Raw genomic sequence first — 52,872 nt, forward strand, 5'->3', positions numbered from 1 at the left:
AGCCCGATTGTGGTGGGGCAGGAAAAATAACTGAAAGAGTGTCTAACTGGATTTTTGTTAATTTAATATGTGTATTTACATTTTTTAATTTACGTTTGTATATTTAGTTTACATTTTTTAAATATTTTAAGAAATGATTTAAATATTTTTTGTAATTTTAACGAAGAAAGTGACTGCTATGGCCACTAGGGGGCGAATTTGCGATGGCCTAATATACAAATTTTTTTGAAACATATCCACCAACACATCCACCAAATTGTGTGCTTCTATCACAAAATAAACAATTCTTGTGATTTATTGAGCTAATCCGCCCCACAGGGGATGCACATTTTTGGGGGGTGCTACCCACACGTTTAGCCCCGTTGCTCATTCCATGAATGCACGATCCTTACAAGCTGTACCTCGTTGTAAAGGTGACTAATCAGGCTTTCCAACAATATGCAATTCATCACCAGTTGGTATTATTAAAAGGGCAGTTTTTATTCATCATTGATTTATTTGTATAACAAATGCCTGCCACGGCCACTAGGGGGCGCCTTTGAGGTGGCCCAATATCCAGATTTGTTTGAAACATATTCACCAACACATCTACCAAATTTCATGCTTTTATCACAAAGTGAACGATTGTTCAGCTAATCCGCCCCACTATTTGTCATGAACTGACCAACTTTTAGCTCTCAGGACATGCTCAGGCCCCGCCCACCTCCAAACAACCCGTTGTCATGGGAACGACAATGACTGACAGGCTTCTCAGCCCCTAAGTGTATGTCGCGTTCATGAACATCAGGGAAATCACACAACTATGAACGATTGTGTGTCCAACCAATCACAGAGCCAGCTTTCCTAACTGATATGTCCAGTCTCATTGCATCCTTGTGTCTGATGCTGCATCCTAACATGTTGATAACACACCCAGTCTGTCAGAATGCTCTCAAGATGTATACTGGAGGATATGCATTAGTGAATGTGATTCAGATTCAGATGGTTTTTATTCTTGAACTGAAATACATCTTGTTGAGAGCAAGCAGAGTTGAAGTCTGACACTGATGGAAAACTGTAACATCTGCATCAGTTTGTAAACGACAGCTACAGTCCTCTCTGATGTCTCCTGCTTCATATTTCTCTTTATTATGGAATCAGTTTATTCTTCAAAGCTCTCAGTGAGAAAACATTTTCACATTTTATAGAAGCTAGACCTGTTGTTCAGTAAATAAGACACTATTTGAAACATATTTCACTGGATTTATAATAAAATATGGTTAAATATTGACCTGAAAAGTAACTAAAGCTGGCAGCTTAATGTAGTGATGTAAAATTCCAATATTTGCCTTTAAAATTTATTGGAGTATAAAGATACAATGTATAAAGTTTCATGTCTGGACATACTCAAGTACACTACAAGTACCACAAAAATGTGGTTAAGTACAGTACTAGATTAAATATACTTAGTTAGCCTCCATTCCACCAATAATTTTAAGTAGGCCTACTATTACCACACAATTACTACACACAAGTAAAAGTACTGCAGTCAAAAGTGAAGCAAAAGTATCATTATTTTTTTATTGTCAATTGCATGTTACATAGTAAAGAACAAACATTTACTATAAGATGACTAAATTTACATACATACATACATACCCAATACAATATCAGAAAAAAAATGAAAAAATAAAATAAAAGATGGGTCTGATAAGGGGTTTGAATAAACTTGAAAAGACAAAGTAATCTTAATATTTTGTCAATTTACAATTATTGAGTTTTAGGTTTCCAGTTACATTTAAATACATTCTTAGATCAGTATTTTAGTATTTTAGTTTTTTTGCTGGTAAATGAATTAAGTTACTTATAGAACTTTCGTTATTTGTGAAACTCAGTGGTGGAAACAGTATTCAGATCGCTTACTTAAGTAAAAGTACTAATACCACACTGTGAAATTACTCCACTACAGGTCATGTTATATCTTGCCCTGAAAAGTAACTAAAGCTGTCAGCTAAATGTAGTGGAGTGAAAAGTAAAATATTTGCCTCAAAATCTAGTGAAGTAGAAGTATAAAGTTTCATAAAAATAGAAATATTCAAGAACAAATACCTCAAATTTGTACTTAAGGACATTACATGAGTAAATATGCTTATTCTACCACTGTATATATAGTAAAAAAAAAAAAAGAAAAAGAATTCTGCATAATCGAGAAAAACTTCTTATGGGGATCGATTTCTTTATTTCATTACAACATGTCCCCTAGAGGTTTAAACATGGTCGATGTCTGAACACAGCTTCGAACAGTGGAAACTGCACTTTATTTACTACTATGAAGTTCGTATTCTTAATTATTGAAATTAAATCCGTGTTGACTTGCGAGTTGTTGGTGATGTGGCTAAACTAACATGTGGCAAGACCGAGAACACGGGATAGCGATTTTTTCTGCTTGTTTCTGTCATTTCAACACCACTTTGTTGTTCATAATGTATCGTTCTTCATGGGAAAATGAGGCATATCCCTGGGACGCATGGACAGACAGTTTACTGCCTCCTTTGCAGATGTTAATGCATTATCTCTGCATGAGAGTCTGGAACATCTACAAGGTCTCATCTGAACCTGCAGACACTCAGAGCCTCCTCACAGAAAGAAACTCAGAGGCTAATACACATATCATACTTCATGCTTCATGCATGGGCTTAATTTTGTGTCTTTATTATGCAGCCAAACAGAACGGCTTTGATTGCAAAACTCTCAACACCGAAATTAAAATGTTTAGTTAAAAGTAAAATACATTTATGATTACGATGTATTAATGTCATTCAAATACAAATTAGTTTGCAAATCCAAAAGTTTGGTTTGCTTTGGAGTCCATGAGTTTAAACAACAAGCAAATATATCAGATTTACAAACAAAACTTTTAGATTTGCTCACACTTCGATCACAGATAGTTTAGGTCTTAAAATATTTTTCATGGTTTAAGTGCGGAACGTTTGGCAATCAAACGTATAATCATTATAATAATAATAATAACTAGTGTCCCTATGTGTACCAAATTGCGTGTCTCCTACTTCTGTGCTCGGGGTAGGTGTAAAACATGTTTCTTGCTGTTGCCAGCAGGGGGGCGCTATGACTGTTTGTCAATATTGACATGTGGGTGTGTTCAGGGCTGGACCCTCATCATGTGTGAGAAATTAGGGACAGATTGGACAATGTATGGCCAAGTTATACGGTCTCGTGTTGTATGGCGGGATGCCATATTTTGGCGGCATGCCACGCCCACATGGTGTGATGGTCAAGAAAGCTTTTGATAACTTTTGATCCCAAAGGCCTTATGATGGTACTGACCAAGTCTGAAGTAAATCAGGTTAAATCTGTAGGAGGAGTTGGTTAAAATATGAAATGTGGTCATTTTATGAAAGGGGGCGTGGATAAAGCATAAGGGGCGGGGCTTTATGAAAAGGTGTTATTTTTAAGTGTTAAGGGCTGGACTCTGTTGAAGCATGAGAATTTTGGACCAGATTGGAAAAAGTATTGAAAAGTTATAACGATCTTATGTTTTATGGCGAGATGCGACATTTTGCCACCATGCCACGCCCACATAGTGTGACCGTCGGTAAAGATTTGGATAACTTTTGATCACAAAGGCCTTGTGATGGTACTGACCAAGTTTGAAGTCCACCGGGTTAAATCTGTAGGAGGAGTTTCTTAAAGTATGCGGCGTGGAAATGGCGAAAATTCCATATTCGATCCAAGATGGCCGACTTCCTGTACATTTTACGACAAGCCTGTGTGAGAGGCTGAATTCTAGGGGGCGCTGGTAGGTGATTTTGCCATGCCCATTTCTGAAACCAATGAAATACGTACATTTTCGACACGATTGAATTTTGGTGCGAGTTGGGGGAGTTTTTGAATATGAGAAAAGCCTCAAAAAGGCGATTCATTTGCCGTTATAATAATAGACGGACCAATTACAACAGGGTCCTTGCACCATTGGTGCTCGGTCCCTAATAATAATAATAAAGACACAAAGTAACCCCATATTAGTGTTTTCTGGCAGCTGATCTTCTGAGTTTCTGTCCACAGGAGAGACTCTCAGACCTGCAGAGGACACAGAGACACTGAGGAACCAGATGTCCAGGCCCTAAACCCAGGATAAAGAGGTTCAGTGAATGTGGTGTTGAAGGTGTGGAGGTGGATCAGTGTGTCAGAGGAGACTCTGTAGAAGGACAGAGTGCCAGCAGGACAGTCCACATACACTGCTACTCTACCAGAGGAGGAGGAGGAGGAGGAGGAGGAGGAGGAGGAGAGGACTGTTCTACTGTTTTTGTGGTAGACAATGTAACCAACATTAGAGCACTTCAGACTCCAGGACTGATCATTCCATCCAAAACAACAGTCATCACTGTCTCCTTTCCTGCTGATTCCTCTGTAACTCACTGATATATGAACGTCTCCTCTCCAGTCGACCTCCCAGTAACAGCGACCAGTCAGACCAGTTCTACACAGCAGCTGACTCAAGTAGTCAAATCTGTCTGGATGATCAGGATATGGCTGATCCTCTTCCACACATGTCACCTTCCTGTTGTTGTCAGACAGTTTGAGGTATCTGTTTACTGTGTTTTTGTCCAGTTCCAGTTCACAGACATCTGATGGAGAGAACAAGACACAAACAGCTGCAGGTTATCGTCTGCTGATTTATTAACAACTTTACTGACAATTACTGAAAGAAAATCATTCAAACTCTGATATGTTGACAGAGAGTCAACATATCAGTAATGTTCTGTGTTCTTCCTTGTGTGGATCGAGATCCACATCAAAACACACGTACTGAATAAAGTCTCACCAATAAAAGTGACACATTTTCTTCAACTGCAGCACAAAGCAGCTCTGAACCATCTGCTTTATTAAACTGTTATTAGCACATTCAGCACAAAGTTCAGACCTTTGACCATCAAATGTCAAACTGTCCACTGCTACAGAAAACCTTCACCACAGTCTGGATTTTTAAATGAATATCAGAGGGCTGTGGCTCCATCAACTGACTTTAAGGTGCTTTTCATTGACCAGGGGCCAGAAACAAAAAACTCAACACACAAATATGCAAAGACATTATTTTCTTTTGCATATGTGTCATACATCTGATCCACTTCAACTCACTTCATTCAACTCCTCAACATCTTTTCACATCTATTATGCTGTTTTGTTTATGACTTGTAGGTTTTTGAACACTGATTTATTAAAGGAACACAAAAACTTTTTTCTGTCAAACTTGTTAAGTTTACGAGCAGCACCTGAAGGCAACAAAACTCTTGTATAAAATCAGTGAGTCAAAAGAAGAAGAAACAAAGTCAGCTTTCCAGGGTTCCCACGGTCATGAAATTCCTGGAAAAGTTATGGAATTTAAAAAACTTATTTTCCAGACTTGAAAAGTTATGGAATGAATGGACTGTTTTGGAAAAGTTTTGGAAATATGGCTATAATGTTTTGTCTAACGTTTAAAATTTAGTTAGACGTTAGTCTATATATACATTAAATAACATTAATGTCCAGCGTTATCGCAAAACGAACGCGGCACCAATCAACGTAAAACAAGTGACAGTTCAAATGAAAATAATGTGATACGTGATGTGTGATAGGCTACGTCAACAGCTCCAACTTTAGCGCGGGTTGTTCCAGAGAGAGGTAACTAACTGGTTTGGAAATGCTTCTCTAAAAATGCCAGGAAAATGTTAATTTAATACCATTTGGCTGTCGAACGCCAATTACAAACTATGGCTCAAGCGAGAGGAGGATCCTGGCCTCGCTGGATGCAAGCTTTGTGTGAAGTCTTTCGATATTAGCAACATGGGGGAAGCAGCGCTCGTTAGCCATGCTAAAGGAAAAAACACACCAAAACTAAAGCGGCATACTATATTTAATATAGCACCCTACTTTAAATCCCGTCGGGCCAGAGAGGTGTCCAGGTAAGCTAACCACCCATCCTCTTGCTACTCAGTTTTTAATTATCACCGTTTCAGATAAAGTGTCACAGTATCATATGTGTGCAGTGTTTCCCACACATAGACCATTCTGTGGCGCACCCCCACATAATGGAGACTGACTGCCACAAAATGATTGTTATTTTTTCCATTCTCTAGGACATTAAAAAAACTGTAACGTCCGTAACGTTAGCCTACACACAGAAGACACCGCATTCACATCAATAAATAAATGTTTTACAATGAACCGGGCCGATCTTAGAGCTGGCAAGACTCTCCGGTAACGTTAAGGCATATTTAATGGTTTCCTTAAATGCTGTTAACGGGACGAGAGCAGTCAAAACGGCTGCTTCAAGCTAGCTACATCGAGGGTAGGTTCGCTTCCTGCTTTCAAAGCAAAAGCACAAATTCTATCGTTATAAAGGGCAACGAGCATTTTATTTTTGTAAATGTAACCGGAAGTGCGTTGCTCACGATGGCTAGCATGAGTAGCGCTGAATTCGTCTGAACAAAAGTGTAAACAGCTGGTATTTAGACAAATTAACGACGCACTGGGGGTCTAAGTGGCTACTTTCTAGCCTAAAAATGTTTGAAATGTCAATAAAGTGATATATTTAAAGAATTTAGGACTTTACCGGTGTCAGTGGAGCACCACAAATTGCTAGCTGGTCTGTAGGAAACACTGGTGTGTATCAGGGGTGCGAGAGTGAACGGCGGCCGCGGTCTCTGGGTCGTTCCCACCCCACCGCTGCACAACGGCCGTGCGCACCGTTGATCGTTGCTTCCAGAGCCCGGTGGGTCAGCGGGGGGTGCAGCAAAGACACGGCCACTGAGAGGACGCTTCCTGTAGCAGCTCCTACCTGGCCCCCCCACTGGGGGACATCTATATTACAGTAAGCACACATTTTTATTGATATTGTAGCGTCCGACTGGACATGACGAACTGATCTGACAGCTCTCACTCCTTCCTCTGCTCCTCACTCACTCGCGCTCTCATTGACACACACACACACACAGGAGCCTGTCTTCCTCTACCCCTCCCCCCCCTTTACTTTCTTTGAAAAAGCATGTCTAAACATTCATTTCATTTATTCAATATTCCCTATTGAAAAAAAGAAAAGAAATACACTTTAAAACCACTTTCGGTATTCGGTATTATTATTCGGTTATTCGGCCAAGCATTTTGATTTATTCGGTATTTGGCTTTGAATATTATCTGTTTGTCTAACGTACTATAATACCCGCAACATCAACGTTACACCTTTCACTGTAGTTTCATTGTCTGTAACGTTATCTGTAGAATTTGTCACTGACGTAGAAACGTGTATGTGGCTGACAGACATGTATGACCGGTGACTTCACTGCACAGTCAGAAACTGTGCTGCTCACTGGAGACAGTGATCAAGCAGTTTGACACATTAGGGATTAATTGTGTTTGAGGGAAATATTTTCACTGGACATTTTGACCAGAGAGATTTAAAAAATATCTGACTTAAACATTTTTTACCAGTCAAAGTGTGTGAAATGTACAAATAAAAAAACAATAAAATCCTCAAAGCAGAAAATGAACAATAAACTATCAAATTAATAACAGAATAAAAAGGGGGAATAATAATTAAAAGTAAGATGATAAAAACAAGTTTTGAACAGCTGTTCCCTCAAAATATCAATAGAGGCTGCTTATTATTTCACATGGTGTGCTGTAAAAAATACAGTAATATGAAACTCTACTGCAAAAGCAGTTCACATCTTTGCAATTGCTAATCAGGGACAGTTGTGAAAAAAGTTAGTCTGGAGCCCTGGTGTATGTATTGACAAAGTCCATTTAATTTAATTTCAGGCAGTCTGACTATTAGGGCTGTTTGATTTTGCCCAAAAATAAAATCTCGATTTTTTTCTCTCAAAATCCGATTTTCGATTACGATTACGATTATTTTATGAATTGACAAAAGGCAAAGAAATTATTTCAAATATGCTGCTTTTTTATTGAACATTTCCCCCATTGGGCTTTAAGTGCAAACTTTGCTCTTATTAAACCAAAAATGAATTAATAAAGTGCAAAACTCTTTTTGTAAAATAAGTTGAAAAAAAGTTTGAAAAAATATAATAAAATATAAAGTTTTATCTCTGAAAAAAAAAATTAGCAAATCAGCACTTGCAAACATACAGTAAGTTATATTTCCAATTAAATAAAACAAGACATTTTCTAATTAAACTAAACTGGGTCTTTGCATGCTAAATAATAATGCAACCCATGAAGGAGGTAGAGGTGTGTAATGTCAGTCATTACATTTTTTATTCACATTTGCAAGTTTTTTGCAAGGAACACGAGCCGGTCTACCGCATCTGGCTTGAGGGATGCCCGGTGGCATGTTACAACGCCCCCTCCTACACTAAAGAGCCTCTCCGATGGGGCACTTGTCGCAGGTATTGAGAGGTATTTCCTGGCTAACTTGCTGAGCTTTGGGAAATTTTCTTCGTGTTTCTTCCACCACTGAAGTGGATCAGCATCCTCGCTTATCTCAGTGATCAACAGGTAGGTTGCCAGCTCAGTTGTAATTCTGTCAACCTCTGACAAGGAGGGAGCGGGCGTTTTCTTCGGGAAGAAACTTGACAAGCTCCTCCGCTTCTTCAGCACAGGACCAGGCTCAGCTGCAGCTACTTCTTCTTCTTCCTGGCGCACCCACACAGCTGTGCCAGGCTCAGTGGGCAGCATGGACAGCAGCTCTGTGACGGCTCTCTCCTTAATGTGTTCCACCCTGGCAGGGTCGATGTATGCTGTGCGGAACCTCGGATCCATCAGCGTGGCTATGTCCAAGAGTTCGTCTTTGTCTGGGTCACTGTATTTTTCAGTCATGTAATGCAGGATGTTTTCTTTGATTTTTTTTGTGAGCTCAGTGTCTTCGTCTTCTGGCTTGAGAAGACTGTTTCTGAAAAGTGTTGGTTTGATGATAGAGACAGTGACATAACTCTCCCCAGATAAAGCGCCTGTGAAATCCTGCATCGGTTTAACTGCTTTATTCACTGACTCCAAAATCTCAACATCTTGCCAGGTGGGCACGAGGTGCCTGCATTTTTTGTCCGACCCCAGGACATGTGCTATGGCTCTCTCTTGCTCCAGGACACGCTCTATCATCGCTTGCCTGGAGCCCCACCTGGTTGGGGACTCCGTGATGAGCTGATGGATAGGTAGGCCGAGCTCTGCCTGCACTGCTGCCAGCTCCCTCCTCCTTTTCCAGCTGTGTGAGAAAGAACTGACAACCTTCTTGCAAATCCCGGTGGCACGATCAATCCTTGGGTCTTTGACAGCATTCACTGTATAAAAGAAATACAGAAGAAACAAACAAGACTGAGAAATTGTTTCACCATTAAAATGTTGATTTAAAAAAAAAAAGACAGGAGTTATGTGTGTCCTGTATACATTTTGTCAAAATATTTGAAAATAAATGCAAATATTTTTATGCAAGACTCAATGAACTTTTCACACAACCACATTCTCTCTCTCTCATCTATCTCTCTCTCTCTCTCTCTCTCTCTCTCTCTCTCTCTCTCTCTCTCGTCGGCTTCCGATGTTGAACGTATCCACATACAGTACAAAAGCATGACCATGAACTTTATTCGCAAATGAATGGCTGAAGAGGCCAGCCACAGCAACTCAAAGTGTCCCGCCATCATTTGAAACTAAATCACGTAGCTGCTAGCAGGCTAGCAGCATGACAGTTGTGTTGCTGTTTATCTCCGAGGCATGGTTAGACGTCATTGTTTACACCCAGCTTTGCGTGTGACTCGCTGCTAGGCAACGCCTCTGAACTCGGCTTCAGCCAACCCGGGACCAAAACACGTCTACCGTTCACACTGCGAAATCCCCCTGAACCCGCTATTTCTGTACTGCTAATGTAGCGTTTCCCAGTCTGAAAAGGGCTTCTCTCTCTCTCTCTCTCTCTCTCTCTCTCTCTCTCTCACACACACACACACGCGCGCACACGCACAGACATACACACTCACAGAGACAGACACACACACAAATTATATGTAGATACTTACTGATGGCATTGTGAAGTTTATGTCCAAAGCATTGAAGGTTGGGCCACTCGTTAAGCCTCAGAGCCTTTATCATATTCGTGCCACTGTCTGTGGTCATGCATACGAGGCTGTCTTCACTCAGATTCCAGGACTCCAGTCCATCTCTCAACCCCTCGGCGATTTATTCACCTGTGTGGTCGCTTGGGAAGAAAGACGTTTGTAGGCAGGCATTTTCAAGGTCCCAATCGTCACTGATGAAGTGCACTGTCAAACTTAGATACGGGTGCATAGTGCGGCTGGACCACATGTCAGTAGTAGCCGAAAAGAATTGTACTTCTTCCAGCTTGCTTGTTACCTTTGCACGAGTTGTGTTGTACAGACGGGGCAACGCAATTTCACCGAAATGCTTCCGCCCTGGTAGTGTGTAGCGGGGGTCCAGCGTTCTAAGCAAATGCTGGAAGCCAGCCTTTTCTACGGTGTATATCGGCACCATGTCTATTGCGATGTGGACCGCCACCGCATCTGTAATAGTTTTCCACCTCCTGTCAGTCTTATCGTAAGGTATACCTCGCGAAAATGAAGCTGCCAGAGTGACTTGCTTTGGTGGGGGTGGTGGTGTAGCCGCATCCGCGTTCCCTTGTGCAGTCCGCTCTGCAACACACTGCTGCCATTCCGAAGGGTGGTTTTTTTGGAGGTGTTGAAATAAATTAGTCATGCTGTTTTTAACTGCCACTGACTTACGACAGATTTTACAAAGCGGAGTAGTTTGCTCTTCATCCGAAGCGTCGAAGGCAAACCACTTCCATACAACGGACTTGCTCTTCTTTTTATCCACTAACTCCAACGCCGACATGTTTGTTTACAATGTGAATTAGAAAGAGCGCCAAATGAGGTCAGAGACGGAAGTAAGTACGACAAACCAGAGCAGCCAAAAATGTATCTGGCGCAGCCTAGACAAATGAACGGGGGCTGTAGCGTAAAAGCTAGTTAAAGTGAAAAATCGATTTTACGAGTTTCACGTTTTAACATCGTTCTAATTACATAATCGCGATTATGATTTAAAATCGATTAATCGAACAGCCCTACTGACTATGTGATGATGTTCGACGAAAGCTTGAACAATACTCCTCAGTTATTGCGCTCTATGATCTCTAATGGGTCATACTGGTTCAAAACTAAGTCATGAAAATTTGGTAAAATATCATGGAAAAGTTATGGAAAAGTTTTGAAAATTCATTGGTGAAAAAGTGTGGGAACCCTGGCTTTCTGTTGGCTCCACTCTTAATGAAATGTATTTATTTTAGTTTTGTTGTCATACAACTTCAGTCAAGAAAAAGTCTAAATGTGCTGTAACATGTGCAGCTGAGTTCTGATGAATGAAGCTGAAAAACACTCACACTTTCTCAGACCAGGTCTCAACCACTGCAGTCCACCATGGTCCATCCTGCAGGAAGAGACACAGTCACAATCAACTTCATATCACCATTAAACATGAACCAGAGAGACCCCGTTAGAGACAGAGACACAGTGAGACCTGCTGTCTAAAAACAGTTTAATTCTGACCTGAGAGTTTCTAGTCTGCAGTGTGGACTCTTCAGTCCAGCAGAAATACGCTTCACTCCTGAATCCTGCATGTCGTTGTTACTCAGGTCCAGGTGTCTCAGACTAGAGGACTGGGAGCTGAGGACTGAGGACAGAGCTTCACAGCTTCTCTCTGAGATCACACAGCCTGACAGACTACACACACACACACACATGCGCGCACACACACACACACATGCTAGATGTTCACATTTGTACACTTTTAAAAGTTTGCTTTAGATGCTCAAAAGCAAACAGCTGTACACATAGTGGGTTTACTTCTAAAAATAGTTTAATTCTGACCTGAGAGTTTCCAGTCTGCAGTGTGGACTCTTCAGTCCAGAAGAAAAACACTGCACTCCTGAATCCTGCAGTTCATTGTTACTCAGGTCCAGGTGTCTCAGACTAGAGGACTGGGAGCTGAGGACTGAGGACAGAGCTTCACAGCTTCTCTCTGAGAGGTTACAGTCACTCAACCTGGAGAGGAAACACAAAAACATGGGAGAACAAATATAGACAATGGAAACTACATTTAATCTGTGTAGTGATGTGAGCACCTACAGAGCTTTGTTGGAGGCTTTGACCACTGGCAGCAGCCTGAGAAGAGCCACCTCTGAAGCAGAGTATTTCTTCAGGTCAAAGACGTCCAGGTCTGTTTTTGATGACAGTAAGATGAAGACCAGAGCCGACCACTGAGCAGGAGACAGTTTATCTGTGGAGAGACTTCCTGATCTCAGGGACTGTTGGATCTCCTCCACTAGAGAACAATCATTCAGTTCATTCAGACAGTGGAACAGGTTGATGCTTCTCTCTGGAGACAGATCCTCACTGATCTTCTTCTTGATGAATTTGACTGTTTTCTGATTGGTCTCTGAGCTACTTCCTGTCTGTGTCAGCAGACCTCTGAGGAGAGTCTGATTGGTCTGCAGAGAAAGACCCAGGAGGAAGCGGAGGAACAAGTCCAGGTGTCCATTTGGACTCTGTGAGGCCTTGTCCACAGCACTCTGGTAGAGACGTGTTGGTTCAGGTTTATTCATCAGTCTGGTCCATCGCCAGGAGATTGTTTCTTCTTCTGTCATCAGATTTACTCCAGTCTTGATGAAGGTCAGATGGACATGAAGAGCAGCCAGAAACTCCTGAACACTCAGATGGACGAAGCAGAACACCCTGTCCTGGTACAGTCCTCTCTCCTCTCTAAAGACCTGTGTGAACACTCCTGAGTACACTGAGGCTGCTCTGATATTGATGCCACACTTTGTCAGGTCTGAGTCATAGAAGATCAGGTTTCCTTTCTGCAGCTGATCAAAAGCCAGTTTTCCCAGAGACTTGATCATCTTCTTGTTCTCTGGACTCCAGTGTGGATCTGTCTCAGCTCTTTCATCATACTTGATGCTCTTCACTTTGGACTGAACCACCAGGAAGTGGATGTACATCTCAGTCAGGGTCTTGGGCAGCTCTCCTCCCTCTCTGGTTTTCAACAGATCCAAAACTATAGCAGAGATCCAGCAGAAGACTGGGATGTGGCACATGATGTGGAGGCTTCGTGATGTCTTGATGTGGGAGATGATTGTGCCGGCCTGCTCCTCATCTCTGAATCTCTTCCTGAAGTACTCCTCCTTCTGTGGGTCAGTGAACCCTCTGACCTCTGTCACCATGTCAACACAGTCAGCAGGGATCTGATTGGCTGCTGCAGGTCGTGTGGTTATCCAGAGGCGAGCAGAGGGAAGCAGTTTCCCCCTGATGAGGTTTGTCAGCAGCACATCCACTGAGGTGGACTCTGTGACATCAGTCAGGATCTCAGTGTTGTGGAAGTCCAGAGGAAGTCGACACTCGTCCAGACCGTCAAAGATGAACACAACATGGAGCTTCTCAAACCTGCAGATTCCTGCTTCTTTGGTTTCAGTAAAGAAGTGATGAACAAGTTCCATTAAGCTGAACTTTTTCTCTTTCAATACATTCAGCTCTCTGAACGTGAATGGAAATGTGAACATTATGTCCTGGTTGGTTGTTTCTTCAGCCCAGTCCAGAGTGAACTTCTGTGTTAAGACTGTTTTCCCAATGCCAGCCACTCCCTTTGTCAGCACTGTTCTGATTGGTTCATCTCTTCCAGGTGAGGCTTTAAAGATGTCTTCTTGTCTGATTGTTGTTTCTGGTCTGTCTGGTTTCCTGGATGCTGTTTCAATCTGTCTGACCTCATGTTCATCATTGACCTCTGCAGTCCCTCCCTCTGTGATGTAGAGCTCTGTGTAGATCTGATTCAGAAGGGTCGGGTTTCCTGCTTTAGAGATCCCCTCAAACACACACTGGAACTTCTTCTTCAGGTTAGACTTAAGTTTACGTCGGCACACTGCAGCACAAGTTCCTGAATGAACAAACAACAAATTAAATCAGTGAGTGCGTTCTTTAATGCAACATGTAAGTGTTACTGTAGAGTTTTTGCTCCTCCATCAGTTTTTATTCAGCTCATCAGTTGAGGACAAACAGCTTTTGATCTGATGCAGATGTGCGCAGCATATTTACAGCAGAGATTGGAAATGTAAACTTTGCCCATGTTGCCTCCATGTCATCTTTCATCATGTTAAATTGTAAAGAAATCCACTTACTGCTCTGCAGACATTCAGCCAACTCGTCCTGCTTCATTCTTCTCAAGAAGTGAAGCGTGACCTTCAGAAACTCCTCTCTGCTTCTCCTCGTCTGCTTCTTATTCTCACCCTCCAACACCTCCTCATCCTCCCATTGGTCCTCTAAGCATTCTGGGTAATCTGGACTCAGAACCTTCTGGATCTTCTTCAGCTCGTTCTTCACAAAAGTGATGATGTCCAACTCTAGCAGCTGGAACAGAATATTATATGAATGAAACAATCAAACTAAAATCAGAGAAGCAAACATCAGCTCCATGTTGGACAGACTAACAATCCACTGGTCTAAACAGTGCAGCATGGAGATGATTAGATGTAAAGATATAGAGAATAGATGTAAAAGTAGCTGTTGTACATGTACATACCATAAATATGGAGTCCAGTGTTTGATGCTGCTGGGCAGAGGGACCACTGGGAACCTCTGAGCTCTCCTGGTCCACTCTATGGAGGAATCATGAACAATCAGCTCACATTATGTCTGTCCACACAGAAACACACACACAAGGTAAAGATCCATGACAAGATGTTTGAAGGTGAACAGTGATAAAGGTTTACTCGTCCTGCTGATCCCACTGAGAATCAACAGCTCAGTCTGCAGCTTTTTGTAGCTTTCAGCTCACTGTTTTCTTCACCAGTCAGTTTGGTTTAGTCCCAACAGCTCTCACCAACCCTCCATATAACTCTCCCTCCCTCACTGTACACTGCTGAAGTGCCCCATTTTCGTTATCGGTTTGAAATCCTCACCTTTGATCAACAGAGTGGCGTTCATCTTTGAACCATATAGGATGATACATAGATTGGTCACTCTTCATGGATACACACCTGGGTTCAGGTTCTTCCAGCTTCCTCCTGATAGAAAAAAAGAATTGTATGAATTCTGCACTGAACCCACAACAAACATCATGCTTTGCTTGATTCATGACCGATATTCTATTTAGACATGTTTTAGTGTTTATTTTAACCCCTTTGGTGGGCTGTCTGAACTTTTTGCCGACTACTTCCTCTCAGAGGTTGTAGTGGGCTCAGTTTTAAAGCTACTCGTCCTGCTGATCCCACTGAGAATCAACAGCTCAGTCTGCAGCTTATTGTAGCTTTCAGCTCACTGTTTTCTTCACCAGTCAGTTTGGTTTAGTCCCAACAGCTCTCACCAACCCTCCCTATAACACTCACACACTATATTTCACAACTGAGAGTCTGATAAAACACATTTTTATTTTCGTTATCGGTTTGAAATCCTCACCTTTCATCAACAGAGTGACGTTCATCTTTGAACAATATAGGCTTATCCATAGACCCGTCACTCTTGATTGACACACAGCTGGGTTCAGGTTTTTCCAGTTTCTTCCTGATAAAAACCAAAAAAAACAACAACAAACCTCATGCTTTGCTTGATTCTTGATCAATATTCTATTTAGACATGTTTCAGTGTTTATTTTAACCCCTTTGGTGTGCCGTCTGAAGATGTACAGGCTAATTTCATTGTGACACTCTTCAGTTTATAGTTTAAAACTATTCAATGCAGTGTGCCGTAGGAATTTATTCTATGGGGTGACCACAATAGTTGATAGTAATGTGGTCCAATAAGTATATGTATACATATCAATATACATTCAGTAGTTCGTGCCAGAGGTGTGTTTGGGGGATTAAGTGATCCAGCTCTGTAACGCCTTCAGAGGTAGTAACAGAATCGTAAAATTGTCAAGACTGCTCAAGGCCGGATCGATGTGAACCGGCGGAGCCAGTAAGATGTAAAATACGTAACGTATCATCAGAAACACGCCCCTCACTTGAATCCAATATTCGTGGAATCTGTATGAATATCCTAAGATGAAAAGCCAGCACAGCTTTTATACAGCAATGTAGAGTGAATTTTGCGGAAACGCAGTCTGAAAGGAGCTGGTGAGTGTGAATAATGATGGTGGTGATTGGATTGCTGAGCTCTGACATGGAGAAGAGTCCTGGACAGTTAGAGATCCTCATCTCACCTCCTAGCTTTGGTCTGGCTGTCATGTTCCTCACACAGAGTGGTTTTAGAGGGAGGGTCTCCCTCCTCTCTGTCCTCACACTGATCCATAGCAGAGTCCACACCTGCAGGGAGAGATTCACTCTGTCACTACAACAACACGAGAGGTGAAGACACATGAGCCTGTCTGTATCAAAGAAGCTCAGGTGAAACAGGTGACCAGCTCTTCTTTTCTGTTAAACTCTCTGATATTTAGTATCCTGAACACAAACTCTACATTAAAGTGTGAGTTCATTCTTCAAGACTTTAGCAGCAGCGACTGTTTCCTTTCTGATTTCTTGTCTACTTTACATTTTATTTGTTCCTACTGTAACTGGTGCAGAGTATTTGAGTTCCAAATATCAAATATTATTGTTAATAACATTATTGTGGGTCATAAGTGCACAACTAGGTTACAGGTAGCTCAACCTGCTTCAACCAGGTAAGAAGTTGCTAACAGCTATCTCAACTAGCCAACAACCAGTTTATAACTAGTTCAACTCGATTATAACTAGATTATAACTCTCATCTCAATTATCCTACAAATAGTTTACACATAGCTTAATTCCATCATAAGTATCTAGGAACTGGCAGCTCATAACCTACAACTAGTTTATAATAAGCTTAACTTGCTTACAACTAGCTCACAATTGCCCTACGAGATAAACTTGACTATAACTAGCAAAAAAACTGGCTGAATTAGCCAACAACTATCTTACAACTAGCTCAACTAGATTATAACTAGCAAAAACTGACTGAACTAGCCTACGACTATCTTACAACTAACTCAACTATATAAATAGCAAAAAAAAGAAAAATACTGCCCTAGTCAACAACTAGCTTACAACTAACTCCTGCGTATTTAGTCTGCGTGCTGCAACACCTGAATTTGTTCTCTGGAGATCAATAAAGTTTTATTTAATGTTATAAAGAGAGGATTTACTGCAGCACTTTCAACTGCATGGATCTCATAAACTGATACATTTTTGATTTTTCATCTTAAATACATTCATTAATAATTGACAGTACAAAATAACATGTAGTCTACATGAAGCATTTCAGTAGTTTCACAGTTGTACTTTGAGTATTTCCATCTTGTGTTCCTTTCTCCTTTTACTGCACTCCATTGTCTGGGCCACATTTACTATCTTATTATGACGATAATTCTGACTGGTGATTATTTTAGAAGAAGAACAGAAGAATAATTTTGACTAAGGTGAGTTTAACTCACTGTAAGGTGACAGAAGTTGAAAGCTGCTCTACAGCCTTCAGATCATCTGACCATGTAAGGATAAAACTCTAAAGTTAATTAAATTAAAAAATTTGACCTTCTGCTGTCATCACAAGAGGAGATGGGGCATGAAAATATATAGGTTTTTTTGTTATCATTTAATAATATACTGCAGAGCTCAATGCTAACTTTTTTTTCACAAGGAGTACATGTGCTCCTAAATGAAAAAAAAGAGCACAGGATGAAATGTAGGTGCACAGTGACCTATGATAATGATAGGATCAGATTTGGAGAAATAAATGAGAAATAAATGTTTTATAAAGTAAACACTGCAAAGTGCAGAATACTTTACACATGACTCTTGAAAATTACGTGTTGTGTAATCCATCACAGTGAACACGTCCACAGTGTGTTACTAAAGCAACGACAGTTCTAATAATAAATAAAGAAGCACATTTATCATCAAAAAGGGGACTTGGAGCTCTGGAAGCCAAAAGACTTTTATTACATGAATAACAAAGAGGATCAAGGTTCGTTAACACAGACGGTGAGAGCGGCCAGTGTGTTATCTAAACTGATGAAGTCTGACTGGACTCACCTGCTGCTGCAGCTTCCATGATGTCTCTCTGCTGTAAAGTTACTGCTGTGTTTGACACATGGTTTTAATGAGCCATTCGCAGTTTCACTGTACCGGCCGTGTGTACTTAGACTTGGCTTAATCTTTGAGACAAGCATATGCTACTGGCAGGAGCATAAAAAGCGGGCATGAGTGAATCTCATGTTCTGCTTACCTTCCTGAATTTGAATTCAGCAAACAGTCCACAACCATGTTCATAAAGTTGGAATCATTTTGTTTTCAGACACAATCCTCTGTTTACTTGTTTCATTTTCATTGTGAAATGTTTGGAAGAGATTGATTAATCAAGTTTCGAGAAGATATACACTTTATCTGCCATTAATAAATCACATTGTCACAATAATTTCATGGAATGAGATTTAATGAGTTTTCGTCTCTTATTGGCAAAAAAGGTAGAATAGCTAGAATTTCAATAGTTAACCCCCTGTCATTCATCTGATTTTTTGCCGTGTTCCTTTCAGAGGTTGTAGTGGGCTTCATTTTAAGGGTATATTTTAAAAAAATATGAAAGTAGAAGATCTAAGGACCAACTGTTTCTTGATACCTTGTCGAAAAGGTTATGAAATAACATGAATAACACAAATTTAGGCTGTTGGATCTTTTTTCCATTTCATAGGCTGTAGCAGGCTCAAGATATCTGAATGAAAATGGGCTGTATGGATACCCATAAGTCTTCTTATAACAGACATGCCTGCTTTCATAAATGTGTGATGACGTTATTTACTATGATTGCACCTCTGGGATAATAACAGGATTATTAATTATATTTAAATACAATATTTTTTTCAAATAGAAAAGGCCTTTAGAGACATAATATACATTATACAATATACATTTTTCAAATTTTCCAAGTTCATTATATGAATAGAATCTAAGGTAACACTAGATAAGTTTGCTCGTAAAACATTTTATAGATCTGAGACAGAAAAAAGTTGGAATTCTGCAGAACAACAGGTTTATGTAAAAACATTTACTGTATATAAAAAAAAAGAAAATATTCTGGAACAATCGAGTTTGAAGCTGAGTTTGCTTTAAAAAGCATGTGAGTTTAACAATATTCTTGTCAGCGCTAGTGTTGGTCTTGATAAAAAGTTACTGTTTAATGTGGTGGAAAATGTTGCAATAGTTATCTTGTTTTTATAGCTGCTGTAATGTGTTTAGTGGGTGCCTTGTTCCTGTTAATTCCGGACTTCCGACACTCTTATCCATTTATAGAATAATAAAAGGCATCAATAAATGTCAGTCAGTCAACGTCAGACACCGTTGGCTAACTTTGTAGCATTGGGACTGATCTTTCTAGAATTCACCAAACCTTTAAAACAATGTATTTAAACATTTCATTGCATATCATGACTTACCGGAGGTGACTGACGCTGTTATCTTGAACTGAACAGTCGTTCTCCCATCATGGAGCACTGAAAGTTAAGTGCAAGGAAGAATATCCACTGAGTAGTCAGCATCCACCTGGGGATTAGTAACAAATACTTTTTACTCATAAATCCAAGAATGTTCTTTTCCATTTGTTAGTGTGGATTTATATATTTCAGTTTTCTCTACTCACCAGGAGAGATCCTCTTTGCTTTCACCCCCTATTTTATACAGTCTATGTTTCACCCATGAAATTACTCTTTACTCTGAAAACTCACCTGTCAGAGTGGGCGGGACAGTGAAGACAAATAACATCTGTTCAAAAGCTAGTTAATGTTTAACAACTATTCCGGTTATGAACCAGGACCTGGAGAGCTTTTAACATACGGTATGTGACCTGTTTTCATTTTATTATTTAACAACATGATGACACAGCATCATATACAAGTAGCTATACACCAGTGCTGAACATCCCCTTACCCAAAAACACTAAGCAACAATTAAAGAACAGGTTAAAAAAAAGAAAGATGTCCAAACTCTTCCTAATAGAATACTCACACGCATTCATTGAGAGATTTTGGCTTTTAAACTCATTATTCTTCTTCATAGTGGATGTGACATAATATCTTGCTTATCATGTTTAAATCTTAGTACACTGTAAAAATCCACAATCTGCAATGATGCAAAATCCAGTGGGTTTGTCTTTTAAGTATTTTTGTAGAAACACTAAGCACTGCTTTTATTACAAACAGAAGTCATCTTGAACAGTTACACCTCTAAGGTTTCACCTCACATCTTATCAAAAGAGAAGAAAATTAAATATTTGAAGGACCCTGTGAAATTAAATTAAGTTTTATTTTTAGTTGGGATCACAATAATAATTTACTGATCTTATCTTTTGATTCTCTACAATACAGAGGTCAGAGGTCAAGGACATTTAGCAGAGGATGGGATGGACTTAAACTTTGGGGTTTCCAGGTGAATGACAGTCTTCCTGTTTAATTATGTCACTGCACCATTAAACTGCCTTTTGTTACTGTTTTAACATAAAACACCTTTCCAGTTTTCTCACTCAGAGTCAACCACCAACAAATCCCTGTGGATATACACTGAGTCTTGCGCATTTATTATTGGTTTTATATTATTATTATTATTATTATTATTGTTATTATATTTTATATATTATTATATTTTATATATTATTATATTTTTATATTATTATTTATAATTTACTAAAAAGCAAAACATGAAATGAACATGAAAATGAATTATCGAACTTTGTAGAATAAACTGGTGTTTATTTCCTTAATGATGAGAAATATGAAACAGGAGACATCAGAGAGGACAGTCAGGACTGTAGCTGTCTTTAACAAACTGATGCAGTGTTAAAGTTTTCCGTCAGTATCAGACTTCAACTCTGCAGCTGCAGGTTTTATTTTCGTCACTAGACGGCGCATCGTGCTCCCTGATGACGCCACGCGTGTAAAAGCCAACCCCTGTATGAAGAGTCTGGTTTCATGGAGGGTCGTCATATAAGCTGTAACATAAGACTGGCTCTAGATTTGGTTGATTATGCTGAGTCTATTGACTCAGATGCCATTATCCTATTTCTGGATTTTTGCAAAGCCTTTGACACTGTAGAACACAAATTTCTCTTCGCCTCCCTGGAGATGTTTGTCTTTGGATCTAATTTTATGTCCGCTATCAAAATGTTGTAAAAAGATATCAACAGTTCCAATTTGATTAACCATAACACTTCCAAAAGATTTTGTATTCACAGAGGCTTAAAACAGGGATGCCCCATCTCTCCTTTTCTTTTTATTCTGGTGGTGGAGCTGATGTCTATTAGTATTCTGAATGACAACCTTATGCAAGGCATCTCCATTTTTAATAAGGAAATTAGAATCTCTCAACTTGCTGATGACACTACACTGTTCCTGAAAGATGAAGATCAAATTCCTTTTGCTCTTAAACCCATCAAATATTTTTTCCCAAGCCTCTGGTCTATATTTAAACTTGAATAAATGTGAAATTCTCTGCCTTCATAAATCAAATGACCAATTAATATGTGGAATACCTGTTAAAGATTCTGTTAAATATTTAGGTATTCACATCTGTAAAAACCAAATTACACACCAAAATCTAGAAAGTGTTCGTAGGTTAAATTTAACTAAGAGTATTTTTAACAACTGGCTTCAAAGAGATCTCTCTATCATTGGCAGAGTTCTTCTCTCCAAAGCAGAAGGTCTCTCTCATTTTGTATATCCAGCTTTATCTTTGTACTCTTCAGATTCCACCTGCAAAGCTATTAATGACTCCTTTTTGAACTTCATATGGCGTAACAAACAACACAGATTTAAAAAAATCTGTTCTTTCAAATAATATGGCTGAAGGGGTCTTGAAGTCATCGTTGACATCAATAACACCTTCAAAATTAATTGGTTGAGAAGATGCTTGCTTAATGGTGAAGATTCCTTATGGTATTTAATTCCCTGCAACATCTTTAAAAAATGTGGTGCTTTACAGTTTCTCTTAAAGTGTAATTATTCTCCTTCTAGACTTTCTCTTAAAATGTCTAACTTTCACAGACAAGCTCTCTTAGCATGGAATCTTTTTTATGTTCATAACTTTTCCCCTCATAAATCCCTGCTATGGAATAACAAAGACATTATAATAAAAAACAAATCTTTCTTTCTTCCTTCCTGGCATGCAAAAGGCATATCTTTCATTATTGACTTATTTGATAAACATGGCAACCTTCTCTCTTATAATGACTTTATTAGTACTTTTGAATTTCCTATTAATTTAAAGAATTTAGTCTCGTATGCCAGGCAATTCCTTCTGGTACCATACAGCTGATGAAATATCATCTTTCACACGGCACAAGTGCAAGAATTGATCTCAAACTAATTATTGATGGCCGCCCTCTGCTGGATAAAAAATGTAATAATAAATTCATAAGGAATACTATCCATGCCAAAAAAAAAAAAAGTTCTCCAAGAGGGAAATTCTACTGGGATGAGTTAATTGATGATGTTTACTGAAAGAAAGCGTGGTTACTGCCTTATAAATTTTGCATCTCTAATTAGATTAAAGAAATACACTTTAACATTTTACACAAAATCTACCCTTGCAATGCAATGCTATCTAAGTTTATGGATATGGACAGTAAATGTGTCTTCTGTGATGTGGAGGAATCTATTGATCATGCATTTTTTGAATTTAATGTTGTGCAAGATTTTTGGATGGACTTGAGAAATCATTTATCTAACTTTCTTAGTGTCTCATACCTATTCACCAAAAAAAGATGTTCTTTGTTATTTTACTCATTGTAACAAATCTGTTGAATTTGTAACCAATTTCTTAATTCTCTCTTGTAAGTTCTTTATACACAAACACAGATTTATCAAAGCTTTGCCAAAGTTTAAAGTGTTTCTACTTGAATTCAACTATCTTCATTAGTCTCTCAGAATTGTAAAAGACAAAAAAATTAACAATTTCTTCAATATTATGACAGCCTGATTAATGTATAACCTTAATTTCTATATGATTTTTATCATTATCAGTGAATGCACAGACTTTTTGTACTTCGTACTCTCTGCGTGATCAATGTATACCTCTATTTCTTTTTTCCCCTTTTTTTACTACTATTTCTGATTAGTTCTTCGCTAGATTTTTTTCTCCATATATCCACTTGATGCGCGAGCATAAGTAACATCATTTTGTGACAGTTTTCACATGTTGATTAATTCATTAAATCAACCCAGTCTGTGTTCACATGATTTTTAGACCTCTGAGGCTTCCGTTGATGAAAATAGCAACAAATTCATTTCGCGGGCATTCTCGGCACAAAGGAGAAAACCAGCGAGTGAATTACAACGAGATGAAACAAAAACAACGCCAGCCACTTTTTCAGTGTTTTCTGAAGCTGCCACTGAACCCACAGACGCTTCAGGTGACACTGCAGCTTCAGCAGAAGAGGTCGGAGAAAAAAACAATTTTGACAAAAAATGACTTAGGCGATTATTTTAACAGTGTGACGTTATGATAGTTTCATGTTTTGTTTTTTAAATAATATTGAATACAACATATTTATATATGTTCAATATAATGAATAGCATTGTTAATGACCATAAAATGGGCAGAGAGAGAAACAAAGCAACTACATAGAGACACAAAATAACTTTTTTTTAAAAGAGATTAAACAACTATAAAGTCTGCGTGTCCTGCTCCTATAGGAGTGGTGGTGAACTTATTGTCTAATATTCTACCCATGAGTCTGTCAAAGAGGTCATCAAGAAATTAAAATAGGTGTTCAGTTGTTTAGTTAATTTAGGAATATTCAATTTATTTAATTTTAGGTTTTTGAAGATTCAAATGTGATAGCTTTAACAATAGTTTGTAAACGTGCAAGATTGATTGTAAATACACAGGGAATTGTTGGTAGTTGACTCTAAGTGAGAAAAAAATTCAAGAAATTGGAAAGGTGTGAATCAATTTTTTGTTAAAGCAGTAACAAAAGGCAGTTTATTGGTACAGTAACCAATACTCAAGACTAGAAATACTCGAGTACACTACAAGTACCACGAAAGTGTAGTTAGTAGTGTGGTACATTTACTCAAGTACAGTTGAGTAAATGTACTTAGTAAGCCTCCATTCCACCAATAATTTAAAGTACTAATACCACACAATTACTCCACTACAAGTAAAATAACTGCAGTCAAAACTTACTGAAGCAAAAGTATCAGTATTTTTTTTATTATTATTATTGTCAGTTGCATGTTACAAAGTAAAGGACAAACATTTATTATAAGATGACTGAATTTACATACATACATAAACAATACAATATCTAGAAAAAATAAAATGAAAGTTGGGTCTGCTAAGTGGTTGGAATAAATTTGAAAAGACAAAGTAATTTTAATGTTTTTGTCAATTTACAATTATTGAGTTTTAGGATTCCAGTGATATTTCAATACATTTTTAAATCAGTATTTTAAAGGAGGGTAATGTTTTTAGGCAAATCATTTTATGGATTTAATATTTTGCTGGTATATTAATTAAGGTACTTGTAGAAGTTTCATTATTTGTGAAATTCAGGTAAAGCTAAATAACTCAAGCTGTCAGCTAAATGTAGTGGAGTAAAAAGTACTGCCTGAATATTTGCCTCAAAATGTAGTGAAGTAGAAGTATAAAGTTACATAAAATTGAAATATTCAAGAAAAGGTACCTCAAAATTGTACATTACATGAGTAAATATACTTAGTTATATTCCACCACTGCATGTATAGTAAAACATAAAAAGAAAGCTTTTTTTTTTTCACCTTTTCTACATACTCGAGAAAAACGTGATCTTGTGGGAATCAGGATGTATGTGCAGACGTTTAATGTATTTTAAAAAAAATCACAGTCACCAGAGTGTTTTCTTTATTTCATTACAGTAGGTCCCCTGGAGGTTTAAACATGGTTGACGTCTGAACACAGCTTTGTACAGTGGAAACGGCACATTATTTAGTACTATGAAGTTCATGTTCTTAATTGTTGAAGTTAAATCCGTGTTGACTGGCGAGTTGTTGGGGACGTGGCTAAACTAACATGTGGCAAGACCGAGAACACGGGATATCGCTTGTCTGGTCTGCCATCAGTAGGTTTTTCTGCTTGTTTCTGTCATTTTTACACCACTTTGTTGTTCATAATGTGTCGTTCTTCATGGAAAAATGAGGCGTATCCCTGGGACGCATGGACAGAGAGTTTACTGCCTCCTTTGCAGATGTTAATGCATTAATGACCCAGAATGCATACCGAGCAAAATCTCTGCATGAGAGTCTGGAACATCTACAAGGTCTCATCTGAACCTGCAGACACTCAGAGCCTCCTCACAGAAAGAAACTCACGTATCATACTTCATGCTTCATGCATGGGCTTACTTTTGTGTCTTTATTTTGCAGCCAAACAGAATGGCTTTGATTGCAAAACTCTCAATACTGAAATTAAAATGTTTAATTGAAAGTGAAATGCATTTGTCATTACGATGTATTAATGTCATTCAAAAAGAAATTCATTTGCAAATCCAAAAGTTTGCTTTGCTTTGGAGTCCAAAAGTTTAAACAAGCACACATTTTAGATTTACATACAAAACTTTTAGATTTGCTCACACTTTGATCACATAGATAGTTTAGCTCTTAAAATATTTTTCATGATTTAAGTGTGGAATGTTTTGCAGGCAAACCTATAATCTTTATAATAATAATAAAGACACAAAAGTAACCCCATATTAGTGAAATCTGGAGGCTGATCTTCTGAGTTTCTGTCCACAGGAGAGACTCTCAGACCTGCAGAGGACACAGAGACACCGAGGAACCATATGAACTGAGTCCAAACCCAGGATAAAGAGGTTCAGTGAATGTGGTGTTGATGGTGTGGAGGTGGATCAGTGTGTCAGAGGAGACTCTGTAGAAGGCCAGAGTGCCAGCAGGACAGTCCACATACACTGCTACTCTACCAGAGGAGGAGGAGGAGGAGGAGGAGGAGGAGGAGGAGGAGGAGAAGGAGATGAATGTTTTTGTGTTATTGTGGTAGGCAGAGTAACCATCATCGGAACAGCTCAGGCACCAAGACTTATCATTGTATCCAAACCAACAGTCTTTACTGTCTCCTCTCCTCCTGATTCCTCTGTAACTCACTGATATATCAACCCTTCCACTCCACTCGACCTCCCAGTAACAGCGACCAGTCAGACCAGTTCTACACAGCAGCTGGCACCACCAGTCAAATCTGTCTGGATGATCAGGATATGGCTTATCCTCTCTTACATGTGTCACCTTCCTGTTGTTGTCAGACTGTTTGAGGTTTCTGTTTACTGTGTTTGTGTCCAGTTCCAGTTCACAGACATCTGATGGAGAAAACAAGACACAAAAGAGCTGCAGGTTATCATCTGCTGATGTATTAACAACATTACTGACAATTACTGAAATAAAATAATTCTAAGTTTCACAGTTTAACAGTAAGTTAACATAAAAGTCAACATGTCAGTAATATTGTGTTCTTCCTCGTGTGAACTCGAGGAAGACAGCTGATGGAGATCCACATCAAAACACAGATGTACTGAAAGTCTCACTAATAAAAGTGACACATCATCTTCTACTGCAACACAAATCAGCACTGAACCATCTGCTTTATTAAACTGTTATTAGCACATTCAGCACAAAGTTCAGACCTTTGACCATCAAATGTCAAACTGTCCACTGCTACAGAAAACCTTCACCACAGTCTGGATTTTTAAATGAATATCAGAGGATAGTGGCTCCACCAACTGGCTTTAAGGTGCTTTTCATTGACCAGGGGCAAGATGCAAAAAACTCAACACTCAAATATGCGAACGGATTGTTTTCTTGAGTCGTACATCTGGTCCCAGTCAGGGAGAAACTCGAAGGTAAATCCACTTCATGTCACTTTATTCAACTTCTCAACATCTTTTCACATTATTAACGTCCTGTTTTGTTTATGACTTGTAGGTTTTTGAACACTGATTTATTAAAAAGAAGAGAAGAAGAAAGAAAGGTGAAGGAACACAACAACTTTTATCCGTCAAACTTGTGAAGTTTATGAGCAGCACCTGAAGGCAACAAAACTCATGTATAAAATCAGTGAGAGAAGAAGAAACAAAGTCAGCTTTCTGTTGGCTCCACTCTTAATGAAATGTATTTATTTTAGTTTTGTTGGTGCACTGTGTTCACTCTCTTTCTGTTTGTGAGTTTTAAATAGATTGATTGAATTCTAACATCTTTCCAGCCACACTGACTGAAAACAGAAGCTGAATCCTGATTGAAACTTGGGAGAAATTCATCATTCAACTTGAGTCAAGAAAAAGTCAAAATGTGCTGTAACATGTGCAGCTGAGATCTGATGAATTAAGCTGAAACACACTTACATTTCCTCACACCAGGTCTCAGTCTCTGCAGTCCACCATGGTCCACCCTGCAGGAAGAGACACAGTCACAATCAACTTCATATCACTATCAAACATGAACCAGAGACACTCAGTTAGAGACACAGTGAGAACTGCTGTCTGTCCGTAGTGTCCAGTCTGTCCATTCACACCTGAGAGTGTCAACCTGTCTGTCTGTCCATATCTGAGAGTGTCCACCTGTCTGTCTGTCCATATCTGAGAGAGTCCACCTGTCTGTCCATACCTGAGAGTCTCCAGTCTCCAGTGTGGATCCTTCAGTCCAGCAGACAGAAGTTTCTCTCCTGAGTCTCCTGGATGATTGTAGCTCAGGTCCAGCTCTCTCAGATGCGAGGTGTTGGAGCTCAGAGCTGAGGCCAGAGAAGCACAGCCTTCCTCTGAGATCATACAGCCTGACAGACTGAACACACACGCATGCATGCACGCACACACGCACACGCACACACACACACACACACACGCTAGATGTTCACAGATGCTCAAAAGCAAACAGCTGTACACATAGTGGGTTTACTTCTAAAAAGTGTTTAATTCTGACCTTAGAGTTTCCAGTCTGCAGTGTGGACTCTTCAGTCCAGCAGAAAAACTCTTCACTCCTGAATCCTGCAGGTCATTGTTACTCAGGTCCAGGTGTCTCAGACTAGAGGATTGGAGGGCTGAGGACAGAGCTTCACAGCTTCTCTCTGAGATCACACAGCCTGACAGACTACACACACACGCACGTACACACACACACACACACACACACACACACACACAAGATGCTAGATGTAAATGTTTGCTTTAGATGCTCAAAAGCAAACAGCTGTACACATAGTGGCCCTCATTTATCAAACGAGCGTACGCCAGAAATTGAGCGTAAAGTGGGCGTTAGATGATTTCTACGCAAGCCTCGGCATTTATCAATTTGGACGTGATCGGAGGGTACGATCATATGTGACGCGATCCATCGAAATGAGTCGGAAGTCGCAACCGTCCGTTCTTGTAAAAACATGTTTAAACATGAAAAAAGTGATTTTGGGCTGTTTTGGGGTTTTATGCGTTTCTGAATAAATAAAGCCTCAGCTTTAAGACAATGTTAACATTAATATGAAATTCAAATGATAAGTATAGTTTTTAAGCTCTTAAACGTAACGTTGTCAGAAAGTTTTTCGTGGCACACAGCTGTTTACAGACAGGCTGGATGACGTGGTTCAGATAGTGGTGAAGATCGCTGGCTTAACTAGATGGATTAATTTGAGGAGAACATTGCAAAACTTTTCAATTTAATCAGAGTCAGATGTGCTACATGTGATGATAACTGGACAGAGTTAATTACGGACTATTTCACCGCACCGGTAGGTGAGGAGACGGGATATAGAGAGACAGCGGGACCTCCGACTAGGACGAGGAAGACCCGGCTAACGTTAGCCAATATAATGCCGGAGAGATTGAGTTGGAGGAAGATGAGGAGGAAGATATTGCACCGATGGATGAGCCGATGGTAGCATACAATGTCTCTGACTGTAGTTATCTAAACGATGACAGTGTTAAAGAGACTGCGATAGCTCAGGAGTACAAGTGGAGCTGCAAACTTCACAACAACGGGCCTGCTAGCTGCTGTTCACCGGAGGAGACGTGAGAAGACGTGACCTAGTTAAAGAGATGACTGATGGTAAGTTCTTATACTTTATCTACGCGATACTCTTTTTCTCTGTTAGTAAGGGCTAATAAAATCACTAGAGCAGCTAATAATGCTTGATAACTACACTACACTGTGTGTAACGTTAGCCCAGGTGTGGGCGTCTCAGGTGTGTGTGTGTCTCAGGTGTCTACTGTCTCCTATACATTACATTTATTAACATAATGAGGAAAAACAGTGTTTCATTCACTCAAAAAATTGTTGTTTCTGAACATAATCCAGGCAGTGATTACCTTATCACCACACAACTGAGGCTAATTATTTAACAGTAATATACAAACATAATTTGTAGGAGACAGGTTTGCTGTGAGACACAAAGGTGAGGAGATCTTTAGGCTATAACAAAATAAACAGCCTAAAGTATGGTAAAAGTATAGTAAAAGTATTGTTTAAAAGATCTGATATGGTGAATCATAAACTGAATGGTGAATATGTTATGTTTCTGAATATGGGGCTGTATTAAATCCTGTGCTGTCTATCAGTGAATGCACTGATCATATTGAAGCAATAATACAGAAATGATCAGGCCTCATTCAACAATGATTCAATATGATTTAGCCAGCCCAAAAGGTTTGTGATGATGACTGCATTCTTTATTAATGCTATCTTATTTTCTAGATGAAAACATTTGGTCCATCTTGTGAAGCTCCATACGACTTTATGAGAGGATGCAGTGTGAGAAGCAGCAACACCAGGACTGCCTACTTCCTTGATGCATGTGACAGTTTAATTATGAAATAATAATAAATAAATATGAAATAATATAAAATATATTCTGTATTATTATATTAAAAGGGCCATTGTCTGTATATATATTTTTAATTGTATGGATATGCACTTGTAATTAACTGTAAGTACATGTGTGCACGTGGCTCACTATTTAATATTTTATAAATATTCTTTATATTAATATTTTTAAAGTATTATTATATTTAAATACCCATCATATATTCTGTATTACTTCATATGTACAGTATATTTGTTCATATTTTATCATTATTGTATTCCATATGTTTTGGATACTTATCTACATGGGTTTCTAGGCCTGTACTGTGTTGTGTATGTGCTCGTGCACAAGGTCACGTGTATGTGTGACAGTATGAGTAGAGTACACATACAGATGTGGGGTATCACCTTTGACCCAAAAATATTGTGTTCATTTGGACTCTAGTCTTAATAAATGTGTTTTAATCCCTGTGAAACATGGCAGAATCTGTATCATTTTCTTTAAAGCCCTTTTTCTCAAAACTAACTTTTGATAACAGTCGAACTTTGGATGAGCATATCTCATGGAATATTTGGCGTAGAAACATAATGTTGGTATTGACATGAAGCTAAGAGTCTCCTCTTTACAGACATATCAAAATCTCAAAATGTGTTTCGGGGTCAATGTGACTCATTTTGATGGAGCAGATCACATATCTCACGTCTGCTCTCAGCTTGTGTACGCAAATCTGAGTCAGCGTGAAGTCCACATGTCTGAGTCGGAAAATTGATCTTAGACTATTGTATCCATGCCTGGAGCTGATAAAACTCTGTGGTGTTTTGATTTTTAATAGTGACAAAGCAAAACATATTTAGACGGGGGGTCACGTGACGATGGTTGGCTGAAGGCTGTGTCTTCGCGGAGCTCCCGCTCTGGTCCCGATATTATTAAGCTTAAAAGCACCTTATACCAACCTTACGCTACTTTAACGATATTATAACATGGCAAATAAATCTGGCAGTCAGTCTCAGAGAGAAAGACCGGCTAATTTGAGGCAAACAACCCAGTCGAAGGTTACGGATATCCCACCGCGGCCTAGCACGGCGGCTACTTCCTCTCCGGCAGCTAGCAGCATGGACATGTCCGAGCTGGTGCAGAAAGTTACTCAAAACATAAATGAACTTATGGAACAGAAGTTTTCAAAACTAATGGACACTTTGGACAAAATCGCCGGCAGCCTGGAAGGCCAGGCTAAACACATCACTGAAGCTGAACAGCGGGTCTCCGGATCAGATCACCACCCTCGAGCTCCGTCTTTCACACATGGAGGACAAGCAGGTGACCACGGCCGAGCAGATAGACGACGCGGAGAACCGTAGCAGACGCGACAACATACGGATCTTAAATTTGAAGGAAGGCACAGAGGGTGAAAATCCTCTGGAGTTCTTTGAATCCTGGCTACCAAAGCTGCTCGGTTTGTCCGCCGCAAAGGGTTGCATAAAGATGGACCGCGCGCATCGGACCGCCGGACCAAGGAGTGACCGACCCAGACCGGTGATCATAAACTCCACAACTCCCGGAACAAGCCTCGGATCTTAGCAGCCGCAAGAAAGGCGAAAAACCTGGAACAAGAGGGGTCGCGCATCTTCATCCATCAGGACCTGTCCAGCGCGGTTCGGCTGAAGCGTTGCTCTTATAATGATGTGGTTCGAAAGTTTATCGACAAGGATATTAGATTCATGATGCGGTTCCCAGCCAGGCTTGTGATACAGCATAACGGAACGGAGCGCAGTTTCAATGACGCAGAGGAGGCTCGGCGTTTTCTGGCCACGCTTGACTGACCACACTGTCGGTGAGGTATGGATAATAACACGCCATAAGAAATGGTCGTGCCAGCTCTAGACTTACACCTATAGACTCTTTGTGGCAAGAATCTCTCCATTATGTGGTATTTTTCTGCCAGGTCTTCATTTAGACTAAGATTAGCTCAGTTAAAAGCTTGAAAGCTCTGGAGTTTCTTGAATACAATGTTGGCTTTGCTAAAACTCTAATTTGATCTTTGTTCTCCTCTGTTTTTCTTGTTAACATCCTTGGTGGTTACTTTATCATATACCGTATAGTTAGAGAGTTAATATAATTTTAGGCACATGGTGTCTGACAGAGGAGCGGACAGTACTGAATTTTGCCCAGATTTGTTCAGGTGCTATCTAATTTTATTTTTGTCGAATTGGGATTGGAGCGGGGGTCTTTTTTTTTTGGAGGGGGGAGGATTTTGTGTTCTTTTCTTTCTCGTGCCCTCTCTATAGTGATGGCCCCCTTTAGCATCACGTCCCCTTGTAGGACCCCATGGGTATTTGAGACCTACTGGTCACTTTTTAGTTTGTTTTTCTGTTTTGGGTGGGTTCTGGTTGTGTGCGGTCATCGTTTGGGGATGACCTCTTTTTTCACATGACAGCTTTTTTTTCTTTTCTGTCTTTTTTAGCGCGTAAGAACTACAGGTTTCTGTGGACACCAATATTCATGTACATGGGAAATACACCTTTAAGATGAGTGTCACTAAATGTATTTCATGGAATGTTAAGGGAATTAATAATGTAGTTAAGAGACGTAAAAATTCTTTCATCCCTCAAAAAGGAAGCGGCCCAGATAGCTTTTATACAAGAGACACACTTAAGTGACCTTGAACATGTGAAATTAAGAAGAGACTGGGTGGGTCAAGTTTTCTATTCTTCTTTTAATTCTAAAAGTAGAGGGGTGGCGATCTTGCTTCATAAAAGGCTGCCTTTTACACTTGAAAAATGCATAAAGGATCACGAAGGAAGATATGTAATAATTTCAGGTTTCTTATATGGGGAAAGGCTTATTCTGGGGTGCATATATTCTCCCAATACATTTGAGGCCTCTTTCTATTCCAAATTGATGGCTGATCTGTCTTCCAGTACATCACCTCTCATAGTCCTGGGCGGGGACTTGAATGCCTGTCTGGAGCCAGAGATGGACCAATGTCCCGTGAAATCCACACGTCCATCTAGAATGGCAGTATCCACCAAGGCGCTATGCTGTGATTTAAATTTATTTGACGCTTGGAGGATATTGAACCCAAAAATGAAGGATTACACATTTTTCTCCCGTCCACATAACTCATTTTAAAGAATTGAATATTTTCTTACCTCAAGACAAGCATTGGATAGAGTTAGAACATGTAGTATAAAAAATATGGCACTCTCTGATCATTCTCTTGTTGGTCTGGAACTTACACCTCCTTATTATGATCCTGCCACACGTCACTGGCGGCTCAACCCCTCTTTGCTTAATAATCCCTCTTTTGTATCTATGCTAGAAGAGCAACTGGCGCTCTTTTTCTCTACAAACGATACAACTGAGGTTTCTGCATCTACATTATGGGAGACAGCAAAAGCCTATATAAGGGGAGTTATTATATCTTACACCTCAGCTAAAAGGAAAGAAACGCTCAGACAACAATTAGAGCTTGAATCCCAAATTTCTGTTCTAGAAAGGGAGTTCAAACAGTCCCTCTCTAAATCATCTCGGTTGAAGCTGGATGCAGCCCGCTCTGCCCTTGACAACCTTCTTACGCAAAAAGCAGAAACCGCAATTTTTTATGCAAGGCACCGATTATTTGAGTCTGCTAATAAACCAGGGAGACTCCTGGCTCGTCTGGCAAGGGGCAGGGTTGAATCTAATGTCATCTCATCATTCAAAGATGATAAAGGAGTTACATTTTTTGAAAATAAACATCTGGTTAATATCATGAAATGTTTTTATCAAAATTTGTACTCTCCAGAAAACCTGAGTGACACCAGGGACCGGGCCAGATTTTTTAACCATATAGATCTCCCAACACTGCCAGCTGAGAGCAGGGACCTTCTTTGCAATCCGGTCACTAAAGAGGTTTCTGAAACAATTAAATCTTTACCAGGTGGGAAAGCTCCAGGTCCCGATGGATTCTGCCCAGAATTTTATACGAAAATGGCCAAATTGGTGGTAGAGCCACTTACCAGAATGTATACAGAGTCATTTGAACGTGGCACATTACCGCCCTCTTAATGTGATTCAACATGCAAACTGCACTCAAGAGAGAATTCTATGTGTAGCTTTAGATGCAGCTAAAGCATTTGATAGAGTGGAGTTTGAATATCTGTTTGAAGTTCTTCAGAGGTTTGGACTTGGGCCTGAATTTATTAAGTGGGTTAGGCTGCTCTATAGCGCCCCCATGGCAAGAGTGCTGGTTAATGGCATCGCCTCTGAGGCCTTTCATCTTGGCCGAGGCACAAGGCAGGGCTGCCCCCTGTCCCCTCTGCTATTTGCTCTGGCCATCGAGCCATTAGCTGAGGCAATAAGGTGTGCAGATAACATTTATGGTGTCAGTCGCGGAATTGTTCATAAATTAGCACTTTATGCAGATGATGTTATTCTCTTTTTGACTCAGCCTGAATCTTCTGTTACAGCCCTCATCTCCACTATACAATTATTTGGCAAGTTCTCAGGTTATAAAATTAATTTAGACAAATCTGAAGCGCTGCCGTTGGGTGACTTTGGGGATAAGGGTGCAATACCCAATTTTCCCTTTAAATGGTCTGATTCTGGTTTCACATATTTAGGCGTTAAGATCTCTGCCAACCTAAACAACCTGTGTAAGCTAAATTTTTTCCCCGTTTTGTCTTCAATCAAAAGTGATTTACTCAGGTGGTGTGACCTCCCCCTCTCCTGGATGGGTAGAGTGAGTTTAATCAAAATGAATGTTCTCCCGAGAATCCTGTACCCAATGCAGATGCTCCCTTTGAAGATAAATAATTCTGTTTTCTCTGATATTGATAAAGTTATTTCGAAATTTATCTGGCATGGGAAGAAACCGCGCCGCAGTTTGAAGACGTTGCGGCTGCCCAGGGAGAGTGGGGGTCTTTCATTGCCTGACTTTAAACTTTATAATTGGGCGTGTCATATGCGTACAGTGTTTGGGTGGCTGAAACATTTTATGGATCCTACAAAGGAAACCCACATCGATGCTTGGCACTGCCCCTTATTGTCTCCACTTAGCCTTGTTGTTAATGAGAAGTCTTTGCTCCCTGTCAAGGTAAAAAACAGTCCTATTATGATGAACACAATCAGAACATGGGAGAGGATTGTTAAGACCACTCAAAGTAAATGTCCCTCACCAGCTCTTCACCCTATTATTCAGAATAAGGCCTTTCCCCCAGGACTTGATACAAATATATTCCAGTGCTGGTATGATCATGGTATTAAAATTGTTGGAGATTTGTTTGAGAGGGATGAACTGTTGTCTTTCGAACAAATAAGGGCCAAATTTGATGTACCATCTCAACATTTTTATGGCTACCTCCAGGTCAGACATTTTATTAATGGCCTAGGTCTCACTGAAGCCCAGCCAATAACTTCAGCTATTGACTCATTCTTGTTACAATGTCAACATATCAAGAAAATTATTTCCCATTTCTATAGGAAACTACAGTCCCTCAATCCATGTAATATTGATAAAATTAAAGATTTATGGCACAGGGACCTGGCAACTGAGTTTGAGGAGGAAGCATGGTCAGATGCAATAGCATCAATAGGCAAGATTTTTTTGTGCAACAGACTAACTGAGAGTCAGTATAGGATCCTTCATAGATTACAACGTACGCCCCAGTCCTTGAACTCTTTCTATCCTGAAATCTCTCCCCTGTGTAGTAAATGTAAACAGGAGGTTGGCTCTTACATACATTGCATCTGGCGCTGTCCTTTGATATTTAAATTTTGGGAAAACGTCTCACAGGAAATCAACTCAATTTTTGTTAAGAACATACAGATAGATTCCTGGTTTATTTTTACTTAATCTCTCAAGAGAGGGACTCTCTTTGTCAAGTGTTCAGCAAAAACTTCTGTATAAGTTACTTCTTTTAGCTAGGAGATGCATTTTATTTCAGTGGATCAAGCCCAGACCTCCATCTGTTAACCAGTGGTATGGAGAGATATTTAAAGTTCTGCCGATGGAGCGTCTGAGCTCAGTTTTAAAGGGGAACGAGAGTTATTTTGATAAGTTGTGGGCTCCCTTCTTGAACCGCCTACCGGGTGATGTAGCAGACTTAGTACGTAGAGGCCGCTGCAATGTGGATTGGCGCCCCCCTTGCATCTCTGTATCTCCCTAATGCTCTTTCCCAAGTGTTGATTTTGTTTTATTGATATGACTGTACAGTCCCCATTCCATGTATAATGTTAAAACAGTAAACTCTCTTAGAACTTTCCTTGTAAGGTCCATTATAGTCGTGCTATTCTTGTGTTTGTTTTACTTCTACCTGAATCTTTACTTGATTTGTTTTTTATTTCATTTTATTTATTTTAGTTTATTTTTTGCCTCTCTTTCTATATATTATTCAGTCTATGTGAAGTATTTAATTGCCTCTGCTGTCATGTATGTTCTCTGTTTTGTGTCTGTTTAAAAATGAATAAAATATTGGTTAAAAAAAAAAAAAAAACAAGTTTAGACTACATAATTTATCATTAAAACATAATCCAAAAATAAATACACCCTGCGATCGTGAAATTCTTTAAACAGAATACTAGCCGAGGATATTAAATGTTGTTGTCTTCTGCTGTTTACTGTTATTATTATTATTATTATTATTATTATTATTATCCTGCTGGACACCGGACCGTCAGCGTCTCCTTCACCAGCGGTGCTGCCCGAATAGAAACATTTCCAATCAGCGCAGCCACACGCTCCGCTTACTAGGACATCATTATTAGTAAATGTAAAGAGGTGAATAATATATCTCCATCATAACAATAGCAATATTCTAATATTATATAGATTATTAGGCTTTATATATCACGATGTAATTACTCAAACCTCGCCGGGAGTTTAATAGTCCGCTACTTTGCTGACAGCACCACTGATTTCCTTCCTTTTCACTTTTTATGCTGCCAAACAAAACCAGTTTTTTGTGTTGGAGCTGTTGGACGTCAGCGTTTCACTTTCTGCCTCTGAGAAATTCCTCTTCTTTTAGAATTACAACTTACTTTAAAACATTGTTTACTTCCTTAAACCAAAAAGCTGTGAAAACTTTTAAGTCCGTGCTCCAAATGTAAAATATTCATTGAACTTGTTTGAGTTTATAACTATAAGTACTTTTATTTCATGAACCTCTGTCGCTGCATATTTCTGTAATATGTCTATATTGCCCCTATTGTTAATTGTAACGGTGCACTTTGCTAAGAAAGTTGACTTTAGGGGGGGGAAATATCCTCTTTTTCGCCGTATTGCGTCCTTCGGTGTCGTAAACTCTGAAGGCGAGTCTTCTGAATCGGGTATATATTAGGGCGTGACATTTAAATGACACTTGTTTCGAGCCGCCACATTTATCAACAGCCGATCATTCTTACGCTGTGATTGGAGAAATACGATCGTTTGATAAATCCCACGTGAACCCTGTCGTAAGACGAAATATACACTCAGATCTGCGCTGGTTTCTACGCTCGCTTCATAAATGAGGGCCAGTGGGTTTACTTCTAAAAACAGTTTAATTCTGACCTGAGAGTGTCCAGTCTGCAGTGTGGACTCTTCAGTCCAGCAGAAAAACACTTCACTCCTGAATCCTGCAGGTCATTGTTACATAGGTCCAGGTGTCTCAGACTAGAGGACTGGGAGCTGAGGACTGAGGACAGAGCTTCACAGCTTCTCTCTGAGAGGTTACAGCCACTCAGCCTGGAGAGGAATTAGCAAAACATGAGAGAACAAATACAAACAATGGAAACTACATTTAATCTGGATAGTTATGTGAGCACATACAGAGCTTTGTTGGAGGCTTTGACCACTGGCAGCAGCCTCAGAAGAGCCTCCTCTGAAGCAGAGTATTTCTTCAGGTCAAACACTTCCAGATCTGTTTCTGATGACAGTAAGATGAAGACCAGAGCCGACCACTGAGCAGGAGACAGTTTATCTGTGGAGAGACGTCCTGATCTCAGGGACTGTTGGATCTCCTCCACTAGAGAACGATCATTCAGTTCATTCAGACAGTGGAACAGGTTGATACTTCTCTCTAGGGACAGATCCTCACTGACCTTCTTCTTGATGTATTTGACTGTTTCCTGATTGGTCTCTGAGCTACTTCCTGTCTGTGTCAGCAGACCTCTGAGGAGAGTCTGATTGGTCTTCAGAGAAAGACCCAGGAGGAAGCGGAGGAACAAGTCCAGGTGTCCGTTGGGACCCTGTAAGGCCTTGTCCACAGCACTCTGGTAGAGATGTTTTAGTTTAGGATTGGAGGTTGATTGTTCTTCTTCCATCAGATTGACTCCAGACTTGATGAAGGTCAGATGGACATGAAGAGCAGCCAGAAACTCCTGAACACTCAGATGGACGAAGCAGAACACCCTGTCCTGGTACAGTCCTCTCTCCTCTCTAAAGACCTGTGTGAACACTCCTGAGTACACTGAGACTGCTCTGATATCGAAGCCACACTCTGTCAGGTCTGAGTCATAGAAGATCAGGTTTCCTTTCTGCAGCTGATCAAAAGCCAGCTTTCCCAGACACTCAATCATCTTCCTGTTCTCTGGACTCCAGCGTGGATCTGTCTCAGCTCCTCCATCATACTTGATGTTCTTCACTTTGGACTGAACCACCAGGAAGTGGATGTACATCTCAGTCAGGGTCTTGGGCAGCTCTCCTCCCTCTCTGGTTTTCAACAGATCCAGAACTGTAGCAGAGATCCAGCAGAAGACTGGGATGTGGCACATGATGTGGAGGCTTCGTGATGTCTTGATGTGGGAGATGATTCTGCCGGCCTGCTTCTTACTTCTGAATCTCTTCCTGAAGTACTCCTCCTTCTGTTGGTCAGTGAACCCGCTGACCTCTGTCACCATGTCAACACAGTCAGCAGGGATCTGATTGGCTGCTGCAGGTCTTGTGGTTATCCAGAGGCGAGCAGAAGGAAGCAGTTTCCCCCTGATGAGGTTTGTCAGCAGCACATCCACTGAGGTGGACTCTGTGACATCAGTCAGGATCTCAGTGTTGTGGAAGTCCAGAGGAAGTCGACACTCGTCCAGACCATCAAAGATGAACACAACGTGGAACTTCTCAAACCTGCAGATTCCTGCTTCTTTGGTTTCAGTAAAGAAGTGATGAACAAGTTCGACCAAGCTGAACTTTTTCTCTTTCAGCACATTCAGCTCTCTGAAAGTGAATGGAAATGTGAAGTGGATGTCCTGGTTGGTTTTGTCTTCAGCCCAGTCCAGAGTGAACTTCTGTGTTAAGACTGTTTTCCCAATGCCAGCCACTCCCTTTGTCAGCACTGTTCTGATTGGTTCATCTCTTCCAGGTGAGGCTTTAAAGATGTCTTCTTGTCTGATTCTTGTTTCTGGTCTGTCTGGTTTCCTGGATGCTGTTTCAATTTGTCTGACCTCATGTTGATCATTGACCCCTGCAGTCCCTCCCTCTGTGATGTACAGCTCTGCGTAGATCTGATTCAGAAGGGTCGGGTTTCCTGCTTTAGAGATCCCCTCAAACACACACTGGAACTTATTCTTCAAGTTGTATTTAAGCTTACGTTGGCACACTGCAGCACGAGTTCCTGAATGAACAAACAACAAATGAAATCAGTGAGTACGTCCTATAATGCAACATGTAAGTGTGACTGTAGAGTTTTTGCTCCTCCATCAGTTTTTATTCAGCTCATCAGTTGAGGACAAACAGCTTCTGATCTGATGCAGATGTGTGCAGCATATTTACAGCAGAGATTGGAAATGTAAACTTTTGCCCATCTTGCCTCCATTTAATTTTTCATCATGTTAATTTTTTAGAAAAATCCACTTACTGGTCTGAAGACTGTCAACCAGCTCCTCCTGCTTCATTCTTCTAAGGAAGTGAAGTGTGATCTTTAGAAACTCCTCTCTGTTTCTCCTCCTCTGCTCCTCATCCTCACCCTCCAACACCTCCTCATCCTCCCACTGGTCCTCTAAGCATTCTGGGTAATCTGAACTCAGAACCTTCTGGATGTTCTTCAGCTCGTTCTTCACAAAAGTGATGATGTTCTCCTCCAGCAGCTGGAACAGAATAATATATGAATGAAACAATCAAACTAAAATCACAGAAGCAAACATCAGCTCCATGTTGGACAGACAAACAGTTCACTGGTCTAAACAGTGCAGCATGGAGATGATTATGAACAGAATAGATGTAAAAGTAGCTGTTGTACATGTACAGACCACAAATATGGAGTCCAGTGTTTGATGCTGCTGGGCAGAGGGACCACCAGGAACCTCTGAGCTCTCCTGGTCCACTCTGTGGAGGAATCATGAACAATCAGCTCACATTGTGTCCTGACACACACAAGTTAAAGATCTATGACGAGATTTTTGGAGGTGAACAGTGAATCAGACGACTCCCTGTAGTGATAAATGTTTACTCGTTCTGCTGATCCCACTGAGAATCAACAGCTCAGTCTGCAGCTTTTTGTAGCTTTCAGCTCACTGTTTTCTTCAACAATCAGTTTGGTTTAGTCCCAACAGCTCTCACCAACCCTCCATATAACTCTCCCTCCCTCACTGTACACTGCTGAAGTGCCCTGTTTTCATTATCAGTTTGAAATCCTCACCTTTGATCAACAGAGTGGTGTTCATCTTTGAAGACTATAGGTTGATGCTTAAAATCAATAAATCCTTGCTTTGAATGGTCACTCTTCATGGATACACAGCTGGGTTCAGGTTTTTCCAGCTTCCTCCTGATAGAAACACAAGATAAATTCTGCACTGAACCCACGAGACATTTGTAACATTTTCTATGATTCAAGATAATTATTTAATTTTGACACTGCTCAGTTTATATTTTAAAACTGTATTCAATACAGTGTGCCGTAGGAATTTATTCTGTGGGTCTACCACAATAGTTGATAGTAATGTGGTCCAATAAGTAGATGTATGCGTATCAACATACATTCAGTAGTTTGTGTCAGAGATGTGATTGGGGGGATTAAGTGATCCAGCTCTGTAGCACCTTCAGAGGTAGAAACAGAATCGTAAAATTGTCAAAACTGCTCAAGGCCGGATCAATGTGAACCGGCTGAGCCAGAAAGATGTAAAATACGTAACGTATCATCACAAACACGCCCCTCACTTGATTCCAATATTCGTGGAATCTGTTAGTATATATCCTAAGATAAAAAAACAGCACAGCTTTTATACAGCAATATAGAGTGATTTTTGCAGAAACACAGTCTGAAAGGAGCTGGTGAGTGTGAATAATGATGGTGGTGATTGGATTGCTGAGCTCTGACATGGAGAAGAGTCCTGGACAGTTAGAGATCCTCATCTCACCTCTTAGCTTTGGTCTGGCTGTCATGTTCCTTACACAGAGTGGTTTCAGAGGGAGGGTCTCCCTCCTCTCTGTCCTCACACTGATCCATAGCAGAGTCCACACCTGCAGGGAGAGATTCACTCTGTCACTGCAACAACACGAGAGGTGAAGACACATGAGCCTGTCTGCATCAAAGAAGCTCAGGTGAAACAGGTGACCAGCTCTTCTTTTCTGTTAAACTCTCTGATATTTAGTATCCTGAACACAAACTCAACATTAAAGTGTGAGCTCATTCTTCAAGACTTTAGCAGCAGCGACTGTTTCCTTTCTGATTTCTTGTCTACGTTACATTTTATTTATTCCTGCTGTAACTAGTGCAGAGTATTTGAGTTCCAAATATCAAATATTATTGTTAATAACATTATTGTGGGTCATAAGTGCAAAACTAGGTTACAGGTAGCTCAACCTGCTTCAACCAGATAAGAAGTTGCTAACAGCTATCTCAACTAGCCAACAACCAGTTTATAACTAGTTAAATGATTTGATTATAACTAGATTATAACTATCCTAATTATCCTACAAATTGCTTACACATAGCTTAGATTATAGCTAGCTAGGAACTGGCTGAACCCATCTATAACTATCAATTTATAATAAGCTTAACTTGCTTAAAACTAGTTCACAATTGGCCTACAATGAGATAAACTTGATTATAACGAGCAACAAACTGGCTGAACTAGCCAACGACTAGCTCAACTAGATTATAACTAGCTGAAAAAAATTGCTCAACTAGCTGACAACAAACTTACATGATCTATGGAAAAAAATACTGAAAAATACCTGTTGTTTTGTAGTCAGTACAATATTATGGTTTATTGTAATTTACTAAGCATTCATTATTTTTAATAACCAACATTATTATTTTCATTTAATTAAACTTTATTACAGTTTAATGTAAATATTGTTAATAACCAGACATAATCATGATTAACTGAACATTGTTGTTGAACGATGAATGTTTTATTATTTTATGCTGAAATTTAAATTATTTTATGCTGAACTAAATGTTAATATTGTTTTTAACCAAACATTATCATGAACGGCTGAACATTATTATTGTTGATAACCTAATGTTATTGTTATTTAACTAAGTTATCAATTATTGTTAATAATAGCACATTAATATTGTTAATGGCTCAACATTATTTTTTAAAATAGATTTTTCAATTTGCTGGTTTGAAACCTTACAAATAAAAAGAATAATCTTGACCCAAATATAACGTGTAATATATTTTATAATTTAAAATATGTATCCTATTTAAACATTTCATACACTTTTGTTTTTTATTGATAATTAAATATATTTTACTTGAAATGACATACATACGACAACCATAATGTTATATGTTTTCGCTTTATCAGATAATAAAACATCTTTCTATTGTAATTTTACATTGGATTTATTGTTATTAGTGAATAATTTTATTTATGCTATAGGTTTCATCTTAAATACATTCATTAATAACTGACAGTCCAAAATAACACATATCCTACATGAAGCATTTCAGTAGTTTGACAGTTTCTTGTACTTTGAGTATTTCCATCTTGTGTTCCTTTCTCCTTTTACTGCACTACATTTATCTGACTGTTTTGTCTGTAAAATCTTCATCTGTAGAGAAACTGTAACAAATATTTTTATAAAATCTGATGTGTTGTTAAAGTTCAAGCTGCCGTATATATAAAGTTACAAACAAGCGACTACTTTAAAAAAAAAAAAGTCTCTTGACTTTCTCTCGGCAGAGATTACAAGGATTGCAGCGCAGCAAAGGACGATTATGAACCTTGTAGGCGAAATCCAGGCATTAAAGCAGCTGAACACGGAAAAAGACAGAAGAATTACCTTTGTGGAAAAACGAGTGGACGACCCTGAGCAGGACGAGCTGATCATCAGTGGAGTGAGAACCAAGCACAGACCATGTGTGGGTGTGGAGGCTCCAGCTGAGGGAAGGGCTGCCGGCCGGGGAACGGAGGAGACCGAAGCCCAAAGGGAATCACTGGAGCAACAGCGAGGAAACTTTCTGGACACTACAGGAGTTACAAGCGACTGCGACCATATCCAAGTTTGCTACACATTATCCAGTAAGAACTAAACTACACCGCCGGCGACAGTCCTCCGCTTTACAAACCGACAGAAAAAACAAGCACCTTGCTAAAACAAGTGTAACAGGCTCAGCCTGTTGCTGTGACGTTATTATGTGGGAGGGGCTAGGGTTAACGTGGTGCAGACAGGTGTGCGACCGACTCCGCAAAGGAAAACATAAAATCTGATCTTGAAAATTATACTTCAATACACAGCATTTTAAATGTTGCATATGAATACAGGTTGCAAATATAACATCTAACAGGTAGAATGAGGATAATCTCTAGTTCTATATTTTTATACTAAATATATTTGACATTATCTCTGGTTTTACTTGGCCGAATATAATCCAAAAAAATCTGGTATGAAGTTTCAAGCCAGAACTTTAGAGGGCAGCTGATGGCAAGACTCAATGTTGCTTCATTTTTTTATGTCCTCATGTCATGAAGAAGTAATGTGCAGGTGCTTTCATGGACTCTAGAGGGTTAAACAGAATTGATCAACCATAGATATCTATAGGATCAACGCCAGAGGAAGTGAAAGTGCACGTTTTTCGTGACGTCAGAGGACTGGATCGGTTCTAGACCAGCTGAAGTGTATAAATGTGTGTATAAATAATGAAAGTGGTGCGTCTCCGGTAGCACACCTGCTAGAGCATAAATAGAGGTTCAGTCCTCTATTTCGGCTCGGAGCCCTTTCCCTCTGTCTTCCCCCTTCACTCTGAAAATCTCTCTATCAATAAAGTTATAAAATGCCCAAAAAATATCTTTAAAAATAAATAAATAATGGAGTTAGTGACTGTGACGTCACCCAGAGGGCTCTGACTAACTGACTAATCCAGGTGTGTCTGATTATTGTTGTTGTGACCATAGATATATATAGTTGTGACAACTGAGGTCAGGCACACCTGGATTAACCAGTTTGTCCAATAATGGCAGACAGGAAACAAAGGAGCTGGCTGAAGTTCAGGAAGTAGTGCAGCTGTGCATAAAGCCAATTGTAGTTTATAAGTGGTTGACAAGTGGTGATTTTATCTTTCTTGTACACCTGTCTTAAAATGTAAGGGGTACTGGAGCTTGGTTGGGGTGGTGGGACTGCTTGCAGCGGGCGCCGGAAAATGTCTTTGTGCTGCTGTAACACCAGGATTTTTTCTTTGGGGATCAAGTAAACTGTCTGAGTGTGTTGTTGCCAATTCTGCTGTTGTCTCACCTCCTGTTTTGCTATTTTTTGTTTTACTATTTCACGACTAATTTGGCACCCCAATTATTGCTGCTCATTCTGCTATTTACTCTCTGCTGCTCTCCTAGTTTTGTTGCTTCTAAATCCCTTTAAAACAAAAGCTTGAGAGCTAACAGCTTCCCCTGCGAGTGCAAAATACCAAAATAAAACACATGCAATGTTAGTTTATACTCGGGCCTCAACTAATGACTATCTTCATAGTCGAATAGTCATCGATCATTGAAACGATTAGTAGAGTAATCAGATAATTCATTGCACATTTACTTCATGGCTCTTATTTAACTATGAAGATTTTACATTTAGTTGGAGGTTTTTTTAAGCATGTGCTGACTAACAATAAAAAATATATATAACTTAATTAAAAAAATGTAAATAAGAAGGTCAATAAAAAAGAATCAATACTCTCTATTTTCATAATGAGCCAACATGTCTACAGATATGAATATTAGTAAGTCATTAAAGGATTCTTCCATTGAAATCCTGAAGTCACATATGTTCATATGTTCTCAATCATATTTTGTTTTGATTCTTTTTCTGATTTTCCTGGACATGTTTTGTCTTTCAGCACCCTCAGGTGGTGGAAAAATCCTACAACATCCTGACATCAATGCAGCTTTTCAGTGTTTGGGCCATAATTGTTAAAGACTGACTAAAATGCCATTAATACAACGAGAAACTTTAACAGAATTTCAACTTTAAAATACTGAGGGGGTATGTTAATGTACCTGCGACCAAGGTAAAGCTCCATCAGGTACAGAGCACACAGCAGACTGTACAAAGTAATTTTGTTATTTGCCTTCACACCCACAAACACAACTGTATTCCTGGGTTGACACTATCTGGCTCAGGGTTTTTTAGGTGCCATTTTCATTATATTCATTAGATTAAACATGACTTCCATTAGGGGGGAAATAGAAACTGATACAGTCAAACTTGTAAAACTATATTTTAATAAAGGACGCTAAAAGTCTATGATTTCTCTTTGTGCAACACTAAAATCCCTGTCTGTACCATAGACTGTATAAATAAGATCTGTACATAATGGTGGATTTATCTATGTATCTGTGAGACATGTACAGCTTTACATTTGTCCACTTATAGTAGCCTACTAGAAATTATTAGGGCACTAACATATTTCCTAAAGATAAGAGAGGTTACATTCAGTATATGGAAGTGGTGAATATGAGTGTTGTGTGATCACTACAAGTATGTGACTGCTGCTCACTGCTGCTCTCCTCCAGCAGGAGGCGCTGCAGGACAAACAAACAGCTGCTTTCTGAAGGTTTTCATGGCAACAAGAAGAAGCAGAAGCAGTGCTGAAGCTGCTGTAACATGTAAACACATTGTTGTTGAGCGTGTGTGTTTGTTGAAGAGTGTTTGAGTGTAAAAAGACTGGGTCCCGCTGTATTACTCAGGCTGCACTACAGCGTCTATTCAGAGCTGAAGTCAGTATTTGAGCATTTTCCCTAAAATCTCCCTCATTAAATTAAAGATATATTTTTTTTAAAATATTTTAAAAGCTGTGTGCTCAATATTTATACTGTAATCTTTTTGGCTACTAGGCTACGCCTGGAAAATGCCATATCAACTCAAAAGCCAATAATATCTGCAATTATTCACTCATTCACTTTTGTAATTTCAGAAACATTCTACATATTCCGGTATGTGTCAGGACAAAAATAATAAAGAAACACTGTCATCCAATAGCACCTATAATATATATATATATTTTAAAATTGAAAGGTTACTGTATTCCTCTCTTGGCTTAACAGCACATTTTCCCACACAAAAATGGATAAAATAATATAAATAGTTGAATAAAGCCAAGCAAAATATGCTCCTTACTAACTCTGTTAAACAAGTCAACAAAAACATAATTTTACAGATTATAACTAAACTAAACGAGCTCCTACTTCGTCTTTTTGTCTTTATTGTCACAGGTTTAATTTACTAGCAAAGACTAGTGAGCTTGGACGGATGTAATAATATTTTATGTACATATGTTTACATTTTACGTGTTGATTAAGGTATTATTCTTAAATATTTTGATAGAAATCTATTTAGATTAGAGGTTAACTACATGAACTGGCTCACAGATTTGACAAAGAAGGGGAGAACACACAGCAGGGTCGAGGTCAAACATGAAACTATTTATTAACTATTAATGTTATTTACAAAACAAATTAATGTGATGTGAGCAACAGAAACATAGGCGGTAAAAATCAGTTATCAGAGTGAGAGTAAAATATGGTATGAAGGTGATGCATGTGCAAAGAATAGACAACATAAAGCAACTAAACCAGGACAGCAGGGCTGCAGTACAGAACTTTGGTTATCTGAAAATAAACATTTCTGGGATCAGGTTTCATGTACATCGGCACCATAGAAGTAAAAATCGTGTAAAAGTACAAAAGTATAAAAGAAAATGTCTTTGAACAATCCCTGCACATGATTGCTGACTGCAACTGCAAGAAAACTGCAAAGTGCATCTGTGGCCACAAGGTGGCGCCAAAACACAGAAGAGTTCACCTAACCAGGAGATAAAAGTTCAGACAGCAAAGTCAGAATCAAGAGAAGACATATAACAACCATCCTGGATTTAGAATTACTATAGATCGGCCCGGTTCCGTTCTGGGTAGTCCATTTTCTGGTCACTTTCTGGACCTCCAAGCTCAGCTGATACATGACTTTCAGGTTGTTGTTCCAAAGGATGTTGAGAGTGTGCAGTAATGAAAAATAATATTACTGTCACATATTGAACTGGGATTTAAGAAAACCTACCCAACATCCTGAGAAGTGATTTTAGGAGCCATAACTTTTGTTTTCAAGTCTGTTTTGTGAGTCAGGCTGTGAATGTAAACCTGCATCTTTTATCAGCCTCACAAGCTGTAAAACTCCTCATAGGTCTTCCTTTGTTTTTGTGTCCTGACTTAGACATATATAAGATAAGAGAAATGCTAAAATCAACAGCAGACAAACAGAGAAACATGTAGCTATTCTTCTCTTGTATTGGTAATCTTCTTGGAGCTTTCTGTGGCTCATTTTCACCTCCTCCAGGCTCTGTTTACCCTCCTTATCTTTTTGTTCCCAGAAGTCCTTTCTTTCCTTATCCCAGGCATCTCGATCTCTCTTCATTTTTTCTTGATCTCTCTTCATTTCTTTTTTATACTGCTCCAGTTTCTTCATAGCATCTTCCCTTTGCTCTCTTTCTGTTTCCAGTCTTCTTTTCCATTCTTGTCGAGTTTCCTCTTGCTTCTTCCGCCTCTTTTCCTCTTCCTCTCGTTCTTTCTTTCTCTCCTCACGCTCCTTTTCCTCTTTTTCTTGTTTTCTCAGTTTTCTCTCCTCTTCTTTGATTTTGTTTTCCAGTGTTTTCAGATCTTTTTCATGCTTTCTCTGGAGGTCGTCATACTTTCTCTTCATCTCTTCTTTTTCTCTCTCTAGTATTTTTGTGCATCCCTCTGTGGAAACTTCCCCCACCAGAGCCTTGGTGAACATCTTTATTGTGAAGCATCTGGATCCATCACCTCTCATCTTCTCCACATCATCCAACAGCTCTGGGATCTGCTGCTGGTCCTTGATGTTGAGGACAAACTGTCTTCCTCCACAGCTCTGACTGAGCTCCTGGATGCCCTTATCTGTGTTTATGAACTTAACAACGGCAGGAGCTGAAGGATCTGACTCCACAGTGAACAGAATCATGAAGAAGTCATTGACTCGAGGGCCAAAAGAGTTCTGGATGGTTTCTAACTCTGCCTTGTCTTCATCAGTGAGATGACCCACAGGAAGGACCTGGATGAAGGCATGGACGCCCTCAGGATCACAGAGGGAGATACACCTGATTGATTGCTCCATCACTTCCTCCTGAGGTTTTCCATTCAATGCAGGCAGCTCCACCAGGAAAATCCAACGTCCACACACCTCTCCCTGATGTTTAACACACTCTGATGAGTTGGAGACTGAATGAAGCTCTGTCTGACCTAAAATGGCCTTGGCTGCTGAAGTCTTCCCTGCTCCTGTCCTCCCACACAGAACCAGGTTTAAAGCTGGTGTGATCTGTCTTGGTGTTGGTGTCATGATCAAACCTGTATCCTTGTTCTCCTTTGCAATTCGACTCAAACTTGTTAACAGCTCTGAATGGTCAAGGTTCGTTTGGTTTAAATATCTGTCTTCACACATTCTGATCATGTCTTGTAGTGGCTCTGGTGCTTCATCTTTCTTCTCCTCTCTGGGTGTTGAAATCTGTATCAAACATCGATCAAAAGATTGATCACCAAAGAGTTTCAGGACTCTACAGAGTCTCAGTTTGTGTTCCTCAGTGAAGTCTTCAGGCTGTAGAACCAGCAGGAACACATGAGGTCCAGGATCAGAGAGTCTCAAACAGTTTTCTACATGTTCTCTCAGTTTGTCTTCAGAGATGTTGGGATGCAGCAGATCTGGAGTGTTGATGAGAACTATTTCTTTCTCCTTAAACTCTCCTCTGACTGTCAGACAGCCCTCTGGTTCTTCCTCAGTGTTGAACTTAGTCTCTCCCAGTATGAAGTTCCCTGCTGAACTCCTCTCAGACCAGCTGTTCCCCAGCAGAACAACTCTCAGCTCAGACACTGAAAAGAAAGATTAAATTACAAAATATATGCGCATAGACTTCAGAAAAAAATAAACCAGAATTTCCAATTCATGAGAAAATCAAGGCTGTTTAATGTGGATGTGAATGTATAGTCTGGAAGTTCAAAATCACCAGTGATCTTAGTTAATCAAAAATAAAAATAGTTTGTGCCCACCACCTACGAAAACTGTAATGGTACATGTTAATATCCAGAAGTTAATTCTGACTCAGGTCAGTTTAACTCACTGTAAGGTGGCAGAAATTCCAGAGACTTGCTTCTCCTTGTAGGCTGTGAATCTTCTGTCACTGTGAGAATAACAAACAGTTATAAATTCACAAATAATTTGCCTTTTGATCAACAGTGAAAGTCTGAGATTAAAGCAGCACATGGAGACTCATTTTAATATTTCCCTCCTACAATTCATTAACACATACTGTACAATGTAAAAATAAGATACAAATACTGAGCTTTGTTGATGTATTTGTTGTGTGTTTATAATCTGGTTTTAGTGACAAGATTTATGCATTTCAAAAGTTAATTTACTAAATATTCCTTTTACTTGCTGCTGTCTTTAAGTTGAATGTTTCAGCTGTTATAGTCTGGAAAGTTCAAAGGCACCGTCATCTTACAAATATTAAAATAAAATAAAAATGTTAGTTTGTGCCCACCACCTACGAAAACTGTAATGGTACATGTTAATATACAAAAGTCAATTCTGTCTCAGGTCAGTTTAACTCACTGGAAGGTGGCAGAAAAGTAAAGCTGCTTGTCCGCTTTACAGGTTGTGGATCATCTGTCACTGTGAGGATACAAACATAATAAATTCACATGTAATCTTCTTTTTGATTAAAATTCATTATTATCATCATTAAAGTTAATTAATTAAAAATCCCTTTGACCTGCTGTATATATATATATATATAGTTATCATTTAATGTTATACTGCGGGGCTAAATGCTTACTTTTTTTCACAAGGAGTACATGTGCTCCTAAATAAAATGTTGTGTAATCCATCACAGTGAACAAGCCGACAGTGTATTACTATAACAACAATAGTTCTAATAATAAATACAAAAGCATATTCATCAGCAAAAAGGGGACATGGCGCTCTGGAAGCCAAAATACTTTTATTACATTAATAACAAAGAGGATCAAGGTCTGACTGGACTCACCTGCTGCTGCAGCCGCCATGATGTCACTCTGCTGGAAAGTTACTGCTGTGTTGGAAAATCTAAAGAGAGGAGCATAAAATGTTCATTTGTCTTGTTTGTTACAGTTTTTCTCAGTTGCTTTGGTGCATTTCTCACATCACTATCAACATTTGCACAACAGCTAGTTCAACCTCCACAACATTCAGTCATTTGTGCACATCATAGTTGCAGTTTGCATCCATTGCTTTCATACAACTCTCTGCTGTTTTATTATTACACATTATCATTTGCTTATGTTCTGTCAATCAAAATGAACTATACTAGTGAATGCTGAATAGTCATTCCATATAAAACTAATAGTCATCATTTCATTGCTTGAGTCATTACATACAACAATGTTGAACTAGTTGTCAAAATCTGTCAAGTAAATTTTACATATTTATTCTAGAATTGTTTTTTTCCTGAAAATGTCTCCAGAATTGAATAATTTCTCTCAGGTGAACTTCAGCTTCCACTGATGAGAAGGGCTGTGTGAAGCTTTAGTTGAACCAATGATAAGCCACTTCTCTACAGTCACTCAGAGCTGAATCCTATAAACACTTTACAACATATATGAACCAAGCAGCCTCATGGAAGAGGGGTGAGGGTGCGGGGAGGAAGGGGATGACGTGATGACATCACAGCAGAGTCCTTCAGAGGGTGGATTCGCCACTAGAGCAGATACTTTCCTCGCTGCATTGCCAGAGATGATATTGGCTGTGATGTAGAAGAAACTATGTGGCCAGACAGAGAGGAATCTGGATGTGCATGAATGATTTACAGTACTATGTATGTTGTATGTTCAGTTCCATTATTGTTTACAGCTGTGCACAGCTCTTCCCTCTTTCTTATGTTTGTTCTAAATAAGGGTGTATTTTTTCTTTTGCACAATGCCGTGAACAAATTAGATTTGCAAATAGCATAAGCAGTAAATATATGAACCATAAATATTTAGTGTGTTGTACTCAGTTACCACACTAAATACAGTAATGTGTAACTTTACTGTAGTTTTCAAATGGCTGTGCAAATAGCATAATGTTGTCTTGAGCATTTTCAGGTATCAAGTGCAGTGCCCGTAGGAAGTAAACCATAAAGTAAAACAAGTGACTAAGGCTGCCAATGCACGTAATTATGATTGGTGGATTGAAGTGTGTGTGTGTGTGTGTGTGTGTGTGTGTGTGTGAGTGAGTGAGATAGTGTCAGGGGAAGGGACATGCAAGCCTCGGTCCTGGTGGTGTGTGAGATTGAGAGAGAGATTGGGAGAAAGCTCAGGGCCAGATCTCCACAATGCCCGCATCTCCTTCCATATTACATTCAAAACTTAGGCCTAGATACAATAATTACAACTTTCAAAGTGAATCAGTGCGATCCCGCAATGAATATCAAAAAGCACACTTTAAAAACCTGCACCTGTGAATGATGTAATGACATTGGCTTCACTAAACTTAATTGTGATGAGGAAGATTCAGATACTATACTATATTGCATGTAAGTATCTCATATCAAATGATTATTGGCTAAGCAACATGAATGTCATCCCTGAATTACATAGTAATGCAACATAAGAAGTGAATAAAGCAAAATCTCTGCTTAGCATGCTAATCGCGAATAACAGAATATTCTTCTCAAATCTGGTCCTAAGCCGTCTGACTATAAATAGTGATGTGAGAAATGCACCAAAGCGACTGAGAAAAACTGTAACTCATCTTGCCTAGTATCCTGCTGCTCCACGTTACAGTAAACCTCCCAACACACACAAACAAAAGCTTTCAAAGAGGTGGGAAAGTTAACCAGTGCCAAAACAATCACTTGATTCTGGTAAAAACTGGAAAAAATATTCTTTGAAAACACTTTAAACATTGAGATTTGAACGTTTGTTTTTGCAGAAGTGAAAGAAATGCCACACTCGAAAACAACTTAAAAAACTTAATTTGATTTTACACTAATGGATTTAACATGTTAATGGACTAATTGGTTGGTTAAAGGAGTCAAATGTAATTACAAATTACTTTAAACTGCCTTAGTTTTCTTCTCAACCTTCAAGATAAAAGACAGAGGACATGAGTGAAACTCATGTTATACACTTTCCTGAATTTGAATTCAGCAAACAGTCCATGTACATACAGATGAAATAATTTGGTTTTCAAACACAATCCTCATTGTAAAATGTTTTGAAGCGATTGATTAATAAAGTTTTGAGAAGATACACTTTATCTGCCAATAATAAATCACATTGTCACAATCATTTAATTGAAAGATGTAAATATTATTATTATAAATAAATTATTCCAAATTTATCGGCAGCCATGTAGTTGTTAAACATTAACTTTATAGCTTTATAACAGACATTGTCTTCACTATCCCGCCTACTCTGAGATCAAAGGTGAGATAGTAATTTTCATCAATGACTGTGAATGACAGTCTTCCTGTTTAATTGTGTCACTGTACCAATAAACTGCCTTTTGTTGCTGCTTTAACACAAAATTCATTCACACCTCTCCAGTATTCTGAACTGTTTTCTCACTCAGTCAACCACCAACAAATCCCTGTGAATTTACAATGAGTCTTGCACATTTAAGAACTATTGTCAAAGCTGTTACATT

At 39.3% G+C, this 52,872-nt stretch overlaps 2 protein-coding genes across 2 annotated transcripts; both read right to left on the reverse strand.

Moving 5' to 3' along the window:
• Positions 1-4,013: 4,013 nt before the first annotated feature.
• Positions 4,014-18,050, reverse strand: LOC131993953 (NLR family CARD domain-containing protein 3-like). Its single transcript, XM_059360031.1, has 10 exons — positions 18,032-18,050; positions 16,186-16,288; positions 14,945-15,049; positions 14,566-14,641; positions 14,165-14,393; positions 12,123-13,923; positions 11,865-12,038; positions 11,544-11,717; positions 11,378-11,424; positions 4,014-4,625 (listed from the first exon to the last, which is right to left on the reverse strand). Exons 1-10 carry the CDS (start codon positions 18,048-18,050, stop codon positions 4,072-4,074), a joined length of 3,282 nt encoding a protein of 1,093 aa, XP_059216014.1. The 3' UTR covers positions 4,014-4,071.
• A 7,714-nt stretch (positions 18,051-25,764) lies between these two features.
• LOC131993954 (NLR family CARD domain-containing protein 3-like) lies at positions 25,765-43,297 on the reverse strand. Its single transcript, XM_059360032.1, has 10 exons — positions 42,997-43,297; positions 41,117-41,219; positions 40,399-40,524; positions 40,010-40,085; positions 39,619-39,847; positions 37,599-39,375; positions 37,341-37,514; positions 27,631-27,804; positions 27,369-27,415; positions 25,765-26,330 (listed from the first exon to the last, which is right to left on the reverse strand). Exons 2-10 carry the CDS (start codon positions 41,203-41,205, stop codon positions 25,765-25,767), a joined length of 3,258 nt encoding a protein of 1,085 aa, XP_059216015.1. The 5' UTR covers positions 41,206-41,219; positions 42,997-43,297.
• Between the last annotated feature and the right edge of the window lie 9,575 nt (positions 43,298-52,872).

The sequence above is a fragment of the Centropristis striata genome, chromosome 20 (genome assembly GCF_030273125.1).
Source record: "Centropristis striata isolate RG_2023a ecotype Rhode Island chromosome 20, C.striata_1.0, whole genome shotgun sequence".
NCBI classification, from domain to species: domain Eukaryota; kingdom Metazoa; phylum Chordata; class Actinopteri; order Perciformes; family Serranidae; genus Centropristis; species Centropristis striata.

Bases quoted from the DNA above. Each gene is read 5' to 3' on its own strand.
- LOC131993953 (XM_059360031.1), bottom strand. The intron at 11,425-11,543 runs GTCAGAATTAAA...CTCTTCCTGCAG, and splicing joins TGCAGACTAGAAACTCTCAG to GATGGACCATGGTGGACTGC. The intron at 4,626-11,377 runs GTGAGTGTTTTT...TCTCTCCATCAG, and splicing joins GAGACCTGGTCTGAGAAAGT to ATGTCTGTGAACTGGAACTG.
- LOC131993954 (XM_059360032.1), bottom strand. From the start codon at position 41,205: ATGGATCAGTGTGAGGACAGAGAGGAGGGAGACCCTCCCTCTGAAACC. The intron at 40,086-40,398 runs GTGAGGATTTCA...ATTCCTCCACAG, and splicing joins CACCACTCTGTTGATCAAAG to AGTGGACCAGGAGAGCTCAG. The intron at 27,805-37,340 runs GTCAGAATTAAA...GTGTGTGTTCAG, and splicing joins TGCAGACTGGACACTCTCAG to TCTGTCAGGCTGTATGATCT.